At 46.2% G+C, this 72,089-nt stretch overlaps 1 protein-coding gene across 1 annotated transcript; it reads right to left on the bottom strand.

Moving 5' to 3' along the window:
- Window positions 1-45,502: 45,502 nt before the first annotated feature.
- VSX1 (visual system homeobox 1) lies at window positions 45,503-60,544 on the bottom strand. The gene is made up of 5 exons (XM_085612061.1): window positions 60,137-60,544; window positions 57,856-57,934; window positions 57,519-57,642; window positions 49,724-49,904; window positions 45,503-48,240 (listed from the first exon to the last, which is right to left on the bottom strand). The coding sequence occupies exons 1-5, from the start codon at window positions 60,513-60,515 to the stop codon at window positions 47,975-47,977; spliced, it is 1,029 nt and encodes a 342-aa protein (XP_085468187.1). The 5' UTR covers window positions 60,516-60,544; the 3' UTR covers window positions 45,503-47,974.
- Between the last annotated feature and the right edge of the window lie 11,545 nt (window positions 60,545-72,089).

Here is a 72,089-nt window from a genome sequence, read left to right as displayed (position 1 = left end):
CAATTCATTTTCTTTTTTCAGTTTTTAATTTCATTTTACCAACAGTTATACTCTTTTTTTATCAGTTTCTTTGAGAACCGCAGGAAACACTCTGACTCCCTCTATCATATCCTCTCTTCATGTTTTTCTTTGCATTTGCTGTCTAGCAACTTTCCAATGACTCAATGCTTTTCTCACCTGACCTTTCCAACATTGTCTTATGCACCTTCTCATTAGCCTCAAAATCCCATTCATTCTAAGCCTCAAACTGGGCAGGTCTAGGCTCTGGTTTTATCTCATACAAAACACACTTCGGATACTCGGTCTTTCTCACATTAAAAGTACTTCTCAATGGAAATTGGATATGTTTATCACCCACTGTATTCATATACATTGTTTGAGCCATAGATGAGTGTGAGGACCTGAGTTTGTCAAGCATTTTTGGGCAGGTGATCCTTCAGGTGGAATGTTTTCTCACACACTTTTTCACGAAATAACCCATTTTCATTCAAGTTAAGTTGAGTAACACAAGCAACTAACCAATCACAATTCAATTTCAAAACGAGACTTGAAACACAAACCCTCAATTCAAAAACATGAAAATCTTGTCACCCGACCGGAATACAGAAAGGGAATCAAACTCACTATAAACAGAGCAAACACTGAAACTAAACTTTGAACCACACTAAGATAAATATCCGACCATCGGCAATCTATCTCCGAGTCAGTGTGCCTGTTTTCCTGGCACAAAGAAATTAATGACACAGCACTAATTAATTGAAACACACCAAGACCATTAAGGATTTTTAGGACTCTAGCATATACTCTTTTATGTGATACCACACGCTTGCAACAGACAACCTTAAATGTTTTTTATCTCGAGATCTTCGATTACTTCGAATCAGATAACTCAAAAAACAAAACCACATCATACCTCAGAATTTAAACACAATTTAAATCAATTTCAGCAGTAAATGCAAGAAAATTATACTGCTATGCAGATTTCAAACCCAACAGCGTCCACAATGCAAAACATAAAACACAATTTACATAGCAATTCTGCAAGCCCAAAACAAATATTCACTTCAAATCACACGTCTGCTGAGCAATACCTTTCCAATCCGTATATCAAAGCTCACACCACAATGCAAGGCAAGCTCTCTGTATACTCCCGTATTGAAATCTCCCACAACTGCTATAGAATCATCCACACGATTCTGGGAACTAAAACTAGGATCTCTCCAACTCAAACAATGTATCTATACTCATTCTGATTTACCTAAACCATCTGAATAGTAAGAATCATTACAGAAGACAAAAAAATAATGCTTAATCAATCCAAAATATTCAAAAAACAATTAAATGTAAATCAGGATTGGCAGTGAAACCTGAACCCTAAACTAGTAAATAGCCAAAACCTAATACAGTCTAATACAAGACAAATAACGACCTTACGAGCAGCCTGTCAGAGGGCGCAGGGGAGAAGAAACAAGAAACATATTCCAAGCACAGATCAAAAAACATGAGTGACATGAATTCTGTCCCTAAGAAGAGCAAAGGAAAATATTGGGCTAATTTCCCAAATGGCTAGTTTTTGTATGTTTTTAGACATCAAAACCATACAGCCACTGTGGCATGAGACAAGGGATACATTATTTTGGCCAATAGTAAATCAGAAACCACATACTATGGTATAGTGATTTTACTGTAGGTCTATTGAATATTCATGAATTATTCCCTACAAAAGAAAACAAAAGCACATAAAAATATAAACAACACCTCTGTTGCCTAAAGGAAATGGCCTTCTATTGAAGACAGTTGGACTTTCCTTTCTTCTGGAACATTACGAACAAATAAGAGAAACATTTTAATTGACACAGTGCATATAGGACTATATATAACTAACGTATTTGCATACAATTAAAAAAATTCTCACGGACATATTTGAGGCTCCTTGACGAACAAGCAGAGAAAGAGAAAACATGATAATGCACTCACGAGTTTGCAGAGAAAGAGAAAACATGATAATGCACTCAAGAGTTTGCAGAGAAAGAGAAAACATGATAATGCACTCACGGGTTTGCAGAGAAAGAGAAAACATGTTAATGCACTCACGGGTGTGTAGAATAATAAAGAAGAGTGTTTATTGAGTCAAATTCAAGACAGAACACATGCCGAAACACTCAGGCTAAAAGTAGCAAACGAATTATTTTCCATTAAAAAAAAACACATTCCATTACTTCACGCGAGTCTAATGCAATAAAAATGTTAGCAATGAAACTCGCACGGAGTCTGGTAACACACATAAACTAAGGGGTAAAGAAAGAATGGTAGGCCCTCTTAAACAGAAAGCGTTATACGCAATGATGACCTAGTTTTAACCGTTTTAGAGTACAAAGTGTTATAACTTAGTGGCTTGTCCCACAGTATACGTGTTAAAAACGTTCCTTCCACTGTTAACATTTTAATTCGGCTAAAAATAACAAATAATGTGAGGATGTATTTATCTATCATATCAGTGTTCCTCCAACGAGCATATTTTTCTATTGTAAAATATTGTTGTACATTGCATTCCCTACTAGTCCCCAGTAGATGGTGCCAAACACTTAAATATTGAAGATCTTCCAGCCATTGTGGTCAGTACCTAAAGCATTTAGAGAGCTGGGAGTCATACTGTGTGAAGTATTTTTTTTTTGCTCTCTAGGTTTTACTTCCTTCTTTTGCCCTCTTTAGAAAACATTTTCTCTCAACGCATGTCGTTGAGGATCCGGAATGTCTTGCTGTTTTAACCCCAAAGTTCTTGATGGATCGTAAAATCTGTCCCGATTTGCAAAAAAAGTTAAAACAAAAGGCGAAAGGTTGCATTGTGCAGGATCATTTCCAGAAAAATCGAACAAGAAAAGTACTTCACCAAGTGCGCGCCTCAAGTTTTCCATTCATACGTGGTTTGCGAGCGAGCCCCGCCCTCCCCTGTGATTGTTGGTCTTGAGTAAGGGTGGGCGTAGTTCGCGAAGTAGCGCTTTGCGAAGCTACGCAAAGTGAAGTTCGCACTACGCGAGCTACGCGTAGCACTTCGCGAACTGCGTAGTAACATGTTCGCACTGTGCAAGATTTTGTTTTCAATGATTGCACAGTGCGGACAAGCAACCGGCACTGTGCAATCATTGAAAATGGCATCTTGCACAGTGCGAGCTGTAGTTTTCTGCTGCTCGAGTAGATTTTTACTCGAGCTGCAGCTTTCTCAACGCGAACTGGTAGTTTCTCATCGCGAGCGGTCGCGAGCATACGCGACCCCTCGCAATGAGAAACCTGACCTCCTCGCGTTCGGAATCTCGCCGGGAGGTTTATTTTCCATGCTCGCGATCGCGAACAAGGAAAAAGTCTCGCCAGGATGTCATTTTGCTTGCTCGCGGTCGCCAACTTGACGTTGAGGACCGCGAGCAAGCAAAAAATGACCGCAGCACTACGCAACACTACGCTACGCGTGTTCGCACTGTGCTACGTGCAGTTCGCGTAGTGCGAAGTAGCGCGAACTTCGCAAACTACGCGAGCGTAGCGTAGTGCTTCGCCCAGGCCTAGTCTTGAGCTGCAAATGCGGGCCCCGGGGGAAGTGAAGGTCGCAGACCAGTCTTCCCCCGGGGATTTCGCGCAACGACCGGAAGGACATGGTGGGGGTGGGATCATAGGAAGGAGAGGGGCGGGAGTTGGGAGGGTATATAGGTGTCAGGAGAGGAGTATCCGGCCTCTTCCTGACACCTGAGCACCACCGGGGGGAGGAAAAAAGTTTGTGGAGAGTTAGTATCGGGTTAGGCCATCTGCCGATTTGTCGATCGGCGGGGGGGCTGACACTGGTTGGGAGGGCGGGGGACCGTGAATTTGCCACAACTGGCTGGACGGCATGGTGATTTCGGTGCGGCGGACGATTGGAGCGGCATGGGGTCTTGGCTGGGCCGGCCGGGCGGATACTCTACGTCCTGGGGCGGCGTGGCTGGCGGAGTCGACCGTCCTCTTCAGGTAGGGGGCGGGGGGGCTGCCCTATCGCGGTGTCCGGGAGGCGGGGGGGAGGGGCTCTGCATGCGGGCGCGTCTGTCATCTGCGTGAGCGTGCTGTGGAGATCCATGCGGGAGGGGGGCGGGGGGGCAGGGGGGGCTCGCTCGGCAGCGCGATCTTGTCAGGCGGCTCAGGGCAGGACTGAGGCGAGGGAGGGCGGGGTATGCGTGTCGCCCGGCGCGCAGTCCTCATGGGTTCGAGCCTCGCGGTCGCGCCCCCCCCCCTTGGGATGCTGGGGCACATCACTTCATCCCCCCGTACGGAATGGGCAATGCGGGACGGGGCCTGGGAAAGCGCCCCACTACCTTATGGCGAGTCGCGCTATCCATTAATATGCGACATGGGCTCTGCACATTGCCCACGGGGGTCAGAGGGACGTGGTGCGGGGTGGGGGGGCGGCACTGGTGGTTGTTTTTCGGCTTGCCCAGCATTTGGGGAGCTTATTCTCGGTAGCGGATAGTGGGGCTCACCCCAGCGGCTTTAACCACAGCTAGGTAGGGTCCGGCATAGGTTCCGGGGGGGGAGGCGGGAGCGGGGGCAGTGTAGGAGCAGCGGAGCAGGGCGTTGCGTAGGCTGCTGCCGGGGAAGGAGGTGCAAGGGGAGTCAGGGAGCAGCAGGCAGTGGTGGCTGAGGTCATCGGAGTCCGGATGAGGGACTGCCAGGACGGCATGAGACCCGGTGGTGCTGGGGACCCGCTCAGTTTAGCGACCGAGTGGGGGGGGGGATCCAGGACCGGCGGAGAAGGCCGGCAGATGAGGGGTGTTGCCAGCGGGGCGCACAACGGCTCTGAGACGCTGGCCAGAAGCAGTAGGGGGGTCCGCGGCAGCCTGCCCTCCTTCGAGGGATTCGCGCATTGAGCAACGCAACCTTGTGAATCCTACCGAGTTCCGAGTATGTGCGGTGTGATGGGTGGTATGGCTGGGGTTGGGGTTGCAGATGGAAGCCTGTGACGGTGTGCGACGGAAGAGGAGTTGGCGTGCCGGATGCAGTGCGATGGGCGGGATGTCCGATGGCGGGGCGTTATATTGTGAGGTTTAGGTATTCACGCCCTGGTTGGCACCGGGTGCTAATGTTTCGGTCGGTGCAAGGAGCGCCATGCGTCTCCAATGGGGCTTTGGAGAGGGGGATTGCCAGGGGCGGGGGGGGGGGTGGGGGGGGAGTGCAGGTAACCAGTCCATTGTGTTATTTGTTTCAGGCGAGTGCGGCCTCAGACGGCGCAGGGACACGGAGCTCCGGTCTGGAGGAGGAGGTCCTGGACGGACACTCAGGTACATGACTGAGGGGGGGGGCTTTTAAGTCTTGGTGTCGTACTTTGCCGATACCGTGTCCATGCCCTGGTTGTCACCGGGTGCTCAATTTCTGAGTTTCGGCAATGGTATTTCCTTCAATGAGATTGGGATAATGCTGGAGGCCTGGGGGACCCGGGGCCCACATGACGCACAGCTGGTCAGCGGGGGAGTTCGGTGGTGATACCTGCAAGGATTGGTACGTCGCCAATGGGGCCTTGGAGTGGGGGATTGCCCTGGAGGGAGGGGGGAACAAGGTAACCAGCCCATTTGTTATTTGTTTCAGGCGAGTGCGGCCTTTCGACGGCGCAGGGGCAAGGAGCTCCGGTCTGGAAGAGGAGGTCCTGGACGGACGCTCAGGTAAATGACTGGGGGGGGGGGGGGTTTAAGTCTTGGTGTCGTACTTGGCCGATACCGTGTCTACGCCCTGGTTGTCACCGGGTGCTCCATTTCTCAGTTTATGCAATGGTATTTACCTCAATGAGGTTGGGACAATGCTGGAGGCCTGGGGATCCCAGGGCCCACGTGACACACAGCTGGTCAGCGGGGGGTTCGGTGGTGATGCACGCAAGGATTGGTACGGCGCCAATGGGGCCTGGGAGCGGGGGATTGCTCTGGAGGGAGGGGGGAGCAAGGTAACCAGTCCATTTGTTATTTGTTTCAGGCGAGTGCGGCCTTTCGTCGGCGCAGGGGCAAGGAGCCCCGGGCTGGATGTGGAGGTCCTGGACGGACGCTCAGGTAAATGGCTGGGGGGGTTTAAGTCCTGGTCGTACTTTGCCGATACCGTGTCCACGCCCTGGTTGTCACCGGGTGCTCATTTTCTGAGTGTAGGCAATGGTATTTCCTTCAATAAGGTTGGGACAATGCTGGAGGCCTGGGGAACCCAGGGCCCACGTGACGCATAGCTGGTCCGCAGGGGTGTTCGGGGGTGATACATGCAAGGGTTGGTATGTCGCCAATGGACCTTGGAGTGGGGGATTGCCCTGGAAGGGGGGAGGGGTGTGGGCAGGTAACCAGTCCATTTTGTTGTTTGTTTCAGGCGAGTGCGGCCGCAGTCGGTGCGGGGGGCAAGGAGATCCAAGGGGATGGCGGCTCCGGTTTGGCAGAGGAGGTCCTGGACGGATGCTCAGGTAAATGAAGGGGGTGGTTGAATGTCTCGGAGTTGTATTTGGAAGCTTAGGTTTCACGCCCTGGTTGGCACCGGGTGCTCATTCCTCAGTGTCTGCATTGGTAGTCCTTCAGTACGGTGGGGACGATGCTGGGGGACTGGTGACCTCGGGGCCCGACTGACGCGCAGCGGAGGCAGCAGGGGAGTTCGGTGGTGATACATGCAGGGTAGGCAGGGCCTGGGGGGCCGCAGTATCTGGCGCGCGAGGGTCGCGAAACGTGTCGAGGGCAGTTTTCTGCTGGTGGGGACTTGCATGGAGACTGGTGGAGGTAGTTTGTGGGCCACTTGGTAAGATATTCACCTCTCGGTAGGCGTCGCAGTAAAGGGCTGCGGGGGTGCGCCGGAGGGGTAGCGGAGGAGACGGGGAAGGCTGGGGCCGCTGCGTGAGGTAACCGGACGGGGTCGGGGGTTTTCGGGCACGGCACGATGCGTTTGGGGATCGTCACCAGGGTTGTAGCTGGCAATAAGTTGGAAGCAGGGATTCGGACTTGCAGGGCGCAGTTTAGGTAAGGGGGCCAGGACCTGTGTCTCAATGGTAAGTCTTGTGCCTACAATTGTGAAGGATCTCGCAGGACTGGGGTTCGAGTTCCGCACACGCTGTCGGTGTCGTAAGGTGGTAACTGTCACACTCTTCTTTACACATCAGGGGATGTGTTACGTGTCAGGGGCGAGGAGCCAACACACGGTGGTCGTGTCGTAACACCACTGACAATATGGCGATTTCGTCGGGGGCATCTGGGAGTATGGTAGTGCAGGGCACAAGGGACGAGATGACGTGGTACCGGTGGGACGGCGGACATGGGCGCAGTGGCTGTGGCGAGGGGGTGCACAGTGGGGGGGGAATGAGGCACCAGTGATTGGTGGTAAGTGAAGGGAGGCCTATGGCTGGGGATTTTGGGTTGACAAATCTGGACGTTAGTTTAACGGCGCTACAGGCTGTTTCGGTTTCGTTCGAGGACTGGGGCCGACGGGAAGTGGCTCCTTTACGGAGTGGCACGAATCTTACGCCTGAGGGCGGGCACAGAGGTGTCAGCAGGAGGGCTGTTCAGGGGTGGCGGGGGGAAGTCGGAGATTGGGGAGATGGCGGCATGGGAGGGTGTGTGGTGCCGTTGTAGGGAATAGAAGGGTTTGGGCGAGGGTTTTGGGGAGATTGGGGATGGAAAGGACAGAAACATAATACTTGCGGGACTAATTATTCTTTTTCTACTGCAGGTAGGGGGAGTGGCCTGGGATCCAGTGTGGTCGCATGGACAGGCGGACACTCTCCCGAACGTTGGGCAGCACCAGAGGCGACATAGCGGGTGTACGGATGTCATCTGGCAGGGGGAACGCAGTCATTTGGGATGTATGTTTGATTGTGGGGGAACGGGGGAATTGACTCGGGGTGAGCGTGGCGGCCAGTGGGTGACTGTGCCATACGATATGGGAAATGGCTCCACTACAAGCAAAAGCATTGGGGAGAAGGTTCTTCGGAACAGGGCAGGTCTGGTTTATTCCAAGAGACTTGGCTAGGGATATGGTTCAATGACGGGGAACTTGGGAAGCGGGTTAGGAAGCAGCACGGCGCAGTGCAATGACGGGTCTCTGGGGGACTTCTAGCATGCTTACAAGGAGTCAGGCTGCAGTGAATGAGGCTGTTTGGGGGACACTGGTGGCCTGGTTAGGGAGGGGGGGCGCTTTCATGGATGGGAAGGCTCCTGGACATGTTTCTTGGTTTACGAGGGACACTGGAGTAAGGGTGGATGGGCATCCACCGATGGTGCATTGCAGAGGAGGAACTTTTGTGGGGGCGGTTAAACATGCTTTACGGCTACTAGCCCACAGGTCAGGGGGACTGTTTGAGGGGACGGTTGGTTTTGGGATGGAGCATTTTTCATGGCTGGATTGCCCTGGAAATGTACCTTGTCGGAAAGGTGCGCTGGCTGTATGGGGGCATGGTAGGCCTCCGAGGGTGCCTGGCAGAGGATGGATTTTGAGGGCTGTCGGAAATGCTTACGGGGTTACGGCCCGCAGGTAATGGGACTATTGGACGAGGCACAGGCGGTCTTGTTGGGGCTGGGACGCTCTTCAGGGTTGGGGGATTGGCTGGAAGGTTACTGGATTACAACAGATACTGGCTGTACGGGTGGATGGTCATCCACCGACGGGGCCTTGCCAAGAAGGGAGTTTGGGGGCGATGGACCAGGATTACAGGGGGACGGTCCGCGGTTAAGGAGACGGAGGGAAGAAAGACAGGTGGTTGTTTGCGATGGTACAATTTTGTCACGGGCGGGGTTCGTGTGGGAAAAGCTGCTGCTTGCCGCAGGACATAGTTTCCGGGGTGGATGGTCATCCACCTGGTGTCTGGAGCGTTAGGATGGGCAACCTGGGGGGACCGGTGGTCCTACTTCGACTAGGTGTGCCTTTCGCAGTCTGGGGTGTCCTGGTGAGAGAGAACGTTGCACGGGATGCAGGTTTTAGGGGATGGGGGGTCATCCACAGGGTGCCGCAAGGTAGACTGGATGGAGGCGAAAGGCGCACTAGGACTGGGGGTGGGGCAGGGAACCGCCCTCCGGGGGTTTCCCTGGTTGGCGGTACTTTGGAGGGGTGGGTAGTCACATACGGGCGGATCCACCCCTCTTGGGAGGGGAGAACGGTACACAGGTGATTGATAGCGGGCGCAGGAAGCAATGACCAATGAAGGAAATTACACTGAGGATGCTTGGAGGGCAAGTGATGGGGAGAGGAAGGAGGTCACCGAGTGAATGGGGGAAGAGTCTAACAGGTGAGATGGTTTTGAGAATGGATTAAAGGAGAATGAGTCGGTATGGGTTGGGGAAAGTATATTTATTGCATTTATGTACTGTCGAATAAAGTCTAAATGATCGCAACCATGTCCTAATAAAATGGCCTTTTACGCTTCAAGTAACAGCGTGGAGTGTGGTTCTTGCGCGATGCGGGCCCCGGGGGAAGTGAAGGTCGCAGACCAGTCTTCCCCCGGGGATTTCGTGCAACGACCGGAAGGACATGGTGGGGGTGGGATCATAGGAAGGAGAGGGGCGGGAGTTGGGAGGGTATATAGGTGTCAGGAGAGGAGTATCCGGCCTCTTCCTGACACCTGAGCACCACCGGGGGGAGGAAAAAAGTTTGTCCGCCCACCCACCCTACAGACATTAGGCGAAGGGTGGGGATAGATTTTGGGCTGAGCGTGCCAGTTTAGGGCAGGGTTGCAGAGTAGAGGCGTCACGGTACTTTGGAGGGGTGGGTAGTCACATACGGGCGGATCCACCCCTCGGGAGGGGAGAACGGTACACAGGTGACTGATAGCGGGCGCGGGAAGCAATGACCAATGAAGGAAATTACACTGAGGATGCTTGGAGGGCAAGTGATGGGGAGAGGAAGGAGGTCACCGAGTGAATGGGGGAAGAGTCTAACAGGTGAGATGGTTTTGAGAATGGATGAAAGGAGAATGAGTCGGTATGGGTTGGGGAAAGTATATTTATTGCATTTATGTACTGTCGAATAAAGTCTAAATGATCGCAACCATGTCCTAATAAAATGGCCTTTTACGCTTCAAGTAACAGCGTGGAGTGTGGTTCTTGCGCGATTGGCCATTTTACAATACAATTTCTGTAAGAAATTGTTGCAAAAGACAGAAGCCGAGATTGACGTAGAAGTCAGTCTTTGCATCGCAGCAGGAAACGCTGGTGCTGTATCTACTAAGATGTGGTGCTGTGCTGCTCTCTTTCGCGCACTTTTGGCTGCCACGAGCCAATGCAGAAACCCTTGCACTGTGATGCAAAAGTGTCTGCATTGTGAGAAGCATAGGTTTTGTACTGAAAGGAATCCGTCCCTTCGCAGTGACGGCCCGTGTAGGACGTTTTACCGGGGCGGTGACGTGGCGTGGCGCAGAGGAGGGGCAGGGTGGGGGGTTGCAAAATGCGGCAAACGGCCGATTTCAGGTAAGTTACGAAAAAAATTAATAAAACGAATTTCGTTGCGCGCGCTGCATTGCATTTGGCGATGCAGCGCGCGCAACGAAATTCGTTTTATTAATTTTTTTCGTAACATACCTGAACTCTGCCGTATGCCGCATTTTGCTACCCCCCACCCTGCCCCTCCTCTGCGCCACGTCACCGCCCCGGTAAAACGCCCTACACGGGCCGTCACTGCCTTCCTGTACAAAAACTATGCTTTAAGGTTTCCCACTTGGTATGTGTGCTGGACAATGCAAGGCGGTGCATTGAGCGGTGTGGTGTTCAGGGCCCTAGGTCCTCATGCCGCGGACACATAGTGGTGTGGTGTAAAACTGGCTACGAGCACGTGCACTCAAGCTCTTTTTATTGGCAGGGACACCTGACTGATGACGCCTGTGTTGGATGGGTGTGGGGTGGGTGTATGGACCTGCCCTCATGGGAGAGGTTGGTAACACACTAGACTGTGTCCATCCAGCAGGACACAACATTCCTCCCAAATTTTATTAGAAACAAAAACAAAGTCCAACCTGTGGGGAGGAATGAAAAACAACTCACAGCTTCAAGAGGCAGTCCGCAGGACAACGGTGCACAGGTACAGCTGGGAGCACCTGGGCATCTGGGCACGCATCCATAATTTAACCAGGTACCTCTGAACACAAACACAGTGCTAATGAAGTGCGGACCCTTATGTCAGTTGAGTGACAGACCACCTATGTGATGTTGATCAGTCCAGCGTGCTCTCGCTGTGATATAGTTGGTGTTTTTACAGTTCCAACTTGGTGCATCAGGAGCGTCAATGGAGTCCATTGTGAACTTTTGATGATTTGTGTTGTTTGATCCACTGACGACAGTCTTGGTGTGCTGTGACCTGTTAAGTCTCTGTTACACAGCCTGGCTACCTCACGGAATCCAGCAGTGGGGCAAAGTCAAGTCCATCTCTAACACTTTGGGTTGGGGGGCCTTGGTTAAGTTACCACAGGACTGCCTGTGGGCTGCACTGGGGCTGCGTACATGTCTGCATCTGGACGGCCACAAGACCACCTCGGAGCCACTAACTAGTCAGTCGTGCAACATCAGAGGTGGATGTGTCCCGGTCAGAACATGCTCTCGCTATCGGGATCAGGATGCAGGCCAGTTGAGCAGGTGGTCACTGGTTCTTCAGACCGTCACTGGTGCTTCTTGTCATGTTATATGGCAAGGGTGCAGGACTTCAGTCTTGTTACTTGATGCTCCAGGGGTGGTGGTGATGCATATGGCAAATGATGGAGTGGTTGTCATTAGATGACTTGTACTACATATGCGATTATTTGTATGGAGGAAGGGTGACTGGAGGGACTCGTTGTATACTTAGTGCAGCTCTTCTTTGGCATGTGCGTTTGCTCTAAGCAGTGGGTGACAGGTGGCTGGATGGTCACACTGTGAAGCGTCAGGCAGATACAAAGTTTGTGCATACAGGCAGCTTATGTTCGGTACTCCTGCTGAGCTTTCTCCCGTGACGTCACCGCACCCCTGTGGCTGGCTTGTATTAGTAGGTGCACTCAGAGAGTGGTATGAGTGCTCATTCTTGTCCCCTTGTTAATTTCTCCTGTGCACCTGTGGTCATCTGTTCTTCTGTGTGACAGGATTGTCACACTCCTTTCTCGCCATTCCTTTTCTTCTTCGCAATGTGGAAATGTGCTACACTCTTTTCTTCCTCCTTGCTTGCAGTGTAATGTGGCATCCAGCCTCATGTCTTCTCTGCACATGCTGTGAAGTGGTGGCATGCCACGGGATGTCAGTTCTTCTCACGGGAACCTCCTGCCCGCTCCATCATGTCCATTGGACTACGCATCTTCTCCCAACACGGAGCACTCGCTGGTCCAGTCCTGTCTATAGGACTGGGCGTCTTCTCAGGTGCGTCAGCCATTTCATAGACAGCAGAGGAGGTGGGTGTGCTTTTATGGATCCGGTCTGCAGCCTCTTTCATACATTTTGTCTCCTCAACAAGGTATTCCGGGTGCAACTCAGGATCGCTGTGGGACACTAGTCTCCTTCAATTTGTGTTGGTGGCACCTTGCCACACGGGGACGTGCGACTCTCCTCATGCCTGTAATTGGCTGATGTACGGCGCAGTCTTAAGGCAGGGTTGGGCCACTCCCTAAGTAGTATTTTGCACCCTGCAGGGCAGTGCTAGTGCAGTTAGGGTGTAGATGCTTTTCTTCCTATCTTTTCTGGGATTTCTTCGGTGCTTCACTCCGTGGATGACAGGCAACCTTCCTTCCGCCTCCCCTTCACACGAGGGCCTTGTGCTTGCATCTCAAGGATGTGCCATTGCAGTGCTGGGTCCTGCCTAGGTGTGTGCGTGCTTGGCAGGGTTGGTCACTCCATGTTATACTCTCATTGATGGTTCAATGGTGGCCATTCGTGCTGGGGCGGCTGGCTGGCACACACTCCATGCAGCCATTCATTGTCTATGCACCTCAGTGAGTAAATGCTCAGTCTGTCTCACCTTGCACATGGTTGCCACTCCTCTCTTGTGCTTCTTGCCACTGAAGACCGGGAGATGCTCCTCAGCCTCTGTGGAGCACTAGCCTCCCCGCTAGTCTCTGGAGAGCACTAGTGGTGCTCATGCATAGTCTCTTCCAGGGTGCCCTCTGATGGCACTCTGCCTGCTTTGTCACTCTTGCTGTGACTTGCCACCAGGGGCCATGCCGTACTTTCCTTCTTTTCTGTGGCAGCATGTGGTGTTAGCCGGTCAGCACCATGGGGGTATGCAACGTTCTCTTCGCTCTGCTTTTGGCCTGCAGGTACCTCGGTCTGGCAGGGAGGCACTGTACAAGCCTCTGTTTTTGCTGCTTGAGGAGAGTTGGGGCTGCTTTTGCTCCATGCTCCTGCCCTTAGTCAGCTTCTCTGGTGCAGTCTTCGGCGTGCTTCTGACTTTGCGCCCTCCATCCTTCACAATACGCCTTCTTCTGGTGCCTTGTGCACCCGGTTCCTCCTCTTGCAGTGGCATCCTCCCACCATTGGGGGCGCAGTCATCGCTCTCCTCCTGAGCACAGTGGTAGTATACGACCACAGGGGGCACTCATTGCTCACCTTTTCTCTTGAAGGCTTTTCGCTTTTCTGGGGCCCCTTTGCTCCGGCCAGTGCTCTTCCAGCCTTCTCCAGGGCAACCAGTCTGTGGCTGTCCTTGGCTGTACTTGCGGGAATTTACAGTTCTTCCCTTTTCAAATGCCTGGCAGTCCTCTTAGCCAGACACTGCTGTGGTGCCATGGGTCAATGCACAGTCTCTATTCCTCCCATGACCATAGCCAGCACCCTTGGGGGGTATGACACTTCTGCCTAATCCTTCATCTTCTTCTCCGGCTGCCCAATGATGACCGGTATGTCACTTCTTTTGCGGGGGCAAGCTTTGGGCTTCACTCTCCACTTAGGTTACATTGTCTATCCCCTTCAGAAATACATGGCAGCTCCCCAGAAGTGTATGTGTGTGGGGGGGTGCACGCTGTTGGTTAGTCTCTTGCTCAGGTACCTCTAGGTCTACCCTAGGTGTCCCAGGGGTGGGGGGTCAGGTATTTATAAGGTAGGCCCTTATAAAAATGAGTTTTATATGCCCTGGGTTAAGTGAAATTTCACATTTCAATCCCTACATTGTGATAAAGTGCTGCCCAAATTCGACTTTGATGCTAGGAGCCCTGTGGAGGGAGGATCTACAATATTTCTACAGATTCAGAACCCCTAAAGTCTCCCCTAGTTGTCCCATGGGGTGGGGGTACTGTAGATATAAGCAAAGTACTTATAAAATATGTTTTTGTAAGTCCTGGTGCTGGAAAAATGGTCCAAGTCATTTTTCCCATTGCAAATCCCCTGCTACATAGGTTAACATGGTAGGGAGTTATTAACTAATAACTCTTGATAAGAGGGCTAGAAGTTCCATTCGAAGACTTCCCCGAATGGTATTAATAAACTCAAGATTATGATATGGTTGAATGTCTCCTAAAGTGTACATACAAGAAGTTATAAGCCTTTTTTGTTTGTAAGTCCAGATTCAGCCTTCCAATGGACTGTCCTGATTGGCCAGAGTTAAGTGGATTAGCCAGGCTGCCTTGAAGAGGTGATAAAGAGCCCCTGCTCTGCTGGGAGGGCAGTGTGCTGCTACACTGGAATGCCAGAGCCAGGGGAGTAGTCGTAAACCATGGTCTTCAAAGAGAAGAGGAGGCCTTAGTGTCATTTGCAACTCTTAACTTTTCACCTCAGCCAGAGCTAGGCTTATGGAAGGAATGCACAGATGCAAGGGGGAGTGTTTATGGAAAGTAAGCCATCCTAGGGGTGTGTTTAGCCAGCTCTTAACTCCCTGCTGGAAAATCAGCCATTATGAATTTGGGGGATTTGGTGCACTCTTGGACAAAATAATGCCACACTCTACAGGATGTGGTCATATTCTTGGGTAGTTGCCCTGCTCCCATTGGTCAGCAGTGACCTCCTGCTTGACCCAGAGAACTTGGAATAAGTATCTGAGAGGAGCAGAGCCTCTCAGATCTTCTGCTTGAAACTTAAGGAAGCAAGACGTTGCATGCTGAGAAGTTGGGGTGCAAAGTTCTAAGGCCTGTCCTCTGAAGACTGCACCAGCTGAAACTACAGCCCTGTGGATTACCTTGCTGCAAAAGAACTAAAGAGTGGACTCCCCGCAAGCTACGGGTTAACATAGCTCACCTGGACCATCACCACCAAGGATCCTCAACCTGGAGAGCACAAGTGGATTTGTAAGGGTTTTGTCCAAGTGAATTGTGGGAACTGAAGTCCTCAACTTTCAAGGACTATCTTGTAGCTTCCAGACCCTTGGAGTGAGGTTGAGACACTGTGGGACCCCTTGAGGAACTTCAGAGAGAAGTTCAAGAAGTTTGGAGAACTTTGGAGCAACTTTGAAAAAAAGCTCTATAGAGGGACCGACTCAACCTGGCCAGCCAAGCCGCCTGCCTTCAACCGCGAGCCAGACAAGCCGTCCAGGTTCGTCCTGCTAAAAGCTCCGTAGGTCCAACTTTCAGAGTTTGACCGAGAGTAGAAGAAATCCACGGCCGGCAAACCCTCACCGAATCTGGCCTGGCGAAGAGCATCGAGGGACCCCGCGAGAAAAAGCTCCATAAAAGTTTCGAAGTCCGAACGAAGAAAAGGTGAGCAGGAGCAACCGCAGAAGCCAAGCCGTCTGCCTTCAACCACGTGTCTGCCTGGATCCTGGGTTTGCCTCGCTGGAACGCTCCTGTGTCGGACTTCCATAAGTTTGACCAGGAGCTCATCGCAAGGCTATCCGGCAAACCCTCACAGAATCCAGACTGGCTGAGAGCTTCGAGGGACCCCGGGAAGAAAAGCTCCAGAAAGGTTTCTAAGTCCGAAGGTAAAAACTGTGACCAGGACCTACCGCGAGTGGTAGCCGCTCAGTGCTCCATCATGGTCGGCCTGAAACTTTGACTTTGAGCCGGTCTATCAGGACCAGATATCCCAATAAGGCGCTATATGTTTCAAGGTGCTACATAATGCTAAATCTTTGAAAATTCATATCTCTGGCCCCCTACATTGGATTTTTGTCGTATTGGTGTCATTTTAAAGATACAAATATTTCCTATTTTTATAAATTGGTGTTGGATTTTTTATTATGTGTTGTGTCTTAATTATTTACTGAATTGTTGTTTTTAAATGCTTTACATACCTGTCTTTGAAGTAAGCCTGTCTGCTCGCAGCCACGTTACCAAGGGTTGAGCATAGGAATAATTTTCTAAGGCCTATGCTGAGTCCTATCATGTGTTAGTGGCCTTATTGCCAGTGGCAGACCTACATTTGCCCCTAACAATAATCCACTTTCCAACAGGCTTACATCCCACCACCTTGCTTTTCATTGGTTCTTGTGCTTGCCACTTACTTTTCCTTCATGTCTATTGGCTGTAGCATACTATTTCCTGTTGATCCTCATGTCTTCCTCTTATCGATCTCTCATGGCCCAAGTACTGTGTTCACCCGCTTTGTGGGACTTTTTTAAGCTTGTGCCGGCACAGCGCTTGCCCTGAGCTTTCTGCCGACTGCTTGGCTCTCTACAGTTTGTCTCCCTCCCTCATTTTGCCCCCACACCCCTTTACCCTTCTACCTCGCACCATTTCAATAACAACCATCTCGACACATCCCCGTCTCAGGCTCTACGCATCCCCGTCTCGGCCCTTGTGAGGCTGCCACCCTCTTGCGGTCAGGCAGCAATTGCATAATTTCTATATTTTTTTAATCCATTTATTGATTTACCTGTTGCAGGCATAATTTTTTGTTGTGCCAACTTTTTTTCATTTTCGTTTCCATTTGGTTACCAGACCACTCAATTTTTGATACCACTCCATATATATTACACGCTAAGATTGAGGAAATCAACATGGCCACACGTTTGTCCATTAACATACCGTGATTGTGGTGAGTGGACTAGTGGTATAATGCAGCACCACATGGGTCAAGTTTATAACGCAAATCCTCTGCTGAACTGCTGCAAGAAAGTGTAAGCATGCACTAAATTTTCAAAAACGTGCATACATTCAATGCACGTAACGTGTTACAAAAGCTAATGGACGGTGCAATGTAAATTCCCTGAGCGCTTAGTGTTGACTGAAAATGCTCATGGTGTCACCTAGCAAGTAAGTGAAAGCAAAATATTTTAAAGAGTAGTTATTAAGATTAAGGAACAGAAAAAAATTAAAGGTCAACGTTGATCACACACTGGCATTTAGTTTGACATTCACTTTGGTAGTATCACACACACATTACACAAAAACGAAGCACCCTAGACAATCGTATGTACTCACACACATCTGTTACGCTTGGTTTTGTTTTCTCGCACCAAGTTTGAATTTTGAACGGTAGGTTAACGAGCCATTACAAATGCATGGATGCTCCTTCCAGGTGGTTTTCTACAAACCACGTCTCAGTAAATTGCACAAACATTTCTGCAGCCCTCTACTGTTTTTGATTGATGGGGTTCTTAAAAACAATTAAATCTCTGAAGTAAAATAGAACTTAAGCCTTTTTTTTTCTTTGTCAAGAAAAATAGACCTTAATGTGCATTTATACTTTTTGATGGTAGTAACTTGTAATTTGTGGGCATGCTCAATGATCGGCAGGACATTCCTTTCAGTTTAGGCAGGCCGCTTGTATTTTGCGAGTCTATTTATATAACATGTGCCTTATTGAATGAAATCCAGCCTCTAGCTGGATCATGTTATACTATCAGCAACTTTACCGCCTATTGTTTTCAGTGTAAGGGCCAGTTCTTTAAACTGCTGTAACGCACCTGCAGGATTTTTTTCAATATAGTGCAAACTCGACCCGAAAATATTGGAGTGCTTTACGTGAGTAACAGTTACATTACACAAGGGCGCATTCATGTTTTTGAAGGCACTGTAGATTAAATGAATTTCCCACAACCACAGATTGTTTCATCTACGGCAGACTCGAACCTCGTTCCTCAGTCGGCTGCTCTGTCAATGGTGCCACATCACCTGCTGCGATCAGTGCATCACAGGTGCACTGTGTCTGCGCTAAGAGGTAAGGAGTTCAAAGTAGCGCGTAGTGCGAACTGCACTTTGCGTAGCTTCGCGTAGTGCTACTTCGCGAACTACGCCCAGGGTTTACTAACACACCCTGCATCTGATAATGTGCACAATAGTACATGCCGCACACTGAAATAGCTCACAGCTTCCCCTGTTGCACACCGGAACATCTTACACCTGAACGTGGTGCATGGTAAATCAGCTCTTAAGTTCGTAGAACTCACACTGCCACAGCCCACCTCTACCTTTGGTGCACGCGGTAACAGTTAGACTCCATTTGTGGTTACGCCGGGGCACGACGGATGCCTGGTCATGTACACAATACAACACCTGATATCTACTCGTGGTGTAGGCTGGGTAGCACATTTGCACACTAAAACACATCACAGCAACTCGTAGTGCATAAAAGAAAACTTCATGTCTACCTGTGATAAACACCACAACAGCTCAAGTCATAACACTTTTTCAGAGTTTAAGTAACTTAAATTGCACAACTACTCACCAAACTAAAACTTAACAACAAAAAACAGCTTATTATAAATCACATAGGCGAAACCTAATGCATGAACTAATGCTTGTTTGTTTTGCCATGGTTGTTATAAAATGGTGTTTTACGGAGTTGCTGTCCCTCATCAATATTAAAAAAAAAATGCATTGGAAAGATAAAGAAATATTTTTGCGGTCTCCAAAAATACACATTGCCACAGTAGTCGCTAGTGCTGAAGGAAACTACTTTTTGTGTGGATGTCTCCATTTGAAGGGCAGAATGCTGTCACTCACAGTGACATTAGCCGATGGCTAAAGTGGGTTGGACCCTTGCCCCATGCTGTATGCTGTAGTGGGTAAAAGGAAAATGTAAATGACACAATAACAGGCTAATGGATGCATTTCTTTAGGAAGAGCATGTTTGGGTTTGCTTAGAACTTTGGTGCCATTTGATGAATCTTCATGAAACTTTCTAGAAAGAAAAGTTCATCCACCTCAGCTCCTTCCTAGAAAGTTTCGGGGTGATCCATCAAGTGAGGCCAAGAAAAAAGGGGGGCTCCAAAACCAGATTTACCCATGCATTTCCCATAGCCTGTTTTTGGCAGCGCTTCCACAAAAACTGCTTAACTGAATGACACCAAATTTGGCAGGAACCCAGATCCTGATCCAGAAAGCATGATTTTTGAGATTTGTTGTAAATCCGTTCAGTAGTTTTTGTGATATTAAGTTACAAAAATATTTGTATATCTGGGCAGTTGGCCCAGGTGACTTTGGTCCCTTGGGCCAATTTGCTCCCACTGGAAACAATCTCATTGGGAAGCGACTCTGCGAGCACTCTGAATGGCTGCCTGCAACATGAAGCAAAATGTTGCAGGCATATTATCACCATTGTGACAGAGTAACCTGTCTCCCACTGTCTAAATCAGGCCCTAAGTCTCCTAGGGGCATATTATCCAGAAGCGGCGTTAAAATTATCGCCGCTTTAGCGGCAGAAAACTGCCGCTAAAGCGGCAATAATGGGCTTGATAATATGCCCTGGAGAATTCCAATAGAAACCCATGTTCTGGTCTCAACATGGGCTTCTATTGGAATTCTCAAGGGCATATTATCAAGCCCATTATCGCCGCTTTCGAGGCAGTTTTCTGCCGCTAAAGCGGCAATAATTTTAACGCCGTGCTTGATAATATGCCCCTAAGAGACTTAGGGCCTGATTTAGATATTGGCAGACAGGTTACTCCGTCACAATGGTGAAAGATATCTTGTCAACTGAAATATAAATCCCATAGGATATTATGGGATTTATATTTCGGCGGATGGGATATCCATCACCGTTTTGATGGAGTAACCCATTCACCAAGAGCTAAATCAGGCCCTGAGTCCTCTGTCCTGAAGTTAAAAGAAACAAATAATCCCCTGCCCGCCTATGCACAGTGTTGGAGTCCCTGAGCGCCCCCACAGCCAAAATATTCTTTAAAAATCACACACCATCATGCTGTACTCCTGTGGGATTATGGCAGCCAAAAAAACAGAGATATGGCAGTCAGGAGCCTCTGTGATAAACTAAGTGGTGGCAGACGGTCTTCCCCCTCCCTGAACTTTAGCGAAGCCCTGGGGACCCCATCCTCCACAGCCAAAGTAAGAGGAAAAGGGGAGGCTCGTGGACGTTTCCCTAGGCTGAGTAGAACCCCAGGGACCCTATTCCCCAGGGCCAATTTGATTTAAAGGGTGAGGAGTACAGTCCACCTCCTTGAACCTGAATAGGCTCCAGAGACCCCATCCCCTCTGATTAAAAAAACAAATTTTAAGACAGGTGGTCGCAGCCCCCCATCCCCAAGCCAACTATGGTTCCAGGGAACCCTTCCGCTAAGGCCATTACTTAAATATAGGGGGGGGGGGTGCCTTGCCCTTATCCTGAGCCTTCAAAGGCATACGGGGCGCATCTTCCTGGGCTGGCTCCTATACTTCTGTCCCAGGACTCCCACCCCCTGGACACAGCAGTTTCTATGCCCGCAGGGAAAGTAAGTCAGCTGCCACCCCGTGGGAGTATTTTCAAAGCTCCTACCAGTTGGGTGCTGAACTTACTTTCCCTGGCTGCCCTCCAGCTGGCATGGAAACTCAGATTGTTCCCGCCTGGTAGGAACAAAAACAGCTGCTCACATTGGACGGGTAGTCCACCCCGGGACACAGTACTTTTCTCTGACCTTAGGCAGCTCACCCTGCAGGAGCTTTGAAAATGCTCCTGTCAGGTGGAAGCACACTTCTGTTTCCCTCCTGCCCCTTCCTTCCCCATATTTAAAGTATAGCTCCAGAGGATGGGGTCCCCTGGGCCTATTTGGCTCAGGGTGGGGAGGGGGTCGACCGCCCCTTACCAAAAGTATGTATTTTTTGTCTACGGGGGATGGGGTCCCCAGGTTCAATAGTTGTTTGGGGAGGGGGCTGTGTGCCCCTCCAATTTCTTTTTTTAAAGACCACAGGGGATGGGGTCCCCAGGGCTAATAGTGTCTTGGGAAGGGTGACCAGGCACCTCCTTTCCTTTTATTCACATGACTCCCTCCCCCGGTCTGGGGCTCTGGCAGGGGTTGGCTGCCCATGGGTGGTTGTGTCCAACCCCATACTGCGCACATCCAAAGGCTGTGCTCAGTGGGCATTGATTGACTGTGAGAGATTGGTCGCAGGGCTGGCCATAGGCCCGGTCCTCTGGCCAACTCTCCACCCCGCAAGGCCGAAGAGCATGCACTTCAGCTTGTTGGCTTTACGTATAGTAATACAATATTACTTTGTTAAAAAAAACTAGACAATCACTGAAAAAAACAAAGGGTAAAGTAACATTATAGTTAGGTGGAAATTTCAGTACCAACGTAACGTTTTAAACTAAAATACACAATGAAATTTACCAGTTATAGTTATCTCCAGTGAGAGAAATTGGGCTACTGGTTGAGGGGGGGTGGAACCCTGGTGAAGCAGCAATCAAAATCCTTGTCAGGGTTAGGCATAAGCAAACCCCAAATTAACTTGTGCTCAACCTCCTTGTAGCTTGGCACAGAGCAGTCAGGCTTAAATTAGAAACAATGTGTAAAGTATTTAATCAGCACTTCAAACAGTAATAGAGTGAAAACACAATGCAAGAAAAATCCCACACCAATTTAAAAACAATTAAGCAAAATGTAATACATAAATTAAGGCCAAAATGATGAAAATCCAATCAGCAGAACTGGAGACTTGCAGTTCTAATCATTTAAGTAAAATAGCCCCAAAAAGCCCAAAGTGCCACTTGTGGCTAATCTGGTTGTGCAAAACTAGAAGAAAGCTAGTGATCCAAGGCCTGAATATGATTGCGCTGCACAAAAGCATGCACCTCAAGCCTATGAAAGGAGGGGATAAAATACAAAGGGAGGAGGGGGCGCCCTTTCTGCATCAGCTACATCTGGGAAGGTAAACTGAGCTTGATCAAGCTATTAGAGGACATTTTGAAACTAGAGTCCAGCCACCCAGATGAACCCTTCGGGAAAACTAGCCAACAGAAAGACCACAGGTGGAGGCAGGAGGTGAGGGTTGGCATCCTGAATGAAGCAGAAATATGGCAAGGCAAGCCGGAAGCCATCAAACAATAAGCAGCATCCCTGGGAAACCAGAAATGCCATAAGCTGGCATAGGGACACAACAGGGCAGAAGTACAGCTGAAGAACACAGATCCTTCTCAGGAGAATTATAATGCCTGCATCCATGGGGCAAAGTAAGAGTGAAGTGGCCAGAGAATTGTGAGGTGTGGAAGATGTGAACATTACCGGAACACTCTTGAAAGTAGTACAGAGGGTATATATTTTGAGTAGATGATGAGGTGCTGACTTATGAATAGGGTTGTAACAAGCAGGCTGGGTCAGGAATATAAAGTCTAATTATTTAGCTTATTGCTGATGAAATACAAGGATGGTGAGGGCCGTCTCCTAAATTACAAAAAAGACATAACCAACCAGAGTGAATTACCGATAGAAGCAAGATGAGACCCAGCTTGGTTGGTTACACAACATATACCACAAAATAAAGATATCATTTGGATCCGACGGATAAACCTGTCAGCTAAATGGATAGGCATACTCCATGAACTAATATTGTTAAACACTGAAATAACTTTCACCTAAAAGACATACTTGCTAGAAGTAGATGAACTGTTCACCATGACAAGATGGCCGCGGGGAAGGAGCCCTAAGACCGAGCTCTCGGGCACTGGGATCACTGTTGCAGTGAGAATCCCTGCAACTCCCCCCATTACCCCCTTTGAGGACTCACCGGAACTTATCCCAAGGCGGGAAAGACAGAATCGCGCTTTCACCAGCACCAGGAAATGAGGAAACGACGATCCGTACCCCAACACCTCCAGGACTGCAACCGATGCCTCGGAGGTGATCGGGTCAGCGGACCTCACTCGATTCAAGGACACCCCGCATTGGACCTGCGAGAGGCGCAACAATCCAGGACCCAGAACAGAAGCAATAAATAAGCAGGCACTGAACTATCAATGATCTCCGCCACACAGTCGCCAGTGCCTGACCTCAAGATGGCCGCCCCTGGCACAGAACTCGCACCGATGTGCAAACTGCACCGGTGAGCCACCAACAATCTGAGAGACATTCCAAGAGAGTCCCGACTATCCAGGAACCAAGATCGGAGAACAATGAAAGCAGATTGTGAGCTACTGATGAGCTCCACAGCGTAATCGCCAGTGCCTGACCACAAGATGGCCGCCCCTGGCACAGAACTTTCACTGACGAACAAACTGCACCGGTAAGTCACGTCAATCTAAAAAATAAGTGAACGCGCCACCGCAACATTTTTACACCCTGACCCGCCGGTCACAATAACAAAGTGGCGAGGGCCCCTGCACCATAGAGACTGCCGCTTCCCCATGCTATGTGCCCTCATGGCCTGACCCTAAGATGGCCGTCAAGGTGTAACTCCCGGGTAACTGCACCGGAGGATCTCTGACCAACCTAAAAGAAGTGGTCTGGTCACCCAACAACTTGCCATGTCCCGCCGGTCCCAGAAATGAAACAATCTTGACCCCAACAGCAACATCTACCTTCTGTTACACTCCATCGGCCTCACTGACTGACCCCAAGATGGCCGCCCAGGTTTAACTCCTGGTAAACCTCACCGGCGAGTTACCGATCAACCCACAAAAAGGGGCTTGACCACCACAACACAGCGCCCTGAGCCACCGGTCACTAAAAGGAATGACATGGGCCCACTTCATCTCTGCCATGCTGCACCTATTTGCACACTGCCTGACCCATGACGCCTGACCGCCGCCCAGAAGTAACTCCCAGAAAACTGCAGTGGTGAGTTACTGAACACAAAATAAGCATGATAATCACAGCAACCCACCCTGTATCAGAAATGAAGTGACACGGGCCATACAACAACGCGACTACCGCTTTTGCACTCTTTCTGCCCTCAGTGCCTGACCCCATGATGGCCGCCAACCAATTAAACCCAAAAGAAGTGACTTGACCACTCTACACGACCCAACCACTGTAGCAATCTACCCCGACCCGCCGGTCACAAAGATAGAAGTGACGCAGGCCAGCATCAACGGGATTGCTGTCGCTTCATTCCTACTTGTCTGCAATGCCGTTTTGCACCATACTTACCTGCAGTGCCTGACACCTTCTCTGCCTCAGTTCCTGACCCTATGATGGCCGACCAGAGCTCACTCCAGGGCTCACTAACTGCACCCGTGAGCCACCAAACAACCCCAAAAGAAGTCGCCTGACCTCGGCAACATTATACTAGACCTGACTGCCGTAACAATCGACCCCTACCCGCCGGATCGCACACTGCCTGACCTCAGGATGGCCACTAATGGCCTCCATATAAAACCCTCCCAGTGGCCCAAACTGCACCGATGAGCACAGTAAAACCCAAGGGAACACCAACATGCCCCAGACTCAACTGACACGGCAATCAAGGTGATTCGGGCCCTGCTGTTAAGCAACTGGATGCCTGACCCCAAAAGGGCAGCTCACTTATTCAAGCAGATCACTGTCCTTGACCTTTCTCACTACCCAAAGTAAGGACCCTTACTAACTTAGGCGGAGCACTGTCCTCTACCCCACTCTCTACCTCCATCGCCATCACCGTCCCAACAATCAGGGAAATAGCCAGCCACGACGCACGGACCCCCATATACAGAAGGCACACTACACTACAACCCCGCCCACCTCATGTAACTTGCCCCTAGGATGGCGGCTCCTGACCATATTTAATGTACACCATCGGACAAAGCCCCCGACCCCCCCAGTGGAAACGTAACCCAATCTACCCCTAAAGGAACTAGCTCCTGTCCAACCTAGACAAAATGCTTTCTATCACGCCAACCTACTCCAACCCCCCCCACACCGAACTACCTAAAACCGCACGGCCCAAACTCCTTCTCGATTAGTTTCCCCCTAAACCTCTCACCCAAAGTGAAAAAAACTTCAAACACAAACTGATTAGACAACACCCAGATTCACTATTTGTAAACATATACCACTGCTCCTCCAAAGACCAGATAAAAATGGATCTCATTTTCCACACTGAAAGACCCAAAAAGTGGAACTCCATCCTCAGATCACAACTCCACATTTCCAAAACTACTAACACTCCTCATAGCTGCAAACTGACGATCTCAATCCATAACCGCACGATGCGGAGCAGGAACACCTCTGTCACCATCTACTCCAACGGCACTGTCCGTATCCAAGCCAATAACAACAACCTAGAGACATTTGACTCACTCTTCCCCTCACTTCTGACTGCCCCCTCTCACGCACATCTCCCCCACCCAACCCACCCCTTCTCCCCGGACAGCCAGACTCACCAGCAGAGCACACCTACCATTCCCGTGCCCTCTATCAACAACACCAGCTTTCCGCCACGAGACACCACCCTCACCTCTGCCATCAAGAACAAGGCTCCCCTTTCCCCCTCCGACCGTCACCTCGACCACCCCTTGCTTACAACCTCCCCCAAATAACAACGATCAAACTCAACACACAATCAAAGACTCCCAACTACCTCTCTATACCCACATGCAAAAGAATGTGGAAGCCACTACACGACCCTCCACACCCCGCGCCCACATCCCTGCTCAAAGCCTACCTGGACAGCACACTCTCTGGATGACCAGAACCCCCCCACCCCCAACTCTGTAGAGATGGGGCAGCGTCTCACCCTGCTTGAAAGCCAGCTAGCAACTATAATCCAGGGCTTTAAAGAAATCCTAACTAACCTCGCTACGCTTCAAAAGCCTTCCCAAAATCCCCACCATACTCCCACCTTCCCCAACCCCACATACCAAAGGCTTCCCAAGGCTCCCCACCCCAGTTGGATCTCAACCCCCCTCTCAAATCAGATACAGAGACCCAAAAGAACAAGCGGCTATGTCCTCGTCGTATGACAACTTATCTACTGCCACCTCTCAATCCAAGATTCAGGTGATCACCAGATTCAGAAGAGACCACTCCCCTCCGAATCCCCCCAAGACCCCCAGCCTCCCTCACTAACATCTCCATGGCCCCCCTAAGGAAGAAACCCAAAAAAGTGGCACCCTCCACCAACTGCATGCTCATAAACTGCAGATCAGCCACCAAACATGCCACAGAGCTAGCAGAATCCATCCTCATCCATGAGATAGACATGGCCTTAATCACTGAGACTTGGCTAAATGACTGCTCGCCACCAATCATTGATACTCTTGTGCCCCCAGGCTTTGCAATCATCAACAAAGATCTAAAAGACCAAAGAGGCGGGGTATAGCAATTATTCACAACAACAACATGTCTGTGATGGAAATCAACACCTTTAACTATACCACCTTTGAATGCTTAACTGCCAACATTAACACAACCGACAACAAAACACTACACTCCCATCTTCTACACCATCCCCCTGGCAACACCACCACATTCACTGAACCCTTGTCCGACCTGATTGCCCAACAACCTAATTCTGGGCAACCTCAACCTACACTGGCATGAAAAAAACAACTCGCTAATCCAAAACCTGAACGAGCTGCTACACAGCAACAACCTTACCCAACACTGCTCAGATGAAACCCATAACAAAGGAGCAATCCTAGATGCCATTATCACCCAACGTGACACAGTCACAATTGATCACATCCTGCCCGTCGACTGGTCCGACCACCACCTAATCCTATTCCACATCACCCAACCGATCACATATCAATTTCTCACCCAAGACCCCCCTAAATGGACAAGAAATCTAACTCAGATCACCATGGCCAACCTAGAGGAAAGGGTAAGCTCGCTCCTTCCTATCTCCATAGATGATCTTTCCACAACGGAACTCACCTCTCACTAAACACAACTATGACGCCCATCCTAGACCAATTAGCCCCCCTGGAAAAAAAAAAAACAGGAACATTCCATCCAGATCCTGATTCAACATGGACATCAACGCCGAAAGAAGACAACTAAGAGCTACAGAACGACTATGGAGGAACAACCCCTCCACAAGCCTAAACTAACAATTCGAAGCACCCCGACGGAAATACAAAAAACACATCAACAACGAAAAAACCCACTTTTTCTGCACCGCTCAGGACAACGCGGAAAACAGGCCAAAAGAACTCTTTAACATCATCAGGCAACAAACTTCCAAGCCCTCTGTAACCTCAGTTCAGGCCTCCAAAGACATGGGTGACAACTTCCCCAACTTCTACAACGACAAAATCACCAAGATTGAGCTCTCACTTGACATCAACCTCAATCCCTCCTGCAAAAGCCCAGCCACAGAGACCGAAGCCAGCACACGCAAGCACCCCACGAAAGCCTGGAAATCCTTCCCTGAAGCTGAGATTCTCAAACTGATCTCCACCTCCAAACCTGCATCTCACATCCTAGATCCTATACCTACCCAATTGACCAAAAAGGTGAAACTCTCCATAGCCCCGTTCTTTTGCAAGATCATAAACACTTCCCTGAGAACACCAACGATCTGAACAACTTCAGACCCATTTCCAATCTCCCTCTCTTATCCAAAATGCTCAAAAAGTGCGTTCTCCTACAACTGACTCAGCACATGGACAGCATCAACCTTCTAGGTCCCCATCAATCGGGCTTCAGATAAGGCTCTTGCACCGAGACCGCGATCCTTGATGTCATGGACGACATCCACAAGTCTCTAGATACTGACCAATGCTGCCTACTCATTCTCCTGGACCTATCGGCAGCCTTTGACACAGTTGATCACAAGCTACTCATCAAGCTCTCCAAGGAAGGGTAGGTGCAGATGAGGTGGCCCTACACTGGTTCTCCTCCTTCCTACACAACCGCTCCCAAAGGATAAAAACCAAAACCTTTACGTCCGACCTACACCCCGTCAGCAGAGGTGTCCCCCAAGACTCAGTGCTCTCCCCTCAACTGTTCAACATATACATGGAACCCCTCACCAACCTGCTAAAAAAAGCCAACATCCCCTTCCACCTTTATACTGATGAAACCGAGATCTATCTGGAAACCTCCTCCATTGATGACATTCAGAGACTTAATGACACTCTAAGAGAAGTCCAACACTGGCTATCAATAAACCACCTAAAACTCAAGCAAGATAAAACATAAATCCTCCACATCTCTAACAAAGAAGAAACCCCATAAATAGTAGAATGGCTAAAAGCAATTGATGCTCTCAACGGCAATCTCACTCTGGCTAACTCTGTAACATCAGTAGGGATCACCCTAGACCCAAACTCAACATGGCCAAACACATTAAGAACTCCGCAAAGAGTGCCTTTCTCAATCTGAAGCGTCTCAACAAAATAAAATCCTTCATCCCACCCAAGGACCTCAAACAAGCCGCTCAATCACTGGTGCTATCTAGACTCAACTATGGGACTTCCTTACCTCAATGTTGCACAGCACGCTGGGACTTCCGAACCAATATGTATAACTCTGCCTTACTGTGTGACTCTTGCATTAAAACTGTTGTAAAGTGCTCCAATGCCCTCAGGTCTGGCCAGCGCTATGTAAAACTCCTTATTAAATAAATAAATAAATCACACCATGTCCAGACACAGTATTTATCATCCCTGTGTAAAAAGCACACCACAGTAGATACCCTGCTCTCAATTCCTAATACTGCGACACAGAACAGCAACAGAAGGGTGTTGAATAGCGAGACAGGGAACTTACAAAGGGACGTTGATATCTTTAGGGTCCCGCTACACATCCATTACAGATCAGGAAACAGATCAAGAAACCTTTGTTCACACAATGCTCAACAAAATCCTGGAATGGACACAAAGCTCCCTTGTAATAGGTGGAAATTTCAACCTGGTAATGGACCAGGAGAAGAACGAAACACAGAACAGACATGGAGGCACAGTAGCCATGTCAACTACTGATAGAGAAGGGCTGGGAGGGTGGCGGAGTCACACCGCAGGCCAAGATGACTGCTTTCCCCTGAGCTCTGATACAACCGGAGGGGAAACGTGGCCAAACCTGCCACTGCCTTGGCCACAGAGAAGTGGCTGGACACGAAGAGCTCCATGCATCGTCAACTCCAGGGCTAATTTGCAAACCCTGAGACACCTACTGTCTGCTGCAATGCCCTTTCCTGCTCTCAGTCAGGACCCACCAATATGGCACAAGCTGACCCCTCCTAACCTCAGCGCTCGTGCCATCTTGTACAGACAGAGCTCTGATGCGTGACCTTTGAGACAACCATGGCCTATCTGACAAGAGGGGCCTCCTGCATCCCACGGACAAAGAATATGCCTTCCTTTCTTCAGTTCATGTTGCACAATCTCAGCTGGATTACTTCCTTGTCTCCTGCCCGGCCTTGCCCACTATAAAAGACTGTACCATGGTGGGGAGCTATGAACCCACGTTACGTCCTATCTTTTTGATATTTGGGGTATCTTCTCCTCCCACCAGCCCTACGGGGCGCAGCCAAGACTACGCTGCATGGGTAACTGAAGAGGAATGCGGCAATGTCCAACGAACTACGAGCTCAACGCCAGCTCTTCTTTGAACATGACATTAAAACCCACCATTCAAGAGCTTACACGCTGCGGCCATCAGTGGCACACAGATGTGCCCTGGAGAGGGCGAAGATGGAGTTCACTTCGCTCTATACATCCAAAGCAGAATGTTCCCTTACAGGCTTAAGGCGGCCTTCACTATAAAAACACGGGGAAAAGGCACGACAACTACTCACAGCACAACTACGGCAAAGGGAAGTCGCAACTGCTATTCCAGTTATTGAGAACAGTGCTGTTCATACAATTCATACCCTGCAGGGCAGAGCCTTAGACCTTATAATAAAGCCCCTGGTGAGGATAATTACTCAGGAGAATTCTACAGAGGGCTCAAATATGATGCAGTGAACTGGCTTCATGACGTCTTCCCAGAGGCAGAGCTGACCATCTCTCTCCCCCTCAGGCCAACACAGCGGTGATCACAGTTCAACCTAAGCCTGGTAAAGACCCCCTGCTTTGCGCTAATTACAGCCCAATGTCTCTCTTGAACACTGACACAAACATCGTGGCAAATATTCTGGAAACACGACTGAAGTGAGTCATTCCAAGCTTGATCCATGGTACCCAAGTGGGATTCATCCTGCGTAGGTCTTTGTACAATCATTTTCGTACCTTGGCCCTCCTACTCTGGTTGTCTAGAGAGTCTCTGGAGTCTATGATTGAATAGAGTAGTAATGCTTATTCATATTGTCACATCATCTGGTCCAGGGGGCAATTTCATCACAAATGTCTGCTGGCTATATGCCAACCCAATGGTACAGGTGAACTGTGGGAGTTTCCTATCGGGGAGCTTCCTATCGGACGCCTTTCCTGTTTGACTTGGGACCAGGCAGAGTTGCCCATTTTCCCCTCTACTGTTCCTGCTGGCTATGGAACCTCAGGCAGCTGCCATCCGTCAATCCCCCAGATAATGGGCATTTCCATTGTTGTCGGTACTGCAAAGATACCTTTATACGTGAACGATATCTTTCTTACACTCACAGCCCTTAACGGGGCCTTACCAGCCCTTATGGCCCTCATTGCCTCCTTCTCCATTATATCAGGCTATAGGATCATTTGGGACAAGAGTGAAGCACTGCCCGTGTCGTGCACCACCACAAAGGCAGCTATAGCTGGATTCCCTTTCCAATGGAAGTAATGCGACTCAAATACCTTGGTTTCCTTATCAATAGAGGCTTACAAGGCATGGTCTGCGATAATCTAGACCCCGTATAGCCAAAACTAAGGCCGAGTACCAGAAGTGGACACATCCCAATCTCTCCCTTTGGGGAGAATGCAAGCGATTAAGATGGTCATAGCCCTCCGCTTTACATATGTTTTGGCAATGCCGCTCCTTCTGGTCCGTACCTCCACCCTCCAAGCAATAAACAAGGGTATAAAATCTTTTATATGGGTGTATGTGAGATCTTGCTTTTCCTTTTCTGAACTGATAGCAGTAAGGAAATGTGGCAGCCTGAGGAGCCTAGCACAGATTTTGCATTTGGCCCAACTGGCGTACATGGACCTGAGGTCCCTTTACCAACCCACCCCTTATTCTGAGCTAGACTTGAACTTGCCATATCCCACAGTAGCCCGGGCTTGAATATTATCTATTGACATACATCTTCGGCATCAATGGCCTCCAATCTTATAGGGCACATAATGTTGAGGCTCTGGAACCATTCTCATAAACTATTGCGCCGTCCTGGCCTACTGCATCTTAGAGCCCCTGTATGGAACAAAGTGGGCATTCGGCTGTTGCTGCATAATCTGAGATATGTGTCAAAAAGGTGCAGTGGAATCATGTAGTGATGTGAAAGAAAATTTTGGTTTAGGAGAAACTGAACGGTTCCTCTGTAAGTGAGACACTGGGTCACGCACTCCTCAGTTAAAAAAAGGGAACTAGGAATGGGACACACTTTGAGTAATTTCTCCTTGAAGGGGATATTTCAAAGCACGCTGTCGCCACCATATATAAACTACTCACCAGCCCCCGACCAAGGAGTAGACTACCATTTCAGGCTGCATTGAAAAAGGAACTGGGGAAGAGGGTACCTATCGACCCAAATGTTAGTATTCAGATCACATGGATCAACACATAATCTTATGTTTCTTCCCACCGATTTGGTTGCTATAACGACTGGTGCATTGCATGAGGTGTGGAACAGGTCTGACTCTGTGGACTACTGGCTTAGAATTGTTCTTTAACTTAATATAGTGTTGGTCACTTTTTAAAAGGTCCAGGTTATCTGTAAATACTGCAGGAAATTCATTACACACTTATTACACAAAATGAAAGAGAAATGCCAAAATATGTTAACATTTCCTTTTTTTTGCAATAGTTGCACCTTTTTAATGTCATATTGCTGTTTGGCAAATACTATATATTTTTGAGAATGCGAGTAGGAAGAAACTGAAAAAAACCCCACTTCAAACAAAAGATCTTATGGCGCCAAGTAAATGAAGCAAACAATCATGACCCTCCCCAGAAGAAACCTCTTGTCTCTTCCACCGATCTATCCATTCATCCTTTCATCCTACCATTTACCTGCTGATGTCCACCATTTAACCTTTACATTCTATTGTCTATTCAGTCTTTCATCAATCATTCAGCTTTTCACCATTCCGTCTATCCACCCTTCATATCCAAACCTATCCATCCATCTCCAAACCTATCCATTCATCCTTTCACTCATCCATCTCTTTATCCACCTTTTCCCTCATCTATCAATCCATTTGCTCATCCATCCATCAACCCTTTCACTCTTATTCCATCCACCTTTTCATTCCATCCATCCTTTCACTCAGTCCCTCCTTTCACTCATCCATCATCCACCGTTTCATTCATCCATCCAATGTTTCACTTATCCACCCACCATCCGCCCTTTTAGCCAATCATCCAACCTCTTTCACCCATTCATGCTTTCACTCATCCATCCATCTATCTATTAATCCATCCATCCATCCATACATCCACCCTTGCTCACTCATCCATTCACTCACTCACTCACCCACCCACCCACCTTTTTTTCGTTATTTATTAATCTTTGTCGCCGAGCAGACATGTACACACAAAGTGCCACCCATTTTCTTTAAAATACCTCCTGAGAGTGTCTTGATTCTCTCTCTCTCTCACTTTTTCTTACAAAAACAGGCATACAAATGCAGGCAAACACACAAACATAGCAGACACACAAGGGCAGAGATTACATGAGCACCAGTTACATTACAGAAAGTCACATTAGTTTTTGTTTTAGGCCTAGGACAATTAAGCCATTTGCTCAGAATCACAGGATGTTGAGCTGAAGCTTGGACTCAAACCTATTTTCATAGATCCTTGTTAGGCAGCTCTGACCGGCCCTAACATTACATCCTCTCAATTTTCCTATCTGGGAAAGATGTCTCACAGCCTATGCAAACATAAACCCCCCCACCAAGGCCTGAAAGACACTGGAAGGTGCTAACAACAGGCACACAGCAAGTCCAATTCACTAATTCTCCCCCTTTCCCAGCAACTATAACTTCAGAGAGACCCTTAGGCACCATTCCATCGCCCAATGTCCGCCTTACCAATCTGATTCTGGGTAGCGTGTAACACCGCCCCCCCCCCCCACCCCCCCTTCACAGACTCGTGCTGAGAGGTGCATTCATCTCGGGAGTCACGCTGTTATTAGATTTGTGGGGTAGGGGATACGCTCAGAGTCCCACACCTACAGTGTGATTGACTGGGCAGGGTCTGATTGGACCCTTCACTTTTATTCACAGAGGGCTGCAGGGCATTCACAACCCTAAACAGCCCTTAAGTGATGCTAATGAGCCGCTGCTGGATTGCTCAGCAGCGGCTCCATTCAGAGGCATACACTGCCCCTCCCTCCATTCTGCCTTCTCTTTTTCTGCAGCAGCCGAGCAGAGCACTTTCTGCGCAGCACAGTCTCCAGTGCCATGGAGCCTGCACTGCCTGACTTTCCCCTGAGTACCGGTACTGTCCTTGGCGAAGGAAAAGTTCCGGTACTCAAAGGAAGAAAAATAAAAAGTGGCAGTACTTCGTACCGGTGAGTACCGGCCCATTTAAAGCACTGCCTACTGTAGATCTACCTCTAAAGTTGATTTTCATCCTTACCATGCCTTCTAGAGGTATAGAGTCCCCATTATAACCCCCAGGGTTCTATTACTAGCGACGGGGATGGGATACGATCATGGTTGTATCCCATCCTCATCGCCAGTGATATAATCAGGAGAACGTCTGCAATGTTCTCTCAAGACAGTTGACAAGTGGAACGTTCCACCATGTAAAGAGGCAGGTTAAAAGGAGGGGTGGATGAAATGCAGGAGGGAAATGGTACAGACCTGGGTTGGGAGCACAGGTACGAATAACAACAGTACGAATAAATAGAACCATGAGACTTTGCAGTATAAATAGCAGATTACTACAACAGTTGTATCTGCAAGAAACCCAGCAAAATGAATGGTAACTGGACCTTTGGCTGCAGTCATGGCTGGAAGTTAGGAAAAGTGTTATTGTCTTTTAAACCTAATTGCTGTTCAAAAAGCAGTCCTTGGAAATTTGGGGACCTCTCAAGGACCAAGGAAAGCAATATACATTTTGATAAAAGATGCCACTTTCGGTTCTCGAGGTTTGAAACAAAATGCCAAGATTATCTGAAAAAATGTGTCTACATTTTCCACGTTTTTCACATTGTGAACATTTGAGAGGGAAGTTCAGTGCTTACGACGGATGTCAAACAAAAGCTGTATGACCTGATAGAGGCCTATTTGGCTGCAGCATCCAGCTTGCCCCACTAATAATGTTTTACCTCTAGAACTTTTTTTAAGTACAAAGTTAAAGCTATTGTATGAGATAAAAATCACTATTGGTTAACCTCTCTCGTTTGTCTGTGATCTACAGAAGACACATAGGACCCAGTCAACTGTACCCTATTAAATAACATCGGATTTTTAGTTCTGATGATTGTACATGAATCCATTTTAATATTGTTTGGCTCCTGATCCCTGCCTCGCATTTTAATCATTTCTGTCTCTTTTTAATAAGTACGTTTTAGTCTAAATATATTTGGAAATTTAAACTGACATATTTCTTAAATGTAATTTAACTAGGGGTGGGCGGAATTTGCAATTTGCGAAAATGTTAAAAATTATCGCAAACACGCGGAAGTATCGCGAAGATGCGGAAGTTTTTTTCCTGCATGTTCGCGAGATTTTCTGCATGGTTGCGGCTCGCCAACTTACCCATGCGGTTGCTCGCAGGCGCGGCCATCTTGTTTTCAGTTGTCTCGCGGTGCATGATCGCGAGAAGAAAGACGTGATCGCGCGACGCATGACGTCACTGCGGGCGCGAACTGTCGCGAGACAGCGCAAATAGCTAAAAACAATACAACATCTCATGGAGAACGCGACCGGATCAAGAAAACTTGTCGGCGAACGCAGGGATTCAGGTAAGGCGATCGCGCGCGCGCGAGAATGTATTATTTTACAGCGCGAGCAAGAACCAAATTATCACAAAGCTGCGGAATGCGGAAATTTTTAAATTTTCGCTCTTTCCGCGGAACGCGAAAATGTCAAATTATCGCAATTTCCGCGAACGGAACGAAATTTTAGCCCAGGCCTAAATTTAACTTGGAGTTGACGTTAGAGTAACACATGCAATTCTCTTTGAGGAAAGACTTGCTGCTAAGCTACCACAGGGATGATAGGGATTCCTCCTAGAAACCAACCCTTACTTATAGGCTCTTGGTTGTTTACTACTTGACTGAAGTTTTTCTCTGCTATAGTCTTACACTGTGGTGTCCTACATATTCATGTGAAAGGTAACTGGTTGTTTTGTTGACAGGATAGCTTTTAAACAAATGAAATCCAATTGGAAAACATGAAAAATTATATTTTAGAGCGTGGTGGGATTATATGTGCTACAACGTAATAAGACTGATGTAGCTATTTGACGTCTATAAATCAAAATATCAAAGCAGATGTGTGTGGCCTCCTCTGACATCAAAACTTTCTGGACATGTGATTGGAATTCAAAACGACCTGAAGAAGGTCCCAACCCGTTTTTAGTTTCTTGTTAGTATTTATTCTTGTTTTCACTCTCTGCTGTATTTTAAATATTACCCCTAGCTTTGGAATTATTAATGTATGAATTAGTTTAGTGACCTATATTTCAATTTTGTATTATTTAGGGGATAATAAATCGTTAATGCTTCCCTTGTCTCTTTGGGTTCTGACTTCCTTTTTACGGTTCAATAGATTTGTATTAATTTTTCTGAATGCAAAGAAAGAATGGAAGAAAACAGTTCTCACCTCTCCAATCACCCATTCTAGTACTATGACAATCCCCACTCAAGTGCCCAGACACAGAAGACATCACCCTAACATTCCACCTATATTTCCCTTCACTAATTTGCTGCCACCTGGGCAGCCTCGAATGTGCGGCTGCCTTGGGGCAGCAAATTAACTACAATAGGGTGCAGTGACCATGTCTGCTTGCAGCACACCCAGTTAAATGAGCATGGAGTTGCAGAATTGAGCAGTGCGTTTTCTACATATTATGACCCCTGAATGTTAGTAATCTTCTCCATACCTAAGTATCTAAGTCTCTTGTACCATTTATATATTTTAGGTATGTGTGGCTGTTAGAAATTGGGTTTCTGGTTGGCAGATGCATGCACCCTGTCCAAGCAGGAACCACAATCCCAGTCAGGATAAGTCAGTTACACACCATAAATTAGCCTGTACTCACCATCTGGTAGTTTGGCACAGAGCAGGCAGGCTTAACGTAATAGGCAATGTGTAAAGTATTTGTGCAACACTTCAAACAGTAACACAGTCAAAAAACCACAAAAAGACTCCACATCAATTAAGAACAAGCATTTGCAATACAATAGGCCTCGCATTTGCGAGGGTTTAAGCTATTGGCATTGTAAGCGACAATGCCTTTTATTTATGTGTTTTAAAAACCAACACATAAATAAAAGGCATTGTCATTTACAATGGCAATAGTTCAGACTTTCGTAACACGAGACCTATTTCATTGCAAGTACTTGATTGAGTTCCTCTCCAGCAGTAACCTGAAAGTTGCCTGCCCATGTTTATAACTAAGTAGCAACCCATTCATTTAAAAGAAAAAACAAAGTGCTGTGTGGGAATCACTGCTGTTGTTACACAGCAGAGTTAATGCTGTTCCCCCCTTGACAAGCAGCAAAAAATTAATTGGAATATTCGAAGTTTATAGGATCTGTACAATAAGGCGCCGTGCTTGTGTTTACTGAGCCATTCTTAATTCAAGGGGGTGTTTCATAGGTGACAGCCAAGCGTGGCAGTGCTCTATGATGTTTTGTGATGGGCAGGGGTTAATTGAGTGATAAATACAAACAAACCAAATATCCTTGAAGAGTGCATGGCTTAGCAGAGAGCAGGACGTTTTTAGGTCTCGCCTGACCCAGCGCATTCGCTGGTCTGGCGAGACTTATTGAGAGGGCTCCAAAAAGTGCTACCAGGCCAGCCTAGAGCTACAGTGCATGTGCGCGGGCGCCGTGCTTTACCGCGATTACTTTCACTTTCACGGCCGCCTTGATGTTTGATCGCGATCGCGATCACTCACTTTCCTGGCCGCACGGCCGCTTGGCATAGCCAAAAGGTCTCGCTTTTGGGACCTTATAAGTTTTTAGTTATGCAACTGTTGCATGGCTAAACACTTATAAGGTCCCAAAGGCGAGACCTATTGGCTATGCCAATGCTTGTTTTTTCTTTCGGTCAGCTTTAGGCAAGCTGTGTTGTGCAGAGGGTGGCAGTAGACGCAGAAGGAGATTAAACGAGGGCAATAAAAGCTATTGGCAATGCAATAGCTTAAACTCTTGCAAATACGAAACACTAAACCAGCAGCTCACTGCCCCAGCTAACCTGTGGTATCCACGATCTATTTAGATTTGCAGAAACTAATGGATTACCTTTGACATAGAGTGCGCTGACGCAGATGGGGGTAACCCGTGTCCAAGAAGTTTGTTTGTTGCAGGATCGCTGGGTCACAGTGGTGGTCGACCCAGCAGGGTAAAGTTAAGTGGCCCCCACGTGAAAGGAATAAGCTCCCTACGCATTGAGGTTATTTACTTTCAGAAAAAAAAACTTCTACCTTGGGAGTTTGCTTTCTACGAGCAAAAAATTATGACAGAGCAGACACTCTAAACACGACGCAGCACACACCGCAAACTTCATTCATGTGAAGAGAGCTACCATAGCATCGGCTCCCTTCACAGCAGAGAGATCTCCCGTAGCAGTCGGAGATCTCTAACAAGTAAAAAAAAAATCAACCAATAATAATAAATGCTCATTGCCAAGGCCCGTGGTGGACTCTCTTTGTTTAGTGAAAAAATGTAAATTTCCAAGGCAATCCTTCAAAATATGCATTCTGTAACTCTAGTACAATGGGCGCTGGGAAAAGTTCACGCCCGGTCAGCATTTTTAAGGCCGCCTGCTCTTTGCAAATTTTACAGCCTCTGAGCCAAGGCAATGGCTGTGATATGTGCTCCATTTTTCATTGTAAAGTACTTGGAAATGCATATGTATCAAGTAATGTACTTACAGTACAAATGCATCGGACTTTGATAAAAAATAAAATAGTATATCTTTCCTATACTGAAGTTGGGTAACAATCATTTAGAGCAGAAGGGTGTCGCAGTCCAGCAGCCCGCTGGCTTAAAACACCCCAGGCTGATCTTCAAGGATGTGCGGGGTGGAGAGGGTTAAAGTGTGCCCTGGCAGCCAGTAAAGTACACCAGCAGGAGGGTGAGGAAACAGCTAAAGATTTACCTTCGAGAATACTGGGCAAATGAACAGCGAAGCCCTTTACCATCATTTCACTCAATTAGATGCACACTCCGGGCGGGAGGGGGTGCTGGGGGAGGCAGGGGGGGAGAAAAAAGTGTAAGCAGCGATGTGCGCTGCAGCGAAGAAAGGGCAGAAATAACTAGCGGTGAGCTCATGAGCACAGTCTGGGGTAGCAATGAGGTGATACTGCCAGCATCCCCGGAGGTGGTGGTGTGAATATGGTATGTTTCCATGTCCCCAGAGCGGGTTTGCACCACCACCTGGTTGAAGGGAACCAAGAACTGTTGCCCGTTCGAGGTCTGTACATGCTGCAGGGTAGTGGCGGCGCCGCCCAGGTGCTGGTGCAGATCCCCTCCACTGCTTATGCTCCTGGTCTGCAAACCCTGCATTGTGTCCATAGCAGGGAGAGCAAACTATAAAGCGCTGTTGGGCACGGTGTAGTGTTGGCTGCTATGGAGGCAGCAAGGGCAGTGGAGCCCACCTGCACTTTCCTGCTCATCCTGCAAGTACTGCAGCTGCATCGGAGTACTCCTTCAGGATTTCAGCCAACACGGTGATGGTGTGTTCCCTCTGAGCTGCTGTCCTTGTTTGAAGCAGCTTCCATGACTACTGCATTGGAATGGACTTGCGCACACCAGGAGGTGTATGCGGAACCCTGGGTGCGGGCTTCTCGGTCAGTGGATGGTTAAGAAAGTTCCCCACGGACACACATTAACCACAAGAGTAGACGAAAACTGTAGTTAGGCGGTGCTGCTTCTGGAATAAACAGAAGTGACGCATCGGATCTACAGCCACAGCCAATAATAAGTCCTCTAAGAAAAGCAATGCCAGTGTGTACAAATGGCAAGCGGCAGGAGAAATTCCCCGGCAAAAGGCGGAGTTTCACCCCTGATATAGATTACTTGATGTCTCGGAAGGACAGCGCATGCGCGCTGCCTAGACGAGACCTAAAAATAGCTCATATTTTTATGAACAAACAAGACCAAAACAACAAGAGTCCAATGTGTATACCCGGAGTTATGAGTTTTTAAAGAAAAAAAGAAAATGTAGTACTTAAAAGCTTAAAGCGCCAACCGGGGACATCTGGTTGCGCTTCACCGGGATAAAACCAAAAGTTCAGGCTGACCACGACAGAGCGCAGGTCGGATACAGGGACCAGCATTGGCATGCGGAAAAGTACCTGGGATGCATCGTTGACGGGGTTGAGATGCGAGAAGCAAAAAGGAGATGCGTTGGCGTTGAACCTCTGGATCCAAGGCGATGCGTCGTCGTCGAGCAGCGCAAATCGTAGATGCATCGTCATTGATCTGCAGGATGTAGGCAGTGTGTTGAGAACTGGAGGCAATGCATTGCACAGTCGGCAATGCAAGGTCTGTGGTTCATACAGCAGTGGCGATGCATTGGCAGCGAGGCAGCGAGAGAGAGACACCGGTTCCGATCGGTGCAACATGGTCGATGCATGGTTTTCTTAACAGTTGCAGCACTTTATACCCGCTGGACTGGATTGGCACCACTTGGCAGGGCAGGATTTGCAGCAAGCAAAGTGCAGGTCCTGTTGAAGGTGGATGAGAAGTCTTTGATGTCCCTGAGACTTAAAACAGGGGGCATGGAGTCACTCTGGTTTTAAGTGAGATCAGTCCTGACCTTCCTCAGCAGGGCAGAGGGTAGCAGGGCAGCACAGCAGATATGCAGTTCTTACAGAGCAGAAGTCCAGCAGGGTGGCAGTGCTTGTAGCAGCACAGCAGTCCTTTCTCCTGTCAGAGTTCATCACAGGTCCAATAGTGCCTGATTTAGTGGGTTTAGAGACCCAGTATTTATATCCAGTTGGGCTTCGAAGCGCACAGAGGCCCTTCCTTCCACCTTTGGCTACAGACTCACTACAGAGGGGAGGGGTATGCAGCTCTTTGTGTGGAGATGGGACACATCCTTTTCAAGTTCAAGTGTTAGCTCATCTCTTCCACCCTGTCCAGGATGGCCCATCAGGAGGTGGATGGCCACTCAGTCATACCTAAGCTCCCTTTGTGTGTGACTGTCCAGAGGGAATGCACAAATTCCAGCTGTCACCCACCCCAGGTGTGTATTGGAGACCGGCTGCAGGCACACAGGGCTAAGAGCAGAAAAATGCAATCTTTCTAAAAGTGTCATTTTTAAAGGGTAGAGATAAATTCTTCTTAACTAGTAAAGAGGATTTAGCATTAAAATTCCAGTGATGCGAAACACGGTAGATGTACTCCTTCTTAATCAGGAATTACAGTTTATAAGTGTAATAAGGAATTCCCAATGTTGACTGATGAGAGGAGGAGGCCTCACAGTAGTGAAACATGAATTTGGGTGTTTTTCGCTACCAGAACATGCAAAACCTTAACAGTATATGTATCACCTTCTGATTGCAGAGCACCCTTCCTTTTGTGCTACCTAGGGCTTAACTTATGGGTGACTTATAAGTAATAAAATGGGAGTTCAAGGTTTGGCATGGGGATTTAAATGCCAAGTCATCAAGGCAGAGTAAACTGCACACACAGGCTCTGCAGTGCCATGCCTGAGACAAGTGCTACTTGTGTGGGTGGCACAATCAGTGCTGAAGGCCCACTAGTAGTATTGAATTTACAGGCCCTGGCACATGTAATGCACTGTACCAGGGACTTATAAGTAAATTAAATGTGCAAAATTGGGTATGAGCCAATGTTACCAAGTTTAGAGGAGAAAGCACATGCACTTTAACACTGGTTAGCAGTGGTACAGTGCTCAGAGTCCTAAAGCCAACAAAAATGAAGTCAGAACAAGAGGAGGAAGAAGGCAAATGTTTGGGTTGAACCTTCATAGATGATCATTTTCCAACAATGGTGATCTCCAACTGCAGCACTGGATATATCCCAGTAGTTCAATCATATGTTCAGCTGCCATATAAATGCCTGTTGCTTTTTGTATGGCTGGTAGACTTCCTCTCAATATCTACTCATATTTCCCACACTCCCACAAGACATGAATGATGAGCTCTCTGTGCTCCAGCAATTTTATATTGTAGTCCTGTGAGTGTAATGCATCACCATTGTAACTTAACTCATGTCTCTCCTACCCCTGCAAGTGTTATTACCCTGCATGTAATTCATACGCTTTTCACTCAACGTTCCTCAGTGTTTAATTCTTTCTCTCACATTAATTATGCTCACCCCGGTCCATTTAATCCCTTCAAACAATAATTTATATGTTTTTATATACGAGATATGTGTCTTCTATAACTTTTTTTTCAGATTCTCAAAGGGGGCTAATTGTCTAGTTGTATCAATCTTCACTGATGATTGTAATACCCAAGCCCTTACCTATGTTTCCAAACCTTTCCAGCTTGGGTAGTCCCAAATCTTCTTTTACTTGTTCAAAAGACTTAGGGACTGTTTTAGAATTTGCCCAACAGTCTATTCTGACACAAACATGGCAGATTTCCATGTCTGCAAAGCTTTTGGTCTACCAGGTCTTTTTTAAGTTGGTCAGCAAGTCATCTCTCCGATGGCAGGACCGACTCTGGCTCTGCCATCAGAAAGATTACTCCGACAGACTGAAGGAGTATGCCCCCTCGGAGTAAAGACATCGGACCACCCGTTCTATTTAGTGTGGATGATCTGATGAGTTTTTTTCTGCCCATCACACCAGCAAAATACAGACAGTACTGGATAGAAAAAAAAGAAAAATGATCCCTACACCCTAATAGAAAATGCCAAGGGTGTGGGGTAGTTTTTCATTTTTCATAAACGATCTCTCATTTTGGGAGTTCATTTTGGAAAACCGAAAACTGTGGTGCACAACTGCCTAAAAGATGCCCAAAACTTTCAGTACTTTCAGAACACATGCTGTAAAGGCAACTTCTCTGAAGGCCTAGTGATCACTGCTATGCCGGCGGTGATCTCTAACTATGGCCCAGGCGGTAATCCATGAGGGCCGCAGATGTAATTAAAGTCACCGGAAGTACATTCTCAAAACATATTCTAATCATGAAAAAAGGGGGGACCACAGGAGGAGGTCTCCAAGTGTAATGTAACAATGCAAGGGTCAAACTGTTGTGTGCCCTATTTGTGGCGGGGACAGACCTTTCTTAGGACAAGAACCCACACTCACCCAAGGGTGACATGCTTCACCATAGGGTGCCCTCCTCACACCAGGGCTACAAGGTCCCTGTTCTGGGCTACAACTCTTCTGCGCTAGAAGATGAGCTGAGGTGTTTTACAGAGAGGGTACCAAAACTATGATAAGTGAGGGGCAGAGTGCAAAAAGTTGTAATGCCATACGGATGGCAGACCACACACCAAACCAAAAACCAGGCCCTAAATCTAAACATTAGAAAACAAATGCATTCTAAGACATCTGATTGATTGCCATGAATGAAAAGACACTCCAACCAATCCTGGCTGAAAATTAGGTTTTCCCTGTAGCAGGGTAAAGGAAAACTGGTGAAGCTAGTCTATTCACTATTCTCCTCGTTTTCATCTAAAATTGTAAAAAATGCTTTTGTTTTGTTTATCCTGTTGCCTTATGACTTTATTCTCCCCATTTTATCTATTCATATTGTAGATCGTTTTCTAACTTATATTGTGATAATGTAAAGGACTGGGTGGAAGCTTGGGCATCAATTCACCAAACTGCCAGGGGTAGCGGAAGTGCTATCACACACCCATTGACCTTACTGACACCACAGAAATTGTCATCATATGGCATTTGACCCTAAATGTCCCCAGGAAGTGGTGTCACATTACACGAATCCTGAAGTTACCGTAATAATTGACATAGCTGATTTACGGTAAAGCACTAGGAAAGGAGCTCAAAATGCTTGTTCTAACCCATGTAAAGAACTAGGCTCTTTTTTGTCCTTGTCATAATTTCATAAATGTTATGCCATTAGAGGAGGTAACCAATCATATTCAAACTAACACCATCAGGGGAAGATTTACCAATATTTTGAGCAATGCAGCAAGATAAATTACTGCGCTGCGTTGCGTGAAAGGGAGAGAGCAGAAATGTGCCATACCTTCTAAGATATGGTGCATTATTTCTGTCTCCTAGTGCTGTTGCACTTATTGCAGCCTAGCGCCAATGCAGGCACACTTGTGCCATGGTGCAAGGGTGCCTGCAGGGCCGGCTCGAGGATGGTGTGAACTGTGCCACCTCACCAGGCGCCAAGTTTGGGTGAGGCCATCGTGTTTTAAGTATATTACGGTTTTAAAAGCACCTGCAGCTCGTTCCTGGCCTCTAGCAATTTTCAGGCAACAATAAATATATAATTTCAAGATAACTTCGGTGATTAATGTTCTTACTAGAGAGATCTAAGGTTTGTCTGGTGGAAGTTTTAACTCAATGTAAGGTAGCCCAGAGGGTTAATATGCCTGCTGCAAAAAACGTGTACCATTCAGATCACAAAGTGCATATGATGTAAATAGGTCAGTAGGTTGCTGCATTTTTCTGAGAGTTCCCTTGTTACTTGCAGTTCATAAGTTACAATCCTAACATAGAACTGTGAGCTATTACCTGTCATCAGAGAGCTGCATGCAAACTGCAAGGTATGGATTAGACTGGATCTCCAACCAGTAGCTTGTGAGGTGCTGTAGCTCACCTGTGTGCAGCCCAGCTTATTTATTTGGAAAGATTTTGCTTGGTTGAATGAATATTCATATACAAAAAATGTTATTATACAACACTAATAATATTAGTAGCTCTTGGTGCATTTCATTGAACATAAGTTGCACTCACTATAGAAAAGGTCAGAGACCCTTATGATTTTTTTCCCAGTCTTTCATTAGCCTAATGTTCGATAAAAGGGTTCATTTGGATAGAAATCAATACTTATTATTAAAGAGAACCCCCAACCATGGTGTTACATTTTGAATTCTTAGTTTGTGATTCTCCAGACCAAGCACTCTCGAACTATACTGTCTACCAGTATGGATGACATGTGACATCTACACCTTGTAGTCCTCTGTCTTATATAGCATTTCCTATACACTGATTTACACACATGAGATTGATTGTCTCTGTGTAGTGTGTGATGTAAAGTGCTTTGACACCCTACATTGGTACGAGTGGCGGCGGCCCTATTAAAGTAATTTAATGCATCTGAGACAAACCAGTTATGTAGACTTGAGGGGCACCGTTAAAGAGTGTTAGTGAGGGAATCAGTGGAGGAGGTATCCTTGGGGGGGCGCCAACAAACATTGTCACACTGGGCGCCACCTGGGATAAAGCTGACCCTAGGTGCCTGCATTAAAAGCAGGATTATTTTGTGCAGGAAAGATCACATTCCTGCACAAAAACAATCCTGGAAGGCATTTTTCTCTTTGTATGTGAGCTGCATACAAAGAGGAAATAACAAGGCGAAATAAAGATATTTCTCCTTGTTACACCAAGGTTGGGGAGCTGCAACATTTTGCCGCAATCCCAGGTTTACAGAACTTTATAAATCTGGGATTCTGTCAAAAACCATAGAAGGATGCATGGGAACGCCCACACTCCACCCATGGAACACCTCCGTGCCGCAGGGTTACACAAAGGCAGCAAAATGTGCTGCCTAGTGTTACTTTGGATTTACTAAACCATGCAGGGTCATGCAAGGTGGCCTTGCGTGGCCTCGTAAATCCCAGTTAAGTGCTTGAAAGCCCTTAGTAAATCTGCCCCCTGAAGCCTGAAAAGAAGCAGTATACAGTGTATTGGATGAGGTGGTTAATTTGTGAAAATATTAGTGCCAGGGCTCTCGTCAGGAGGCAGCTTGCACCAGCCCATTTCCGATGATAGCGCCACCAAAAACAGAACAAACTGCTAACTATTAAAGTAGGGCGAGGGTGTGGCCTAATGGCCAGAGCTGCAGTCTTCGGCGTTGGCTCAACATCCTGTGATTCTGGCCAAATCACTTGATCTCTACCTAAATGAATGCACATTTACTATTTACTATTTTTACTATTTACAAAATGAATGTGCCATTAACTGGCGCTCATTAAAAGCGCCGGTGTTGATGGTTAAGTGCTGGTGCTGAGCACTGGAAACCACCGGCTCAAATTAAACACTGATTGGACGGAAACAGGGGGAAAATTCTGAATATTTTAAGAGTAAAGGAGCGAACAATGTCAGAGACAAAACAAACCCTTAAGATAGGAAGACAATAAGTAAGAAATAAATCACCATAGTCGAAAATATGGATTTCTTTTTATTCTTGGCTTCACAATAAATAATCGACAAACAAAACAGAAAAACAGAAATGTTCAGAAAATTCAGATGACTAAAGTGCTTTAGGGACATAAATATATATTTATATAGATATCATTTTTAAAAAACGGCCAGGAGCCAATCCTGACATTGGAACATTGCTTGACAAACAATCAATAATTACAAAATATTCCACCATGCGGTTTCCCATAATATTATAAACATTTTATCCCGGCTTAATATGTACATGTGTTATATTGTTCATTTTTTTTAACCAACCATTACGACAAGTATCATTCGCTAGTATGCAGGAGCCATAGTTGGTACCTCGGATTTGCAGTGTAACGCGTCCACGAGGCAATACAGAATCCAGTGCAGAAAAAAAAACATCTCTACTTCCACATGAGACCCAGAAGCAACAGTGACAGTGTGGGCTTTTGTTCTCATCGGAGTGGATTTAATAAGGTTCCACACTCCAAAATGCATGTATGAAAATAGCTGCAACAGAAAATACAGGCCTGAGGTACAGAGCAAAGGTTTTTACCTGTCACAAATTCTAAGATTTGCTAAATCAGAGAGATTGCGACCTGCAAAATCATTTTTTCTCATGTGCCTAACTCATTTCAAAATTTGGAAAACCTTTTCTCAATCACTAAATAGTTCTTGGAAATGATCACGAATTTGCAAGTTGGAAGGGGCGTGTTTTGGGTGTCCCTTACAAATGGAGAACCAGTATCCTGTTTATCACTGGTTTACAAATGTAATTCCACCTGAGAACCATGACCAGTTTCCGCCTCGCGAGTTGGGATGGCAGCTGATCTGCAATGGGCAAAGGGTCCCCATTTGACCCCTTCTCCTTTGGGACTTAGGGTGGCAGATTCAGGGTAAAGAAGAAGGGAACAAGGAGCCCATAGCTTGCTCTCACTGAGATTTTTTCAAAATGGAAAAACTTATTTTAAAGTTGCCCAATTTCCTTTAAGAAACATGGACTGCTTTAAACAAAAAATGCATTTTGAAAACCTTTCACAGGAATGGCGGCCTGCTGTCCCTTGCTGGCCACCATCCCTGTGAAGGCAGCCATTGGAAGGGAGTCGCAATTTGAGACCTGCCTAATGAATATTATTAAAGCAGTTTGTTCTGCTACCCCCTCCGGTTCCTTATTTTGCAAACCAACCTATTTGTACTGAGGTCTGTTTGCAATACAAGTTACTGGTAGCGAACAGCTAGGTCACAAATTGAGGCTTTTTCCAGCCAGCAAAGTAATACTTCTCACTGTCGCCCAAAATTAAGTGACTCAACAGCCCTTGTAGGAATTTTCATGAGCCGCCTAACTTCAAAGGTGCAAGCGGTACTATTTAGTAATCCTCACTGCTTGAGGGAGCTTAGAAATAGATACCCACCCTCCTATGGCCCTTACGAAGCACATGTGCTCTGTTTGCTTTTTCTTTTCTAGCTGGTGTAACACCGATGCAGTGGTCCATTCATGAGTAACAAGTGCTGCACATTTTCAAAATGGACGACACCTCCCAAGTGGAGATGGGAGAAGGAGGCCATTCAAGTATTGAACGTTGAAACAAACCATGTTTTAGAGGTGGAACCATTTGAGTACAATTAATAGACTGTTTTTGTTCTCTTGAATATGTAGAGTGAATTGAGTTTCTTAAAATTACTCAGGATAGTAACCCAATGAATGGAGGGTTTATAAAAGTACAGCAGGGAGCCTGTTAAACTATTGTACAATATTTGAAGAGCACCTTGTAAGTAAGAGCTATAAGTGCAAAACCACTTCTTTGTAACATAGCTTTGTGAGAAAGCGAGAGAGAAAGAGTGAGAGATGGAGAGAGAGAAAGAAAGAGAGAGAGAGAATGAGACGGCATGAGAGACGGAGCGAGAGAGACATAGCTAGCACAAAAGAGTGAAAGAGGTAGACTGAGGGAGCACAACAACCAGAGAACCTAGAGACAGGGGGCGGAGGAGCGGCAGCAGAGAGGGGGTAGGGATTTGCCCCAACATTTCAGAACAAGGGAGGACTTCAGGATGGTGTAGGTTTAAAGCAGCCTTCGTTCATCACGAGTCCAGGGGGGGGGGGTGTTGCCTATACTTTGTAGGCTGGATTGGCGTGAATTACTGCTTTCAAGTCCACAACAAAATAAAATACTAGTTACCTAACTTGAGTTACTTGTGCTTTTTAGAAGAAATAATGCCTTTTCGCGTGGAAACCTAACATGGGTCTATTTTCTTAGCGCTCTGATGAGGTAAAAACGCCCTGCAAGTAAATATTCAGAAAATGTCATAATTTATCTAAGAGGTTATCGGAAATTCTAAATAAGGGCATTTTGTCTGCCTGTCTGCAGCCGGGCCGCCTTTATACTCTCCTCATGCTCTTTAAAACTCTGTTTTACTCCTTTCCACCTGAGTCATTCCCCGCCCCGTCCCTTGTCACCCCAGTGTCTTCAGTGGCCATTGTCAGTCACTTCCAGCGGCCTGTCGCCGCCGAGGCCTTGCCTGAAAGCGCCCCGGCAGTCGTGCTTGGCCGTGCTCGAGAGGTCCATGGCGGTGTCTTCCGCACTGTCCGCTGTAACGTCTCTCTCTTGAGAGTTCCTTGGCGAGTCCACTTGGATTATTTTATAGTCCTCCTCCTCCTCACTCTTAAGCCTGGATGTCGCTGAGTCCTCGTTTTCAGGCTTTCTTGAGACATCCATGGATTTCTTATGCATTCCTTCAAAACAGAAGAAGAACCAAGTTAAAAAAGCATTGAAGCCTGACAGAGGCAGGGCAACGGACAATGGCTTCTAACAGTCTGCTACAGGGAATGGTTGTTGAATAAGTGCTTCTATTGAATTTATAAAGTTCACTTAGAATTCAAACTATTTGGATATTTTATGAACGCATGAACATTTCTAAAGTGCATAGCCATCAAAAAAGATTTCTTGGTGCTAGGATGGAGCACAGCCTACTGTCAATTAGCAAAAATTAGCAGAAAATATGAAGTTTTAGTGGCTTTCCTGAACTTACACATAGATAGAACAGGAAGTATCTTGGCTTGGTGCTAGCAGCTAGAATGCAGGGCCGCCCTGCGAGAGGAGTCTGCATCTGGGGTTATGCAATCACTTATGTTGGTGAAATACTCCTTCTAGGCTTTATCAATACATAATTATGCAAAGACTGGGGGGAATGATTTTCCTGAGGTGACATAGTCACTGCAGGAACCAGTACCTGCTGCAAGAAGGGCGAAGCCTTTGAGGAGACGCAGGCCAACTGCATGGTCCTAAGCTCCTATATACATTAATGCTCCTGACCTACAATAACACTTGATTGAAGGTCACTTCATTTTAGAATCAAGACCTACTCCATCTCCCCAAAACTGACCTTCCTCTCTCTTTTTTAAAGTCAATAGTCCCTGCATGTTTTGCTGCTGAGTAAAGCCAACCCACAGTGGCATTTTTCATCTATAAATGACTTCAAGGCTCAGCATTGTAAATGGTCCAACAGAGATTATCATGTTAGACGGTGCAACTGTGCAGGCAGCCTTGACTTATTTTTTTTTTTAATTCTGCACACACTTGTAATGTTTGTTATTGCCTATACCCGTTGTTTCGTTTTTTTTTGACATTGCAGCTTCGTTGGTCATTTTAACCCCTTTGTTCATAGTGTGGGCTAACATCTGTGAAGGTTTACGTTTACTGTTTAATGCAGCTTATTTTGTTTTAATACATAAGATTTTAAAAAGATGTCAGAGAGTGCTTCCCTGAGTTGTGTGCATGCTTACTTATACAGATGAAGGGGCGGGGTTTTGAAAAGGCGGGAAAGCAAACCATATCAGACTTGGATGCCCCTCGTCCTGCAGGATACACTGACTGCCCTAGTCTCTTGACCTATAGGCCCAAACCCACTAAGACTGTGTTTACCAACAGTTCTGCCTACACGTGTGCATTGAGGAAGGCACTATTTATCAGAGAACACACTGTCACAACATCTGCACACACAACATAATGATGTTGGCCGTTGCTTTTTGGCATTGGCCCTTCTAAAACTAAGTAACAATAAGTCTGAAACTGTTTTAAAAAGGCACCGCTTTTACACAGAAGGTGGGAGCTTTACATTTAATGGTGACTTTCTTTGTGGATCTCTACTTTACAAGGACACCACATCTCTTCTCATTGCCATGAATGCATCATAGAAGGCCTGCTACGCTCACTTACCAAGCAGCCAGGGGGCGCAGGAGCCCACCAGTCCACTCTTGGCGGAATTGATGATGGATTCTGGCAGAGGGATGGAGTGCCTGACCATGGCCCCGTACAGTCCATACTCCGCCATGACACTGCTCCGGCCCCAGCACTTCTCGCGCTTCCTCCACTTTGCTCTTCTGTTCTGAAACCATACCTGCGGACAGAAGAAAGAGCCAGTCATGGCACGCCCTCCAGTCAAAGGGAGGAACTGGTTTCTGCACATAGATTCATCCTGATACATACAGTCTGCATACCCCAAGACTAGAATGATTGATCCTACACAAAACCAACATTTGACAGTGAAGCTTCTTTAATGTCCCCAGAAAGTTGGGTCTTGGTTACAAACTTGGCAATAACATCCCTCACTTTCTGCCACAGGAAGAGGTGTCCAGTGTCCTTGCTGTGAACCTAGGAGGCGTTCATGCTGCAGGATCCTAGTGTGCTCGCCAAAACATGACATCCTTTCTCTCACACTTGAAGAAAGGTGACACAGCACCTTGCTTATAGCATATGAACCTGTAGTGGTTCCTCTGCTGAGGCAGAGGAGCATCGCCCCACTGCCCAAAAGGAAAAGCAAAATAATAATAACCTATCGCTATCATCATTTTATTTGTCATAGGTAAGTCAGTGGCTCTCAGGAGCCACTGACTTACCTAGGCTTGCTGTACACAGCCTTGTGAGGAACATGCAAAGCCTCCCACTCCCCATCTGAACGATGAACCACGGTGCTCAGATCAATCACAATGCTGCATTGCAGCATTGTGATTGGCTATGGTGCTTCCTGCTGCTTCCTGCTGCAGGCAGGTATAGGAAGAAGAGGACGGAGGAGAGGCAGTGGCCGGCCAGCCCAGGTAAGGTTTTTTTTTTATTTCCTTCCCACCCACACCACTCCCAATCGATATCAGCCCCTACTGATATGAACCCATTTAGTTTGGTGCTTAATGCGTGACCATATAAACTTCAAAGTCATTTGCATCCTTGGTAAGGCATCACCTGGCATCACCCCTAGCAGAGACCACAGGGGCGCTGTCCTTCATTGCCTGCAAGCATTAAAGCCCATCAACAGAGGCCGTGGAATGTTGGCCAAATAAGATGCCCGAAATGCTTACAATGCGAGAATCAGCCAAGGGCCTTCATCCATCCCGCATGGCTATGTCCAACCATCAAACCCCTTGTGAGAGAGTATATCATACCCTAAGAGAGATGCTGAGGGAGAAGCTGAGAGAGGACCCCATGCTGGATCTAATGCATATGCAATCTTATTTACACACCAGTAGATATAAAATGGAGGTGCTGTGGGTTGGCTTTGTCATTGTCAAGAGGGATACACCTAAGAACCGCTAACTGCAGAATGTCCGTGGCTTAAACATGGATGCAAGGCTTGGATCACCACATTACCCTGGAGATTCAGGTGCACAGGCTGCCACCAGAAGCATTTTAAAATATAGGGAGACTAGAACAAGTGCTATGGCATTATCATAGACATTGGCAAGACATAATATATAGAACGATGACCTTCAAGGTAAAATCTGGGGTGCTTCACAAAGTTGCATGTGAATATATGTTTAAAATGCAGCTGGCCGATGGCAGCATACTGTTCCTCACCACTCCTCTTCAATAATCTAGCCTTATCTGCATGATGTGACTGGAATCCCACACTATTTACAAAATGGCAGTACAAAAATCATATAAAACAGCATTACTGCCCAAAAAAAACAGTACTGAGCAGCTACACTGGTACAGGCTCCCACTAAATTCTGTGTAGAGACCCTGATTAAGGACAACTTTAAGTCGGCGCAGAGGACCTGTGCACAATCTGCCACCTAGCAATGATAAGGCCTTTCGTCCAGCCTGAAAGTAGTGCTTGGTGATTGCAGACAATGTCACATAAACTGACTGTGCTCTGGAATATCGAGCACAAGACTATTCTGTTACTCGAATATCGTGGACAAAATATAGAGGGACTAAATATCGAAAAGTAAGTGCACAAAGGGAAGCCTGGATTTACTATTCTTAACTCTGCAGCTAAGCACCGTGATGATGTATACATCATCAGGGGACGTGGGGGCATATTATCAAGAAACGGCGTTGAAAATTATCGCTGCTTTAGCAGCAAAGTGGCGACAATGGGCTTGATAATATGCCGCAGAGAATTCCAATAGAAGCCCATGTTCTATTATCGCCGCTTTAGCGGCAGTTTTCTGCCGCTAAAGCGGCGATAATTTTAACGCCGTGCTTGATAATATGCCCCATAGTTATGGAGTAAGGTAAAGAAAATCTGTACATACTTACCTATCGATATTTTGTTCTGCAATATTCTGTATACAATATTAGTGCCCCACGATAATCAGTAGTCGATAATCAGGATTTTACACCACATAAACCACTATTGCTCAATATCATGTTTTCTGAGTGAGCTGTATGCAGATATGGATTTGGGTTTCATTGTATTAGGTTATCCTTTGACTTCATACAGTTGTCTGTAATTATATTGTCCCATTCTATTGTATGTTTTTGACACTCCAAACGCAATGCACTCTGTAACATATTACCTGAACACCTCTTTGAGTTAAGAACTCTTAAGTTGGTGTAGGTTGTTACAGTGGCGGCCGGCACAGGTAAGAGCGGTTAGGCGCGGCGCGTTGGAATGGGGGGTGGAGTGGGGGTCAGGGAAGTCTTCATACAACAGGATAAGGTGAATTACATTTTTTGAAATAAAACCACTTACCTTGCGCTCACCGCATTGCCCAGTCGACGATGCGGCAAGCACAAGGTAAGTGGTTTTATTTGTTTTTTAATTTAATTAAACTCATCCCTTCGTAAGTCGACTTCCTCGACCCTCCCCACCACCACCCCACCGCTCTTACCTGTGCCGGCCGCAACTGGGTTGCTGGCCTGATCCACACCTCATCCAACCTGTAATGCCTGGTTTGTTTAATGGCTTTTTGTTGTATTTTTGTGGAGAACTCTGGTGGCACTCCTTATGGGATGGGCCAACTCCTCTTCATATATGAATTCTTGTGTTGTTGAGTTTTCAATTCTCCAAGAATATGACACTCAACAACACGAGGGCTCCTAAGTAGTAGATGGGTTATCGAAAGGTAACCACAAACTTTCAAGAGATTGTCTTTATCCCTCCTACTTTAACCCCTCACTCTGGCTTCTCTGGAAAAGAGAAGTCAGAGAGTGTTAGCTCACTGTTCCTTCTATCCAGCAAGGCCACAGACCCTAAAGAAACAACAAAGTTGCGATAATGTCATCTGAGGACCACCGAGGACACACACAAGAGTTGGCCTCATCATGCAGTGCTTTTCATATGGGTATTAATATGGATGCTAAAATTCACGCTTGTATGTCAGGATATCGACTCTAGAAACATCGTGCTGCAACAATATTGATACCCAAAATGTATTGGAGGTAAGTATATATTGGTAAGCACAGAGTTTCAATCCTTAACTCCACGTCTACGTAAATGGAAGGTATGTATACTTTTTAAGTAAATATATGTGGCGTTAAGTGTAGCAAACCTATAATTTCCTATATATTGTTACGCTGTTGATACTTTGGTCATCAGTATTTTTGATACAATATATTCATAAAATGATATTTAAAGCCCAATATTATGATACCATACATAATCAAGATACCCTGCTATTTCTGCTTTTTGGTTCGGTCCAGTATCCATGTCTGAAACAGTAACATGGAATTTGAGGGATTTTTAGAAACATAAATTGTGGTCTTATCCTCAGAGTGTAGTTAAACCTCCTTGAAATCCGGGTGCCCAGGCGGTCTCTTCAGTGTGATATTAATTATACTGTACTCTGAATTTTAAGATAATAATTGTTACTAGCACTCTTAGGCTAACAAAGTTCTTTTATATGTTCAATTAACTTGTTTTTAATAGACATTGCATGTTCAACTATGCATAGAATTTAGTATCTGTTAGGGACGGACACCCCCTGCTGGCCATCAGTTGTTATTGACTCACAAGTTGAAGGCGCTCTTATAGGGAGCAGCTCGGGCCTATATTGTGGTGCCATTCAATGAGGCACACTACATGAGTGAAATGTTGGTATAAAAGGATCGAGGAATGCAACAGTAGTGTCAGCATAGCAAGCACAGCTCACATTTTGCACAGAGCATCAATCAATAGGAGATTTGTAGAGTGCGCTAATCACCCCGAGAGGTATCCAGGCACATGATCATACCAACACAGCCAGTGCCTATGTTAATGAGTACATAGCTCATGCAAGAGAGTGTTGTATTATTACTGACTATGCAGTCAGTCCAGTTTGCTAATTATTAGCCCTCGCTGATCTTAATGTGGCCACTGTGGAGGCCGACGAAGCTCAGCGGGTGAGCTTCAAGTATTAATAACACTCACTGGCCTCAGGGCTGGTATTAGCAGCACAGGCATGTGACAGCGCTGGCCTACTGTGCCTCTCTTCCGTGACCAATGAAGGGTGGCATGGCCCCTAGTGCAAGGAAGGAAAATGTATCCCAGGACCTCTGTTCACGGCCGGACTGGGAACCGAAACCGGCCCTGGCAAACTTCTCGGCTGGGGGGGTTGCTAGTTGGAAGCCCCACTCCGTCTCACAGCTACACGGGGTCTATATTGCTGTTATGCTGCGAAACCAGCCCCGGTAACACAAAAGGACCCCCTGGGGTCCAAAAGCGGCCCCCACCCTGGCGGCCCACCGGGGAAATGCTCGGTGTCCACTATGGCCAGTCCGGCCCTGCCTCTGTTTAAGTAGTGAAATGCTACAATAACCAGGGACCGCTACCAATGCACCTGCTGCACCATTGAGAGCTAAGCCCCTGTTTCCTCCTGTATTCTTTACATCTCTACTCATTGCCAGAGCTTAAAATGAGCTGAAGTCTGACAGATATTCTGGAGCAGTTATGGACCGCATTCTGTGGTAGGTGATTGGTCGGCTTGCTCTGAGCAAACCAATGAACCTGCTAGTATCTAATGCATGTTGTGTTACATACTGTGTACCTGCCTATTTACCTCCTTATGTTTATGCAACATTTATAACAGACTAGTCGTGGTTTTGAATAAAGTTCATATTTGGAGAATAAGCAAAATGTGTACAGACTTGGCAAGCCAGCTAAGCTGTTGAGCAGTGAGTGTCCCCAAGGAGAGGGGGTTTTATCAAGGATTGCATGATTCTTAATTTGGACACATGCCAAAGGCCGTAGGGTAAATGTATAACAAGTGTTCACATGGAACTTATTTCTGAAAACAACTTCTTATTGTCACAGAATAATTCTGTGTAGATGTAATCAAACAAGGAAAAATTCTTAATAAAACAGAACACATCTGTCATAAACAAATTAAAGAATCTTCCTGGAAATAAGTTCCATGTGAACACTTGTTATAGGTTTATCAATAGGAGGTGGACCAAACACAATACATATAGTCCATTGTTATTTTATCAAGTTCTTCTTTTATTTCAAAATTAGTTCATAAAAACAGCCAACGTGTTTCGTTCCCCAAAGATACAACCTTTTGAAACTTCATCAGGGCTTATATCGCAATTTGTGAAATTCGAGATACACTAGAATCATGACGATTCGGGAAGAAGACGCGGCCACGTATTACGGTGGTTGATTTTCTTATCCCTCACCGAAAGGACAAAACGGTGTATACAATCAAACAATCAAAATCTGAATAAACTCAACTTTTTTTGAATAAAAAGGACTATTGTTTTCAACTATTTGGTGATTTGATACTAATCTGCGCCAAAAGGTGAGAATCCTTGCCATATCACAATTTGGAAGGATCTCTAAACCCAGAACAGCAATTTCTATTATATCTCGAATTTAATTCCCAGTTCACATGGACATATGGGTTGCTCTTTTTCTTCTGTATTATAAAGGCCTTGGGGTAACTCTGGGGTAACACTGCTTAGTGTAGGGTCCTGGTTGGCCCCCCGCATGGGCAAAAACATGCTCTAGGGTACATTTTCTTGTATGGTTTACAAGCCAACTGGTCCCGTCTATTCCACAGTTAAAATGCTTTGCAGCTCGTTTAAAGTGTTATCGTCTTCTGGGCATCTGGAAGGGTGCTCACACAGGACACTGTCCCAAAGAAGTTACACCTCAAAAGGTTAAGTGAAACTGCTGCTCCTCAGTCCTCTCCTACCAATGTAGGCATTGCAGTGGCATCCTTGCTGGGCAGAGTCACCCATTGTACCATAACTCTGAATGCCCTGGCACGCATTGAAATGCTATGGCCAGGGATATAGCTTCAGGAGCGGCATTTTGGATGCTTTACCCCCCTTATTAATGTATTTTCTGAAAACTGGGTATAGGTGCCTTCAGTCGGGTATGGTGAGGTGTCTATTGGATTTCACTTTGGATTTTTGCACATGTACACTGCCAAAAACACACACACTCTCTCATCTCTATTTTGAAAGTCCTTAAAAAAAATGTTGATTATTTTAGAACATACTGTTTCTCTCACTTAATACTCATACCAATCTGCATTCTTCTCCCTTTCCGCTGTTCCTTAAACCCCTCTTTGGGCCCTTCATGACGCATAATGTATTTTAACATTATATGACAGCATGGTAATCAGAAAGTCTAATTCCCCCCCCATTTTACTGAACAAGCCACGCCCCGGCATGTTTGTTTTTTACTAAATTATGGCACTGGGTGGCACTTGTCAACACCAGTACTTCTGGCAGTATGCCAGATGGTGGCGCTGTTTATCAAATTTAGAGATGAGCAGAATGGCAGTTCTTTATTAATTCACTATAGATTGAAAATGACTAATAGCTCCTGCCCAACCAATTCTTATCACTTTAAGGCCTGAAATAGTTTGAAATGTCACACTTTTGAGAGTTTTATGGTTAGTAGCTGTGATGGTAGTTCATTGGCAGTGCTTAATTTGAGCCGGTGCTTTCTGGTACTCAGCACCGGCACTTAATTGGATTCTGATGCTCAGCACCAGCACCAGCACCACATTATCAGCACCATACTTGGAACAGTCTACCACATGGTGGCGCGGCTCATCTAATTTAGAGATAAGCAGAACAACGGTAGTTTAGGAATAAACAATATACGTTACAATTGCTAATCCCTGCCTCCCCAGCCATTCCTTTATCTTTGGGGACCTGGAATAATCTGAACTGTCGCATTTACATGCCAGAGAGATGGCTAGTAGTTGTTTTGGTAGCGGACAAGGGCAATGTGTGGTGCAAGCTGCAGTGGCCTTCTGGTCAGGGCCCTGGCACTTAATATTTTACAAATTAGGCACTGTTTATTAGCAGCTCCGGCAGGGGCAATTGGTGGTACAGACTGCGGTGGCCTCCTGCCGCGGGCCCTGGCACTTATTGTTTTTACAAATTAAGCACTGACTGGAGAGCAAGAGATGGGGTGTTCATAATAACACTGGATGTCACTAACATGGCTGACTGTGCTATCTCAGCTGCTGGTGTCTGTCGGTGTCAGCTCGTGTGTTTGCATTTCGGAGTATGTGTCTGATTGTGCGTATGCAAATGAATGTGCCTTCTGATGTGTGTTTGTAAATATGAATGTTTTGCATGTGCAAGTTAAATTTGTGTTTTTGTGTGTCTGTCTGTATCATAGTGTGATATGTGCGCGCGTGACTTGGTGTTCAATTGTAAATGTCGTCATGTGTTAAGTGTGTGTGACTGCGTGTCTGAAAGTTTGTGTTTTTGTTGGCAAGCGCGTGTGGGAACGCGTTTGTGTATCTATGTGCATTTAACAATAGTGTCTAACAACATTCCCCGAACTCACCTGTATCCTGTCTTCCGGAAGTTCAGTTTTCATGGCCAGCATTTCCCTGGCATACACATCCGGGTAATGAGCGTCACTGAAAGCCTTTTCTAATTCTTCTAGCTGGTGAGCAGTAAACACGGTCCTACCGAGAAAAAAATCCCAGCAACGTGAGTATTGAATATATCAAAACACAAAGTACCAATTCTCTGGGGAGGGGGGGGGGCGTGCATTAGAAACCAGTTGGCTTCCAATCGGGAACACAATGGTGACTATCATGGGCGAGATATTTACCCACGAATATATGAACAAGGTCACAGAGTCCAGAGGGGGCAGTTGATATCCAAGCGCCACTCACCTGTGCCGTCGCTTCTTTCGCTTTATTTGTGAAGTGGGTGTTTTCAGGTCGCTCTTATCCCCAGACAAACTATCGTCATCTGTGTACGAAAAAAAACACACGTTTATCAATTAAAAAATAGAAGCAGCCTAAATAAGCGATCGCTGAAGACGAGACGATAAACATATATTTTTGAGAAGAAAAAAATCATATCCTGGACGGGAGCTAGTTTAGGGCGTGTGGGCGTTTCTTATTGAGTGAATTTCCTTTGCAAATGTCTTGTGGAAAACAAGTGTCGCTGGAAAGCTGTGAACACGAGTTAGTCTATTTTTTGCTAACCGCTGCAACACACTTTTTTGCAAATACAATGATGTCACATCAACTCTTTCTAAAACCACGATTATGTTTTCTGTGTGGTCCAATATGCGCAACTGGACCCGGGGAAGAATAGTGCACAGATAATTTAATCTGGTACGGGGAATCAACGCACAGCTGAAACTTCAGAAACACCTGGCTTGAATTCACAGATGTTCAGGTACAGGTGGTTTCTCCCTAACCTAGTGTTTGCATATGACGTCATGTGGGACACTGGACTAGGTTCAAAAAGGACAAAATACAATGGGCATTCTTCTGGTAAATGGCAGTGCCAACAGACACAATTCGTCGCCAATAGCAACGTTAAGATGCAGCTGGAAGCAACGGGAAATGTGTTCTCATCACATCCGCTGGTGCACAAAATCCACCCCTAGGACAACTGGATCCAGCAGAAACCACCTGAACCCGATCGCACCAATTCCCAGCCCAATTCCCTACTGACATGATTGAAAAAAATAATGTAAAATAACTTTTGTAAGGGCAGGCTCCAAAACAAAGACTGCCAAAATCTGAATCTCGCTTCAACGCCTCTGCAGAGGTAGTAGGCCTGTATAAAATATGTAAATATCGCCCTAGCTAAACTTCTATCGAGTGGGGGAAGCGGACAGACGCTACCGCTTGATTTCAGCACCAAGAGGCTTCGGACAGCTCCCTGCGCTGGGGAGGGAAGCTGCAGCACAGCCCTTGCCAGGGAGAAGACGTGTACGACTAAAGAACCGAACACATGCCCCTCGCCAGCACCACGTCTCTCGCTTACTTCTCCCCAGCTAGTATCCGTGAATATTTGTCACTCGATCCTAGGGCACGAGGAGACTCCAAAGGAGTACGAGCAAACGTCTTTAACGCGAGAAACGTGGCTACGTTACTGCGCGCACTACCTCGTCTCTGATAAAAGGCGACGAGACAGAACCTGGTTGGCGCATATGTATTAGGCTCCGTAACATTTTCGTTTTATGTTGCATTGGAATTCTCGCGTGCTTGTGCAAATTCGAGGATTCAAAGTGTTTGAGTTTCCGACGTTATCCGGCTAAATCAATAACGGTTTGGCTTGACGCGCCGGCTTGGCTAGCTGCGCTCCACACAAGTTTAAATCGTCTCTCCGGGGGCCTCGGTGGTAACTTGCCACAGTCGGTCTATAGACCCAGGAGGTCGGTAATGGCGATTTAGCCATTTTCGAAAAAGTCAGTTTAGGCAGCCTCAAACTTACTGGCCCAATGGCATGTAAGACGATCAGACGTTCAAATTAGAAATATCTACCGAATGTATCGGTTCGGCTAGCTGCAACGTGGAAAAGTTACAGCTGAAAACAACAGTGTCCGAACGGTAAGTACTAATAAAAGGCGAGAGAGGAAGTAGTCACAAGGTGGACTGGGCTGGCCAAACCAAGGAATCAGCAGTGTCAAGAAACGTGTGATCCTCGGCAAGGGGAAATGAAAGTGGGGATCCACTATTCTCTTTATTTGTATAATTTTAGAAACCAGTTGGCACAGAGCTGAAGAAATGCATAAAGGAAATCTCAATCAATATATTTTCAAACCTTGATAAATTAAAAATATATACTTTTTATAAATGGATATAATTCTGAAAACTAGCGACCTTACAGGAAAAAAACAACATACTAACGAAAAAAAAATGTTAAAATAATGGTGTTATCATCCACATCATGACCACTGTAATCATAGTAACAATAAAAATCATAATAACAAGAACAACAGTAGCAACATTATTAGTTAAACGAATAATTGAAATATATTATCTCTATCATTATTCGTATTTTTCTTATAATGGTGTTAATTATTAGAAAAAAAACCAATACATTGACTTAACGAAATAGCAATTAGACAACTAATTAAATATCGTTAATTTTCAGAGTCAGAAAGTCATAACTATTTACAAAAGATAAATACACAAATGTATAAGATGTTACCAGAGATGTTCTCCTTGTGCCTTTCCGACGGGTGCATGTACTGATGATGCTCGGCTCGGGGCTGCAGGAATGGCATGTGTGTTGGCAGCAGGCAGTGGGTGCCGCTGTGCTGTTGGGCAGCGAAGCCGCACAGGAATCCCAGCCCCAAGGGCAAGGAGCCGCCGCTCATGGACACCCCGCCCATGCCCGCCCCGGGCCCCTCGCAGCCGGGGCCCGTCGCCACAGGGGACGGGAAGTCGGCCTCTAGGCCCAGCAGGTCGGTAATAGCGAAGCCCTTGGACCGGAAGCCGCTACAGCGCACTGGCCTCTCATTGCCCGCGTTGGGCACCAACACCTTCCCTTTGGAGCTTCCATCACAGAGCTCGTCTCTTCCTGTCATGCTGACGGCTGCCACTACTTTCCCTTTTTTGCTGCTGCTCCGGAGGATGGAAGGGGCCAGGACTCCTCGGGGCTTTTTATCTCCTCCCTCATCCCCTGGGAAGTCCAAAGCTCCAACAAGTGGCCGCCCACTTCAGTGACACCGTCCACACCCCTCGCGCGTGCATAAGGGGGCAGTGTGCGCCCACTTGTCCCCAATTCCGGAGGATTAATTGCCACCAATTTCCCGCTACAATCCAATAACCTTCCCGCCTCCCCTTCGACCTCACCCCCTCCTCTCCTCTCTTCTCCTCTCGGACGGTCGTTTTCTGCACACATGACAGATTTCACTTAACTTTACATCTGTTAGACAGGCCCCCTTTGTCCTGGCGAGGACCGCGCGACCCACTTCTAACTCGCAGAGTTAAACCAATTCCCGCCTAAAATGTCCCCGACAATGAGCAGCCAGGCCGCGTGTAGGAGGCTGACCCAGCCCACCCTCTGACGGGACCGAAGGAGGCTTGAAGGGTCCCGAGCAGCGCGCGACGGGGCTTGATCCAACTTGGACCGGGGACAGGAGCCTCGCTCTAATCGCAGGGCAGCTGCAGGCGCGCGCCGGACCTCATTAGCAGGCAACTAAAGCGGGCTTTTTGACACAAGCGGACAATCCTTGCTGGCAGCGCAGGCCCTGGGAAGATTACCAAAGGGCATCACTTTCAGGTCTCACTTGAAAAGGGAATCCAGCCGGAACTGCTTCTCCTCTTATCCAAAGGAAGACAGAAAGCATAGTATGTTATTAGGCCGGACTGGGAACGCAAACCAGCCCTGGGAATTGAGTCGGACCAGCCAGCGGCAGGGGCGATATTGCAGCTATGCGGGAATATCGGCCCGCGGTAACAAAAACGGTCCCCCAGGGGTCCAGAACCAGCCCCCATCCTGGCGGCCCACCGGGGAAATGCCCGGTGCTGCAATGGCCAGTCCGGCCCTGGTTCCATAACCATATAGAGGAACAATTCATAAGGCCAAGTTCATTTATAAGGTTCTGGAACTCCAGGCAATTTACAATATACGTATCATGCACTGCAGGGAGTACTTTGTTCCTTATAATACATGGTCACACCATCACCTTCCTCACAAACCATTTAAATCCTTGGTACATAGCCCTTTTCAATAGAGCGAGCATGTTTGCAAACATGAAGAGTAAAAATTGAATCTCTAGAGCAAAATTAAAAACATCAAAACCTGTGAGATATTTGTTGCAATAAGGTATTAAAGTCAGTTTAATACAAGTCAGTTTAAAAAAAAATACGTAGTAGATTCGAATGTGTCGAAAGATTCTAACTTTCTATTATTACCTAAGGAGTGCAAAAAAATAGACTTTTTGATATAAATATTTCACTTCTGGTTGTCACTGCACAGCTAGAAAAACAGAGCAGAAGAAAGAAAAGCCATGTTCCCTTTTTGTTCTATAAACTTCTGCTTCAATGATGCTCCTTGGCCTGATTTGCTTCTCCCCTCGGCTGCTGGCTCGGCAGTAGGCGTTGTGATGTCAGAACTCAACTGTAATAAATTATTATAGTTGAGTTCTGACGTAATTTCTTTAAAATTGGTGACTGGGTGGCACTTCTTGCCGATTATAAAGAAATTAGAGGCTGGCTTTTATACAGGGATTTCAGAATGATTATATTATATTATATTATATTATATTATATATTATATTATATTATATTATATTATATTATTATTATTATTATATTATATTATATTATATTATATTATATTATATTATATATTCGATTATATTATTATTATATTATATTATATTATATTATATTATATTATATTATATCATATTATATTATATTATATTATGTTATATTATATTATATTATGTGGGTAAGGTTGTTTGTCTTACTTCTGATACTTTCATATGATTTATCATCTGTTTGCCAGGATTACTTGTCATTGCGACTGGGTTTATGACACTGCTGTGCATTTTGGATAAAATATGCTAAAGTTTGTAGTCTCGGTTGAAGGCCTGTGAGGTGGGGGGGGGGATACCACATTTCAAGCAAGGACTGGGAAATGCTGCATTGCCATTTATTTTACATGATGACAAGTGTCACCCTATCATAACTTGTGAGAACACAATTGAAATTTGACTTTTTATCCAGAAACATATTGCGTAGATTTTTTTTAGATTTCCCCGTATAAGCATAGACCTGCACGCTCCAGAATGCAATGTCCTTTGGGCCAGCTGTTCAGGACTGGTTAAGGGGGCTCAGACACCCCGGTGTACTACTTGGTTGCAGTGTGTTATTTTTCGAAGTCCTGTAAATAAAACACAATTCAGCCCTTCAAAACTTTTATCCGATGCCACATTTAACATTCTACCTCAATACCTCATGTTTTATCAGGCATGAGCATTCAAACATTCCTGTTCTCGCTCTGCCTCATGGTACTCGAAGTCCGGCATTTGTAATTGGCACGATAATACTAAAAGTACTAATCTGGGTTTAATGCCTCCCTTCCACTGGTTTAACAAAACTTGAAGGCCCCTCCCACTGCGAAATACATGGAGGCCTCCCCACCAGACCCCTCAACCTCCCTCCGGACCCATTCAGGAGCTCTCTCAGGCCAGAGCCCCTACATAGAGCCAGAGGTTCTTCTACAAGTTTAATTGAAATATATGTTATGTTAATGCGATTTGTAAAGCGCATGTGTACCTAAAAGGTGTCTTGGCGCTAATATACTTTAAATTTAGGGGAATTTTCCGCAGCAAAGATTTTTCTGTTCAAGCCTACAGTTTAAATGTATGTTAGTTCCTAGCCCTTTAATAAACAGCTCCACCTCAGTCTGAAAACGGCACTGCCCACTAAGCTGCTGTCCCAGGTCGTCCAATATGGCGCCTTATGAGAATCAATCATTCAGACAAGAACCCTGGAAGGCCCTGCAGTTGCCAAGCGTTCACACAAGGCTCAGACGTAGAAGGAGCGTCTTGCATAAGCCCACCCCCCCCCTTCATCCCGGAGTAGACCCGGCCAATGTCTTGCCTGACTCCATTTCTTGCACCTGGATTGCAATTCCCCCTTCATCTGTTTATGCAAACGATTTACAAACAGCTTACTGTCCGCCCCCTGCTTTAAAGCAGATCTCTTTTTGATTTCGTCCTTTTCTGCTAAACATGCAGATTAAACCAGGGGCCTCCTGATAAAGATAATTACAAGGGGACCACGTATTAACTTTGCATTATTAAAGGAAGACCCAAATCTCCCTTTGCAAGCTGTTCCCGGGATTAGCAAAATAATAACTTTCATTTAGGATAATTGTCATTCGAATTGCTTGGGCTTTGTGGTTTTGCCTGTGTTTGTCGCGGGTTGTTCTTGGCTCAAGTGGAGCCAGAATCTTTCCGACGAGGCCTGCTCTACGGTGCCCCAGCAGGTAACTAAGCTGGGACGTCATGCTAGGCGCCATATTTAATTTATCGCTCGTGCGCTCAGTCACGGAATGGCGCAATCCAAACAGGTGTTCAGGATATCTACAATGAGTAAACATAGTTCTCATTTCCATATGAGGAATATCAAAAAAGGTTATCAGCATATTCTTTGGTCATTCGACTTTACCACTTGCTGTTCGATGAGCTCTGCCCTAATTTGATTAATATGTTAATTTAATTTGAGTAGTGCTGATACAGAGGACCTGTGTGTATTCTGCACCTGTCATATATATCTAAGGGTATTTTTTATCACCTTTTGTTACGTGCACGCATTTGCTTTAACATAGTTGCCATCGGCTCCTTATTGGCAGCAAAGATCTGCATACCTATAAAAAAGTATCAATATAAAAATATAGAACTACATATAATTAAACATATTAATAATTATTATGTTTATTTGATCTATCAGGTTCTTAAACAGAAAAAAAATAATTATAGGATCCCCTGTCCCCAACAATTAAATTAAAGAAGTAGTTCACACACACTTATAAAATCTTACTGAGGAACTTGTTTCAAATTATGAGGATTCTCCTCCCGTCTTATTCTTCCCTTATTTGGTCTTCATTGTGGATTTCACAATGTTTGTTCAGTCAGATACAACACAAACACACTCAACACAATTTTCGTCCCTTGAGCAGAGCCTTTTTTTTAAGGTGAATAAATGCTCCTTTCCGATCCAAGGCTATTCGTCCTGTAAGAAAAACAACGATGCAGACATCCGCAGGGGTTCATATCAGATTCCGAAGACTTTTTTTTATATGTTTGTAATCCCAAATCTATTGCATATTCAAGAAGAATGGAGTTTGGGCTGAAATTTAAAATTGCAGGTTGTGTGATTGGTGCCTGAGGAGGATGAAAATACCTGACAAAGGGGTTCAAACGCTGCAATATTCATTGCGCGCTATGTTAGGAAAGTGCTTGCCTTGTCAGTGTTCTTGAGGTGGTCAAGCGTTTGCTCCCTGTAGTAAGGTGACTTTTCCTGTAATGTCTGTGCTCCCTCTTTCCCTTGCTGTTCAGCCTGAGTATGTGTGGAATGTTTTTTTCTTTCTTTAGAGGTTCATATAGTGTGAATTCAGCAGTGAGCATTTCTCTAGGTTACTCAGGGTTTAGCAACGGTTTGGTAGCCGGCCAAGTACATCCTCAATTATCAATTTCAGGCTGAAATTGAAAATTGAGGATGTACTTGGCCGGCTACCAAACCGTTGCTAAACCCTGAGTAACCTAGAGAAATGCTCACTGCCAAATTCACACTATATGAACCTGAACACAAAAGGAAGAGGGCAGAGGCTATAGAAATCCGCACCCAGCAGATGACAAGTGTCTTTAAGTCCACAAGATAGCGCAAAGAACCAAGGAGTACTCCCCTCTATACTCCTTATTTAGGAACAAGTCCTATTATGAATACAAGATACACAGAGGGTTCAGCGCTATATAATGTACATTTGTTATTCCAAGTTCAGGATTTACATCAAAGAACAAATTATTCAAAAGTCTTCATTTCTTGATAAAATAAATGTCTTCTTTATTTTTCTTTAAAATGTTTTCTTTATTTTCAAGAAGCCAGAGATCATAGCCAACGCGTTTCGTCTCACATCGAGACTTCTTCAGGGCTATTCAGATTAAAATAAGAAAGATATACATTACAAATCCAAAATTTGACATCTTTCACATACAAAGACAAATACAACACATTCAGGATCACAACCAATCCATATTTCCAATCTGAGGGTCATGATTTAATAATTACACCTTAAGGAATAAATTGTTTTTAGATTCCATCTTAACAAATTATCAAAAACAAAGATCTGAAATTATTTTTAGATTCCATCCTAACAATTCATCAAAGACAAAATATCGTCTTTGTATCAAAAAGCATTCATCTCAAACGGTCTACAACAGAGCAAAATTCAAGGAGAAAATCAACATTCACCAGTTGTCTCTATTCGGAAAAGCAGAAAACCCAAGAGACCTTAGTCAAAGAAAAAGTCACGAATCATTTTCACACTAAAAATCCAATTCCATAGTAAGATAATTTGTCCACTCAATGTATTGGCATACTATATGAACCTCTAAAGAAAGAAAAAAACTTTATACATCACATATATGAGCCCTGAAGAAGTCTCATGGGAGACGAAACGCGTTGGCTATGGCTATATGAACATGAAATGTGAAATATAAAGAATCCTCATCTGAAAGAAATAAAGAAGAAAATTTACACATCCTGTGTTACATGCTTTGTTATCAAGCTGCTGTTGCTACATTGTGGTCATACAGAAGTATATAGTGCTGAACCTATTGTGTATTTGAATGTTGGTGTAGGATTTGATCCTAGATTTTGGGGAGTAAAGAGGGAAGTCCTCCCTGGTTTCGCGCACTATTCTTTGTTAACCACAGTAACCACAGACATTTGTTGTGTGCGGATTTGATCAGCCTCTACCCTCATTTTTTGGCTTATGTGTGGAATGTTGATGAGGTCATGAAATGTTGGGTGCCGGATGTGAGTCAGTTGGTTTCAGCAGGCTGAGCAGCTAGGAGGCTGCTCCTGGTGGGGTGTACATATTGGCCTACTTATCATCTTGGCTATAATCTTAAACTTCTGTAACTTCAATCTGAATAAAATTACTTCTTGGAACCACAACCTGCCTTTTGTGGACTTTCTACTTACAACACCCCCCATGCCTGACAGAAAGAAAAGCCTATGTCTTACAAGAAAGTCATTCATTTTAGGATGATTGTAAGCCGCTATCACCCTTCCTTTCATTACCAGTGTAACATCATGGCCGCTGCAGGTAGCTGTCTAATGGTACCCACAAATAACAATAAGGGGGCTCATATTTGCCTATAATAGCTTTGTTGCTAGGAATGTCCTCAGCACAATATCATTTTGACTGGGACTCCAAACATACTTGTGTCGAAGCTGGTCAAAGGCACATTCAAATGATAACGGAGCACAGCCACAAATGGCAATCATTTAAGAAGCATCTGCTTCAGACTTTTCTTTAAGTAATTTATGGTATGATGTACTATAAGAATGGTTTTGCAAAAATAGTTCTTATATTGCACACTGTGATCTTTTTTCCCCAAGGCAAGGGATTTGTTTGTTTTATTCCTCTCAGGATACAGCTCGCTGCTTTATGTTGCGCCAGGGAATGTTGCCTCTGTGATAGTACGTGGGGGTATTTTTCGGTCGCTGGTTTGTTGATGGGTATGCACCATTATTTGAATAGCCTGTTTTCAGCAATGAGGTTTTACACATCAATACTGTTAGACCACTCAGTTATTTAGCTAATCTAGTCTAGTTTTTTAATTTAACTGATGTTAGGTGCACCAATGTAAGATAAGAGAGAGCAGCTGTATTGTGTAGGAAATGTATGTTTGACCTATTAAAAATGTCCCAGAGTCCTCTCGTCTTAAATTCTGGAGTTAAAATCAGAGCTGTAGGTACGGATGCCGGCAAGTGATCCTCGTTTTCTTCGTATCCATAAGATTGTGAAGGATGACAGTTCGCACTTACGTTGTTGTGGGTCTGCATGTGGAGTTGGCCCCGGCCCTGCACATACTGAGCGATCACGGCTGGTTAACCTGACTAACCCACTGCATGTTTGTTTGAGCTGGTGGATCAATATCTGCAACCGTTTATTGGGCATTCATGGCATCATTATACCAATTCTCTGCATGGGGTGTGATTCATGAATCATTGGATCCCTGCTGTGGCTCCCCTGCCCCAATTGAGGCATTCCACCGCAAAGCAGATTGGTGTATCCTGGGGCACAGTTCAGCATTTGGATTGGTGGGAGCTTGTTTGCTCAACTGCGATTCTGCAGAATGTTCCGTTCATGACCAATGAGTAGGTTTTAATATGTGTGTTGGGTGCAGTTGTCCTCGTGTAACTTTCCTTCTTCCAGTGTATCTCCCTGAGCAAATTTGATTCAGTGCTTGCCTGTACGAGTTTTCTTTCTGCCAAATGACTGGTTTGTTTTGTTTGTAAAGGCAAATTGGATAAGCAATGTGTGGCTGATTTTGTTGAAAAATAGGATAAATCTCCAGCCCTCCAAGCCATTTTCTTTTCCATTGTCGCACCCTTTCTCCAAGTTATTTGATCCTGGTGTTTTCAATTATGTTTCTTTTTGCCCATTTTAACTCAGTCTACACTTTCTATTTTTGAGAGAATTCCATAGTTTTTTCTTTTGTTGCCGTGGTAACTGCGACTGTACCCTCATGACCTGTGTTGTCACCCCACTTGTCTGGCTGACACTCAATGGCACATATTCTATGCAATCATCAGAGCTGATGTTATTGAGCGCCTGTTCCTCTTGTTGCTCGTGCTGAATTTCCTCAATTGGCGAGATTGGTTTATTATCTTTTTGTGTCTTATTATTGATGTTGCTTTGAGTTCCACCACTAGTGGACTCCTGAGTTTCAAGGTCCATGTGTGCTTCATGATCTATGGGTCTACCATTGTCAACGCATCCCTTTTCCTTCATTGCCTTTGGCTCTGTTTGAGACGACATACTCCCACACTGTATATTATTTATTTTGTGAGATTTACAGTGGTTTAATAATGTGGTCAGTAAATTCGAAAGTGAGGTTAATTTTGCAATTATGGCGTCACTGATGTGACTTGCTGGCGCACTCGCGTCCTGATAGTTGTTTACCCTAAGGTCTACCTTCGTGTTTAGCATCTCTATTTTCTTTTCAATCGTCAGCATGCTCTGGGCAAGCTTATGTGTTATCTCTACTTGGATTTCTAATTTATGCGATTGCCAGGTGAGGGCTCTGACTGCCGCTAGTAAGGAGGAGTTGATCAAGGACCTCCCCGCTGGTTGAGGTGAGGCTCGGCGAGCTATCCCCTGTATGCGTTGTCCTTGATGCGGCCCTGGCTTCTGCCTCCATGATGGTATCAACCCGTTCCGTGTCAATAAGACATGGTGCAATGGTTTGTTGCCCATAAGCCATCCTGGGTTTTTACAAAGGGATTGAACAATTCTGGTTAGCCCACTCGGTTACTCAATCATATAAGGGATCATGTTGATGTTTGCCTGGCTGGTGAACAGCTGTCTTACGTGGCATTACCAGACTGACCAAGTGTGGGCCTTCACTATGAATAATGGGCATGCGGATGGACTAAAATGGGTCATACCCCTAAATTCCCTGAGCCACCTTTGTGCTGTGTCTCGAATATTCATAGTTGAGGAGATTTCTATGACCTCTGTCTCTCCTGTTGGCATGCTTTCAGTGTGGATGTCCCTGGTATATTTGCTTCTTTCCTATGCGGTCTCTGCCAGCTCCACCATCTCTGCGATACTTGACGCGCCTAGGCTGGAGCTAGCTGTGCTGTCTGGCATATAGGATGATGGCTTGTGTTACTTCGACCCTACCAGTCCTTCAGGAATTGGCTGCAGTGTGGTTGCCCCGTGCAAAACCCCTAATTCATTTTTTTTGTTGCAGTTTTATGTAGCGCAGACTTGACTCGAAGGTATTTGAGTGCTTTACATGAGCTTCAGTTACATTACACAAAGACACATTTGTTTTGGTTTTTGGCATAGGGAGATTAAGTGATTTGCCCAAAATCACAGGAAGTTGAGGCAATGCAGACACTCGAACCTGGTTCCCCAGTTGCAAAGTCAGCAGCTCTGGTCATAACATAACATCCTCTCCCCTAAGTGCAAAAAATAATCAACTGATTAACTAGATAAAAAAAACATAAAGATAGCAAATAACTTAAAATAATTTTGTTGCTATTTGAGGTCTTGTAAAATGTGGCGCCATTTTAGTTTTCTGGAGCACTACTCCATAATTTCTATGGGAACAAAAGCCCCTTCATTTTGTTAATTTGTAAAGGAAATGCTTTAGGCATTACAGTTCTGATTACATCACGATTACTTCAGGTGTTCCGCACTTTTGTAATAAGTATAGAATGTTAGTGCTCTAGTTGTTCATTAGAATACTGTGGGGAGGAATAGGGCAAGGGCCTGGACTCAGACAATTGAGGGCAGGATGGAGGGGCAGAGGCAGCAAGTTGATCACACTGGGCAGGCATGAGGGACAGTGGCAGCACAACGGACTATGGAGGGCAGGGAAAAGGGAGGCAGTGGGAAGGGGGGCAGGGGCAACAAACCAACTATGCAGGACAGGCAGGAGAGGCTGTGACAATACAACAGACCATTGAGGGTAGAAGGGAGAGGCAGTGGCAGTACAGCCATACATGCCAACAGATATGATTCAGGCAGGATACTCCCACTGTTATTAATCCCAAAAGGGCTTTATTTTAGCTGTCTCCTGTCTAAAATCTCCTCTTTTTAATATACGTCAAAGGGGAAATCAATTCCCCAGATTTATTTTTCAAAATCTCCCTCTTACCAAGTTCACAATGTTGGCATATATGGTACATTGGACCACAGAATGCGGGAGGAATGGGGTAGGAATATGAATTCGAACAATAGAGGGCAAAAGAGAGGGGGGCATGGGCACCAAACTGACCTTACAGGGCAGACTCCAGGGGTTGCAGCAGCACAGTACACCAAACAGGGCACGCAGGAGGGCAGCGCAGCACAACCGACAATGGAAGGCAATAGGGAGGAGACAGGGCCAAGCATGGACAACAGAAAGCAGAGGAAAAGAGGCAAGGGCAGCAAGTTGACCAAACTGGACAGGCAAAGGGGGCAGTTGCAGCACAACTGACCACGTAGGACATGAGGGGGGCAGTGACATACCAAGCGACAATGGAAAGTAGGAGGGAGGAAGTAGGAGCCCACACATGCAAAACAGAGGGTGGGGAAAGGTAGGCAGGGTAGGAGCAACAATCTGATCATGCAGGGAACGGGTATCATGCACACTGTGCCATTGGAACCAAGCTGTACCCAGCTGATGATTCCATACCTAGGGTGAAACCGGCCCTGGGTTGCTGGTGTTTCGATTCAGAGAGGACCTTGCTTCACAGTTTGGGCTCGACTGTTCCTATTGGAGCAGGGACAAGACTGATTTGCAAAAAGCTGGGTCCAAACGGGGTGGCATGGTGTGCAAAATAACAATGGATTGGGATTCAATCAGAGTGATTACCAGTGGCTTAGATTAATTGAAGCATTCCATCCATCACTGTTTTGTATACTTATTGGGCAGGCTGTATGGGCACTGGAAGCACAACACACTATGAAGGGTAACAGGGAGACTATAATGGCATATACACAGACCACGAATGGAAGGTAAGAGGGGGCCGGGGCAGCAAGTTGACCACATTTGGCAGGTGGGGGGGATCAGTGGCAGCACAAAAAATCACACATGGCAAGTGGGAGGGTTAGTAGCAGCACAATGGGGGAAACAGCCATTACAACAAGGTTTTTACCCTGGTGTGCCTTTACCATGCATATGTTTACAGTGAATATGCATTTACAAGGCATGCCTATACCACATATTTAAGGTAATTTGAGGGAGGTGGGGGTCTCCCCCACAAATACATTGTTTTTAAATCTAAAAACAATGCGTGGTATTGGCATGCGTTGTAAATGCATATTCGCTGTAAAAACATGTGAGATAAAAATGTGTGGCAAATGCATGTGATGTATTTACCTGCGTTGTACGGTTGTATAACCCACAACGGCCATGGTGGGCAAGAAGGAGAGGCTGGGGCATGCAAAAAGGACCATGGAGGGCAGAAGGAATGGGGAAGGGCTGGACATAGACAAGAGAGGACATGGAAAGGGTACAGGAGCATCACAACAGACCATGCAGGGTAGGTTTGAGGAGCAGTTGCAGCACAACACTGCATGGAGGGCAGTAGGGAGTGGCTGCAAAATGGAAAATGGAGGACATTAGGGAGCATATAGGGGCATGGTACTCAGCGATGGAAGGTGAGGTGGAGGGGGCATGGAGAGGGGCCAGTCATCTGACCTTCTTGGGCAGGCAAGAGGGGCAATGGCAGGTCCATGGAACATGGTGTGCAAAAGCGGGAGAGCAAGGGCATGCACACAGATATCGGAGGGCAGAGAGAAGGAGGGTAGGGACAGCAAGCTAAGCACAGAGGCTAAGCCGGAGGGTAATGATAGGGGCATCGTCTTGGGCAATGAAGGGCAGGAAGAGTGGGCAGGGATATCAAACTAACTA

The sequence above is a fragment of the Triturus cristatus genome, chromosome 6, assembly GCF_964204655.1.
Source record: "Triturus cristatus chromosome 6, aTriCri1.1, whole genome shotgun sequence".
Taxonomy (NCBI): Eukaryota; Metazoa; Chordata; class Amphibia; order Caudata; family Salamandridae; genus Triturus; species Triturus cristatus.
This window is presented reverse-complemented; position numbering and strand designations above follow the sequence as displayed.

What these genes read in the sequence shown, in the direction of transcription:
- VSX1 (XM_085612061.1), bottom strand. Translation starts at nt 60,515, where the DNA reads ATGACAGGAAGAGACGAGCTCTGTGATGGAAGCTCCAAAGGGAAGGTG. An exon ending in CGAAAGAAGCGACGGCACAG is followed by an intron (nt 57,643 to 57,855) that starts GTGAGTGGCGCT and finishes TTTTCTCGGTAG; the next exon opens with GACCGTGTTTACTGCTCACC. An exon ending in CTGCGCCCCCTGGCTGCTTG is followed by an intron (nt 48,241 to 49,723) that starts GTAAGTGAGCGT and finishes TCTGTTTTGAAG; the next exon opens with GAATGCATAAGAAATCCATG.